The sequence below is a fragment of the Pseudonaja textilis genome, chromosome 3 (assembly GCF_049901715.1).
Source record: "Pseudonaja textilis isolate UNSWEBS1 chromosome 3, rPseTex1.2, whole genome shotgun sequence".
Classification (NCBI taxonomy): Eukaryota; Metazoa; Chordata; class Lepidosauria; order Squamata; family Elapidae; genus Pseudonaja; species Pseudonaja textilis.
In genome coordinates, this window is record NC_141992.1 from 164,481,645 (window position 1) to 164,553,733 (window position 72,089).

Sequence of the window (72,089 nt, forward strand, 5' to 3'; positions counted from 1 at the left end):
TCTCTGATTATTCTGCTGTTGAAGTGTTCGGTTTTGGCGATGGTTCTGGTATTTTTAAAATCAATTTCATGTCCTGTGGCTTTGAGGTGTTGGACCAGGGAAGAGGTCGTTTCTTCTTTTTTGATTGAGTTCTTATGTTCTTCAATGCGTGCACTTATTCTTCTGTTAGTTTGTCCAATGTATGTGGTAGGTCAGGCAGTGCAGGGGATTTCGTATACTCCTTGGTTTTCTAATTCGATTTTGTCTTTGGGGTTTCTTAGGATGGTGGATATTTTTCTGTTTGTGCAGAATGCAGTTTTGATGTTGTGTTTTTGGAGGACACACCATCTACCAGAATAAAACACATACAAACCGCTATCTACATGCACTCTCACACCACCACCCAGCACAGATCAATTCTGTAGCCAAGACACTCATCTCCAGAACAAAATGCTTAGCCGATGAACAACACCAAAAAACTGAACTACACACTCTCACCAACGTACTTACAGCCAATGGATTCCAAAGAAAGAAGATTACCCACCTAATCCAAAAAGAAACCCCAACCAAAATCCAAGACAGAGAACAAGAAAACGGCAAAGCCCTCCTCCCATATATAAAAGGCACTACAGACAAAATCAGCAAGATCCTCCAAAAACACAACATCAAAACTGCATTCTGCACATACAAACCCCTAAAGACAGACCCCACCACCTACCTAGAAAAAACTACCAAATCCAAAATAAAAGCCTCCCCCATCAGTGAAGAAATCCAGCAAGGAATCATACCCAGAGAAAAATCATCCAGATGCCCCAAGCTTTATGGTCTCCCCAAAATACACAAAGAAGGAACCCCACTCAGACCAATAGTCAGCTCCATAGGCTCACCTCTACAAAACCTGGCCAAATTTCTTGCCAAACAACTACAACCCTATGCAGAATCCATCAACTCACACGTAAGAAACTCATTCCAGTTCATCGAGATCATAAAGAAACAAAACTTACAACCTAGCGACCTACTAGTAAGCTTCGATGTCACATCCCTCTTCACCCAAGTGCCAATAAAAGAAGCCTTGACAGCCATCCAAAACAAATACAACCCCCAAGCACATCCTAGATCTAACCAACCACTGCCTATCCAATACTTACTTCACCTACAATGGACAAAAATACAAACAAATAGAAGGAGCACCTATGGGATCACCCCTCTCACCTGTCATCGCAAACCTCTACATGGAACACTTTGAAACACAAGCTCTAGAAAAATACGACCACAAACCCAAACTCTGGCTCAGATACGTAGATGACACCTTCATAATCTGGCCACACGGGAAAGAAAAACTGAACAACTTCCTCACATACCTCAACAGTCTACACCCCAAAATACAATTCACCATGGAAACAGAAGCCAACAATCAACTTCCCTTCCCAGATGTCTTGGTATACAAAAGATCCGATGGCTCCCTAGGACACACCATCTACCAGAAGAAAACACATACTAACCGCTATCTACATGCACTCTCACACCACCACCCAGCACAGATCAATTCCGTAGCCAAGACACTCATCTCCAGAACAAAATGCTTAGCCGATGAACAACACCAAAAAACCGAACTACACACTCTCACCAACGTACTTACAGCCAATGGATTCCAAAGAAAGAAGATTACCCACCTAATCCAAAAAGAAGCCCCAACCAAAATCCAAGACAGAGAACAAGAAAACGGAAAAGCCCTCCTCCCATATATAAAAGGCACTACAGACAAAATTAGCAAGATCCTCCAAAAACACAACATCAAAACAGCATTCTGCACAAACAAACAAACAAACAAAAAAAAAATATCCACCATCCTAAGAAACCCCAAAGACAAAATCGAATTAGAAAACCAAGGAGTATACGAAATCCCCTGCACAGCCTGCCCTAACACATACATTGGACAAACTAACAGAAGAATAAGCGCACGCATTGAAGAACATAAGAACTCAATCAAAAAAGAAGAAACGACCTCTTCCCTGGTCCAACACCTCAAAGCCACAGGACATGAAATTGATTTTAAAAATACCAGAACTATCGCCAAAACCGAACACTTCAACAGCAGAATAATCAGAGAAGCCATAGAGATAGAAAAACGCCCACACAGCATGAACAAACGAGATGACACCTCCCGCCTTCCAGCCATTTGGAAACCCGCCTCATGAACAGACAGTACCTAACATGAAGAAGGACACTGGACCCACACCCATGAGAGCCACACAAGATGCCACCACCACACTTCCATGTAGAAAACAGACTCCCACCCATTCAGAAAATGAGAAACGACCATGGACCAGAAGCTGCACTGCAGCTGCATCACTACCCACTTCAAACCCCTCTGAGCCATACATGAAGCAAACCAACACCCACTATGAAGATGCAGCAGGACCACGAACTAGAAGCCAAACAGCAAGATCACAACTCTCCAGCTCAAATCCCCAGCAACTAAAACTAACCTGAGCACAACCAAGCCCCTCCTGAACAGAACACGCCTCCAACCAATCAGAACACGGCTAACCCCCAACCAATCAGAACACAGCCAAACCCCCTACCAATGAGAACACACCCCCACCCAATCAGAACACAGCCAAGCCCCACCCAATCAAGTTCCACCCCACTGGCAGTTAAAAGGAGGAAGCAGCTGCAATCTCCATTACTCTGAGAAGCACAGAGCTGGAGACAGAAGCCTGAAGATGATGAATGAGACTTCATCGAAACGTTGCCTAGATACTTCAAATCTTACGCGGGAGAAAACCCGAACAACCAAAGATCTACATATAAATACCCGCGAGAACCTCAGAAAACATATATATATATATATATATATATACACACACACATACACACACACATATATACATACATACATACACACACACGCACACGCACACATACACATATTATTCATTGACACATTTTTTGTTGTTGTTATGTACATTGAAAGTGCATTGCAAATGCACACAGTGAAATTAACTTATGCCCTCTGTACTGTATTTTTCTTTTACATAATCTATTGTATGCCTTTATGCTTTGCATAAAGGAGGAGAGAGAGAAAGAAAGATAGGCTTAACTTTTGCATTCTGTTTATTTCAAGCATTAATAACAAATAGTAATGATACCAGTTAATTAGATTTTGTCCATCTGAGCTGACTGCAATTTCCATTGAACAGATAAACTATATTCTGTTTTTAGCAAACACATGCTTTGTTTTGGGGGCTCTTATTCCAACATCATGCAGGACTTTATCTGAACAGACTTTAACTACAATAATACTGACGGTCTTAATTTTGTTCACGCATGTAATAAAGAGATCAGAAGCCAGATGCAATTTCCAACTATCAATTCTATTGCAGTTGATTCCAGATCTTACCTGTCTTAAACTCTATATTCACATCCAACACATAAAATCACTTTCTTCATCCTGCTGGAGTTGCAATTCATGGCGTTATTATACCTTGTTGTAATGACAAGGCAGTCGAGGTGTTTGATCATGATCAACTGAATCACGATGAACTTTTTTGGAGTCTAGTCTTGCATTTATACACATTTTTAGTAATCCTCCAACATTGGTTAACTTTGGTTATTGCTTAACTTTCATTACTGTTTAGCATAGTAATTAATACAATTAATTATCTCTAGTTAAAGTCTAACATATGTTTACTTCTTCTCTCTAATCCTCCTTTACATTATTGACTTTGTTTGCCTGAGTTGTATTTGCATTGCAAACATTCATTACCTGAGGTTTGCCATCATATAGGAACATTCCTGCAATTACAACTCTACAATACCTATTAATATCTGTTGAGTCACCTGAATGACCATAGCAATAACCTCTGTAGATGCCTTTGCATTCTTGTATGGGTTCTGAATCTCACAAGGATCATTCTGAAGGAAACAAGCACATTTATCAACTATCTACATCCACTGATGGCACTTCATTTATTTATTTATTCATTCATGTTTTACGAAATAATCATATTTTACTTAATTTGTTTTATGACAGTTCATATTATCATGTCAAATTTATCCTAGAATCATTTTGTAGATATAATAAGAAAAGAATACATCTTTATATATTTATTATTTTCTAAGAATCTACATAATTCATTACTATATTTTATTGTCTAACCATTGATAGAATAGATCCCAAATTTTATAAAAATGTTTATCATCTTGTTCTCTGATTTCAAATGTCAATCTACTCATTTCAGCACATTCCAATATTTTCTTAATGATTTCCTCCTGTGATGGTATTTTCTCATTTTTCCAATTTTTAGCAAATACAGTCCTAGCCACTGTTAATACATTTACAATCAGGTATTTCAGTTCTTTACTATATATTTCAGGTAAAATTCCCAATAAAAATATCTCTGGTTTCAAATCTATATGCTTTTTTGTCATTTTTTCCAACCACGTGTGGACTTTGGTCCAATATTTTTTAGCATCTGTACATGTCCACCACATATGGTAATATGAGCCAGGTGTCTGATGACATTTCCAACATTTTTCAGATTTATTCTTGAACATTCTTGATATTCTTGTCGGGGGAAATGCCACCTGTAAAACATCTTATAGAAATTTTCTTTATATGCTGTTGACATTGTCATTTTATAATTTTGAGACCACAATTTTTGCCATTTCTCTAGATCAGTCATTCCCAACCTTTTTTTCGCCCCGCACCCCTAAAGAAATTTCCCTCAAACCTCGCACCCCCTGAAATAAATAATAAATAAAAATGCCAACATATAGCCAATATCCTATTATTTACCTGGACTTTTCTCGCACCCCCTGGAATATCCTCTCGCACCCCCAGGGGGTGCGAGCACCCCAGGTTGGGAACCCCTGCTCTAGATCAATCCCTTATCCAAAATTCTTCCCCCAAGCAATCATTGTTTCTTTAACTTGTTCTTCTTCTAGTTTAATTTCTAACAAATATCCATACAATTTTTTAATCACCTTTTCATCAGTACCTGTCAAAATCTTATCTAAGTTAGTCAGTTTATCATAAAAACCTTCTGTTTTAGAGTCTATCATACCTTGAATGTATTTGTGCATATGAAAACCAATTCATCTTTATACCTTGTTCCTCTAATTTTTGTATAGATTTAAGTTCACCCTTTTCATTCAATATTTCACCATATCTAACTGTTTGTTCCTTTTTATTCTGAAAAATGTTGGAAATGTCGTCAGATAGATGGCACTGCATTTCTTGTTGCTAGGTCTAGATTATCTGGTACCACTAATTCTAATAGACAATTTGAAAACCCACCTCTGCATGCAGCACCTGTATGCAAAGCCTTAAATGTGTCTTTTGGGAACTTTTTGAAAAAATTGTAATATAAAATGTGATAAAAGGTGTAAATTATTAAATACATTGGAAATAATATTGTGTAGGTTGAATTAGGTTAATAAAAAAGGATTGTTTCTTTGGGCTCAAAATCTTTTTTCTTTAGGATAAATGCCATACCAGTCAAATAATCATTCCTTAAGATTCTCCAGAAAATCTGATATGGTGGAGATGATTTAAGTTGGGGAGTAATTATAGCTTCCCAAGTTAAGCATCCTCAAAACGTTTGCTGTGAATTGTAGCCCAGATTATATAATGGAACTGTAATTCACTTTTCCAAAAATTAAGATAAAATAAATCTTTCTTTTGTGATGATATCTGTGTACAGTGCTGTTCATTGTCTTCTGTCTCTCACATTGAAATCTCCTTGAAAATTACATGATGTTATATAACACTTCTATGTATACTTCCCTGTGAATTGCCTAAGAACAATTCACTAGTTTTGTAGGGTCAACAACTAGATAGTATCCAGCTTCTGCAGAATTCTCCTGTTTTTGTTTTTATTTTTTATGAAATAGTGAAAACCTTTGATGGCGTTTAAGATCAGGAAGAGAAGCATATATTAATGAAATGTTTTGTCTCACAATTACATGTGCTCTGTTACAATACATCATAATAAAAATAATAAATTTCTAGTGGTCTCCTCATAAAGGTAAAATAAGCAAAAAGAATAAAACAGAGTTTTGCAGCATGGAAAAAGAAGACTGGGTGCTAGCTGCCTTAACAACCTCACACAATTTTGCGACTATGTCAATTACTTTTGGCACATGCTTTCTTCTAGACTCTTCTTTATTGATCCTTTGGTTACCTATTTACATGTTCACCCTTTGAGTTTTTGTAATGAGATGTATAGGATGGGACAACCTTCTCTAGCTGAAAAATAGGTACCACTGAGCAAAAGAAGCCAGAAAAGTCTTAGAAATAATCAAATAGTCATGATTAAGCAGAATCTAACCCCTCCCCCCTTGGTCAGTAGTGTCAGTACTGTTGCTCCAAATGTTCTGGTGCCAAAGGCTGGGCTGGGTTGGGATCAGAAATTGTCAAGAACTTAAAGATAAAATACAAGATTTATGACAGAATAAACTGAAAATACTTGAGCTGAGGCCTGAGACCTGAAACCTGGATCATTTGTGGAAAATCAAAAGCTTTGCAATCAGAATCAGAATAGAGCTTGGAGGTCTTCTAGTCCAGTTCCCTGAGCAAGCAGGAGGTCCTATACCATTTCAGGCAAGTGGACTTCTGGTTTGGGTCTCTTCAGAGACAGACCGAAATCCACAATTGTTTTGATCTGTGCTCACCGCTGGAGCACCCTGATCCTTTGGATTCGGGGCTGAAGCCACCCCGTAGAGGTGGTGAAGAGGGGGGAGATTGCTAGCCAAGTGGAGGGGAGCTGCATCTCTCCTCCTTGGCTGGCCTAAACTCCCTTCCCCGAAGGCGGTTGCAGCGGTGGTCAGAAATGGCCACCTCAAAGAAGAACCTGACTGGATAAGATTGTGCAGGAGGAAGACAAAGAGGAAAGCAGGACAGACTGAAAGAAAGAAAGAAAGCAGGCTGAACAACAGAGAACATCTAAGCAAGGTACCCTGAATCTAAAAGTACCTAGAGGGATACTTCTGAAAGAAGATCTTTAAGTGGCGAAGGAGAGAGAAAAAGAGGTTAAAACCATTTCAGGCAAGTGAATGCCCAATCTCTTCTTAAAAATCTCCAGTGATGAAGTGCCCACAACTTCTGAATGCAAGCTGTTCGACTGGTTAATTGTCCTCATTGTTAGGAACTTTCTGCTTAATTCCAGGTTGGTTCTCTCCTTGATTAGTTTCTATCCATTGTTTCTTGTGCTGCCCTCTGATGCTTTGGAAAATAATTTGACTCCTTCCTCTTTGTAGTAGTTTCTCAAATACTGGAATACTGCTATCATGCCCCCTTTAATCCTTCTTTTTTTTTTCTAGACTAGTCAAACCCAAATCCTGCAACCATTCTTCATATATATTAGTCTCCAGGTCATCAATCATCTTAGTTGCTCTTCTTTGCACTTTTTGCAAAGTCTCAACATCCTTTTTGTAATGTGGTGATCAAAACTGGATGCAGTATTCCAGGTGTGGTCTTACACTTACCCCAACCTGATGTTAACTGCAAATTTGATAAGTTTCCCTTCTTTCTCCTAATCTAAATCATTCATGAAAATGTGGAAGAGTACTGGGCCAAAGCCAGAATCTTTGAGGTACCCTAACGTATGCTTCCCTCCATATAGATTTCTTTCCCGTGTGGCCAAATTACAAAAGTGTCATCTACATATCTAAACCAGAGCACCAGCCTGAAGATGGCGAATGGGACCTTATTGAAACATCGCCAAGATACTCTCAATCTTACACGGAAAAAGACCTGAACATGTCAAAACCTGCATACCTGTACCCATGAAAATCTATGAATGTTGAGTCCAGTTGATCAGCCAGGTATGAATCCATCAGGTGGTGATGCTGTCTATTCTACATTTTTCTATCTTACCCAGAAGTAGGCTATGGTCTACTGTAGTTTACTGACCTTTAAGTAAACTTTGTCCACAGTATTTCCCTGATTCATCATTTTTACTTTGTCAAAGAATGCAATATGATTTGTCTGGCATGACCAGTTTTTGACAAAACCACATTGACTTCTAGTAATAACTTTGCTTGTTTTCAGGTGTTCACAGATCCATTGCTTATTTTTCTATGATCTTCCAGGTATGGGTATCAGGCTGATTGATCATTAGTTTTCTTGATTCAATACAATTAAAAAGTTTTATCATGCTGTTTAACAACTTGTTTTCATATCTTTGGTCTTGCATCAAGTACTGAAATCACATACTTTCCACAATTAATCTAGTCAAATGCTCAAAAAGTTCAGAGGGAAGTATGTCTTAGCAGAATGGGATAACCTGACTATTTAACACTGACAAATTCAAACTGTAACAGAATAACAGAGTTGGAAGGGACCTTGGAGGTCTTCTCATATTTCCCATTAGCCCCAGGACCAGGGGAAACATCTTCCACTTTTATTAATTTTTGCTGTTCCTCACAAGCAAGCTACAGATTCTGATTTTGGCTGCCACATCCATCAGAATTTACACACCAGTTGTTTTTCTTCTCTCTCTCTTGTGAACAGCTGATTATCTTTATGGATTGTAGATGTTGGTTACAACTTCATGGTCCCAAAGCAGTGAAGCATATCAGCTTCTATTTTTATTTATTTATTTGGATGGATTTTAACTGCCCAGAGATGCAAGAATGTGCTAGATTCTGTCAATCAGAGTTAATTACTGCAATGCTTCTTTGGCAGGTTCTTCTTAAATGGTCTATCTGCCATATAAAATGATGTTGATTGTTACCTGCTCTGGACTTCATCAGCACATTGCTTCCACTACATGAAAATTGTGCAAAAAAAAGAAAAGAAACTAAACTAATGTTTGAACAGTCAAGTCAGCTGAAAAAAATATGTCTCTCCTTCAACTTTCTGAGATTGGTCAAAATTGCTAGTTTTCTGAAGCATCTCTTACATAATGCAAGTTTGAATATTCAACAATTAAAGTTTACAACAATTCTATACAAGTTCTGTCATATTGAGAAGAATATAATATCACATGTCATGTATACATTTATTTTTAGTCAAATATTCTTATTCTCCTTTCTCATTGATGAATAAATAAAATTATTTTCCATATTGTGAAAAGAAAGTAATATTTGATATTTTTTTAATCAAACACCACAGGAAACGCCAACATGCTAGTATATTTCAAAGTCAAGCAAGAAGAGACCTTACCATGAAATGAAGTTACCATCTCATGCAATAAATACTGAAAGCTGGTATTGAGATCCTGAAGGAGAAAGGTTGGTGCCATTGGTCTGTCCTCAGTCCCATGAATCTAACTCTCTGGGATACTTCGGAGAGCATCATCCCCATTGCTCAGGTGGAAGAAAGTTTGAGTTCCCAACAGAGTCAGTGTTCCTACAGGAGAGAGAGTGTCACCTTGTTTTTCAATTCAGAAAGGAGAGTTGGGCTATTAAAAATGACATTAAACATCACTTAAACACTTTTACATCTAGGATTTATACTCAAATCAAATACATTCAAACCACTTTTTTTTCCAATAAGGTAAATAGAATAATATCTTGTCTGGTAAAGGTTGTTTTCAGTGCTGTCTTAAATTTAGAAGCATGGTATAGAAGCCACAATAGAGAAATTTCAAAGATGAAGTCAAATTCATAGAAATCTGATTCATAGAAGGCAACACACATGACAAACCATCAGTATTAGGATTTTGTCTATCATATACATAAAACTCACATTAGTGGTTCCTATACATTCATTTTCTATTACGCATTCCCAACTTTTTTTTCTAGTGTAAATATGATCATACACAACAGTATGTATAAATAAGTGCTTATTCATTTAGCAAGATAGATTATACAGGAGAGAATTGTAGACATACACACATTTTCTTTTTGATATGTATCCAATCCACTTTTTCACTGGACATTTATATGAGAACATAGTGGAAAGTAATGAACAAGTGGTCACTTGAATTTCCATAAATTGCTGATAATTGCATATTGCACAGATGATAGACTAAGGTGTTAAGTTTATGTCTAAGCCACAGTTTACAGCTTATCACACAAACTATACATTTTTCCATCTTATATAGTTAGACTGCTTTAACAATTAGTAATTAGGAAGGGCAATACTTCAATAGTAGAATATTTATTTGTCTAAAGAAGAAGATGCTAACCTTCTTTTTTGATATTTCTAATTCAAATGATCACATAACATATAATGGGAAAAACTTCCAAGGTGAAATACCACAGTGTTGTTCCCAGACAGAGTACAATATTGATCTTGTTGATCAAATTATATGGCTTGGTATAATAATATAATATAGCTTCCTGCAATTTTACTGATTTTCATTCAACAATACAGAATTTTTGGGGCACAAATTTGTCTTAATCCTGAAAAAAATTACCAACATACTTTATTTCACAATGTTAAAATCTTCACTCATGATTTGCCACTCATTTCTTTGTCACTGTAGTAGCATATTTGCCTTCTGAGCAACAACCCCATTCATCAAAGCTTTTTTTCCTTCTGCCTCTTTCACTTGCACTCTCAAGAAAATAGATCACTCTTTCATAACAGAACTGTAGAACAAGAAGAAAACAAATATCAGCCACAGTGGCGTCAGTGGCAATTTTGGTACTAACATACTGCTTGCTAAATAATATTTCTTTACTTTTCTAGAATTTCAGAAAATACATATTAAGATCTGAACTGAAGTTTTGTTTTAAATCTTAACCTGAATTCAAAAACAAAATACTATACAATCTGAATACAATAGACATGGATTGACTTTTTATTTACAAAGAAATGACTATATAGATGCAGATATCCAATTTTTCAGTGTGTTTTCAAGTCTGATCAAAGCTGGTTCTCTAAGAGCAAGGTTTTTAGAGGTTTGCTGCTTCTAGAGGTTTGGGCATTATACGTCCCAAAATTGTCAGCAGGATTTCTGGGATTTGCAATATGTGTGAACATTTTCCAAATTGGAAAATGTTAACATAAAAAAGGCTTTTGTTAACACTGGAAATCTCTGGTCCTCTTGAAATTGCTGAGCTATGATTTCACACAGCTCCAGCCTGCTTGGCTAATAAAGAGCCACGTTTGAAAGTTTAATTCAACAACATCTGGAAGACCACATCTTCCTTATCCCTTTGACATTCTTGCCATTTCCCCAATGACCTCAAAATCCAAATATTGATATTTAGACATCATCATGGCTTCTTATAGATACGCATGATAGTTTACAATTCCAGAGATTTTGAATGCATTAATGCATTAGTCTAATTTACTATCCTGTCAAACAGACAACAAATGGTCAAAATTAGGAGTGTCCTGTCAAATTCTGTACCTGTCAATAGTGGTGTCCCCTAAGGCAGTGTTCTAGGACCAACTCTCTTCATACTCTACATAAATGACCTTTGTGATCATATTAATAGCAATTGCGTTCTTTTCGCTGATGATGTAAAGCTATTAAATACCACAGACAATTCTGCTACCCTTCAAAAAGATCTTGACTATGTATCAGAATGGTCAAACAAATGGCAACTTCAAATCTCAACAAATAAATGCTCTGTCTTTTTATTTTTATTTTTATTTTTTCTTGGCAAAAAAAATCAGAAAATAAAATACAAGCTGAATAGTCAAGATCTTGTTGATGATCCAAGCTCTGTAAAGGACCTTGGAATACTCATCTCTAATGATTTAAGTGCTAGAGCCCACTGTAACTACATAGCCAAAAAGGCATTAAGAGTTGTTAACCTAATCTTACATAGCTTTTTCTCTGGTCATATCACACTACTAACTAGAGTCGAATACAGCTCATCAGTCTGGAACTCACATTACGTATCTGATATTAGCACAGTTGAGAAAGTCCAGAAATATTTCACAAGAAGAGTTCTCCACTCCTCTACTTGTTGTAGAATACCTTATGCCACCAGACTTGAAATTCTAGACCTAGAAAACCTCGAATTACGCTGTCTTCAGTCTGATCGAAGTATGGTGTATAAAATCATACATTGCAATGTCCTACCTGTCAATGAATACTTCAGCTTCAACCATAACAACACAAGAGCACACAATATATACAAACTCAAGGTTAACCGCACCAAACTTGATTGTAGGAAATACGACTTCAGCAACAGAGTGGTCAATGTCTGAAATACTCTACCTGACTCTGTGGTTTCTTCCCCAAACCCCAAAAACTTTAACCTTAGACTGTCTACTGTTGACCTCACCCATTTCCTAAGAGGTCTGTAGGGGGCATGCATAAGCGCACCGATGTGCCTACCGTCCCTGTCATATTGTTTCTTTTATTTTTCTTATATGTACCCATTTCATGTATTCATAACTATGTATATACTTTTACCTATTATCTTGTAAGCTTTTACCTATTAATACTTTTACCTTTTATCTTGACAAATCAAATAAACTAAACTAAACTAAGTATATTAACCAAAAGAGTTTTAAAAAGTCTTCCCCACCATCATTATTCATTCTGTATAATTTTATTTTCTCATCGTTTGAAGAAGGAGGAGGGAAAAACACCCTGCAGTCTATCTCAAACAAAAAGTTTGTTCTTTTTCTTTTCCACTGGAGAAATTCATGATAATTATTCTTCTGCACCTGCCTAATGGGGCTGAAGTAATTCAATTGTCATATTGGTGTAGATTGTTGCTTTGTGTAATGTATCACCCCTGCTGTTTCTCTTTTAAAAAATTCTATACTCTTCCATTATTCAGCAAGGCCTAATGATTACTCCAACATTTGCACAGGCTGCACTATTTTGATTTTAATTGACTTCACTCTTTTAATTAAATATATTTGGTTTTTAATGCTTTTGTTGACATGCATGGTTTTGTCTTTATCAGTAGTTCTTTCCATTTGCTTTCTAGTGTCTATGGACTTTTTATTAATGGCTCATTTTAAAGAAGAGGGTTACACTCATTAGCTTTTTTTATTTATAAAAAGCTTGAGTAGTTTAAAGATTATATGAGAAATACTGAATTTGGAAAGATTAAAAGAAGCCTCAACATATGTCTTCAGTAAAATGTGTAGTGCATACATTTATAATGAATAGATTTTATTGCAAAAAGGATTGTGTTTCAGCTTACCTCTAATTTATCTTGGAACAAATTATTAAGCCATTAGAAACATATTGGTCAAGTGCTTTTTATACAAAGGGGTATACACATTTTCCTTAATTGCTTTCTTCCCACAATTGCACAAAGAATTCCTAAAAAAAAGACTAGTTCTAGCTAAATAATGTTTTTATATGGTATACTTTTTTAAATTAAGCCCATTTTTCAAGAATTATATATTTTCCTTTCTTTAAAATAAAAGCTATTCAAAGCAAAATAATTCTTAATTTTCTATACAAATTATTGTTATTCAGATGTGTAGCAATGATCTTTATATGTATTTAGTTTTAATATTACAATATTCTAACTTTCTGGTAAAACTTATGGCAGCATAGAAACTAATATCTTTTAATTTTGGCTTCAGAATACCAACTATTGAGCTGAGAGTGAATTACTGGCCAATAAACTCTAAGTGGTGAATTGAATATGGATTTTGTGTGGGGGTGTCCATGTAAGGTATCTTAACCACCAATCTACACAAATACTGACCTGTGCGCACTGCTCTTTAGACAGAAAAGTTAGATTTGACATCACATTGGAGGGAAAGATGGAGCTAGATTTAGATGCAACGCTCAGAGGCATTCAATGGGTATTGTCAAAATTATATTTGCATGTAGGTCTTAACTCAAGATAAAGTTTTAATTGACCAGTTATATACAAGTTGAGGCATTTTGTTTCTTTTTATGTTGCTATGGTCTCTCATATTGGACAACAATGACAACTGCACTTTCAATGAAGCAAAGATCATTGTATTTCAAGACTTAATAAAGGAAATTTCAGGTATACTAAGGCCATCTTACTATCAATGTGAATTTCTACGTATTAAAACAATTCACATTGCTGTTAAGAAAAAATATTTTGATTTCAGCTGCTAAATACCTGATTCATAACATGGTTAAACCAAAGTAGTGAGATATATGTAGCAATTGGTGCACTTGATATGAATGGAATGAAATGGTCTTAAACATTAATGCTTCAGCTTAATTGGTTTGTAGATTTGGCTGCCTGTTCTTTATAAAAAGAACAAAATTGGCTTTCATCTTCAGTTGGAGAACAAACCATGAGACACTTAACAGCTTTTCCAGCAAGCATAGCTCCAGTACCTAGGAGACTCAGAATTTTCAGGAAAGGAATGCTGATAGCGAGAAGCCAGGGTATTCAATAACTATGAACAATCGAACTAATTTTATCTGCACAAAAAGAATGGATCTATAACACAAATGCCTGGGAAGAGATTGGCTGCCAGCCAGCAAAACATGGAAATAGCAGGATTCATTTTAGGTTATAAAAGCTGGGAAGTGTGCAAGAAGAGGAGTGCTGGGATGGGTAGGGTGCTGGTGACATAATCTGGATATCATAAATATTAAGGGGTATTAAAAAGGTTATAACATTTGGAGAAACAGAGTGATTAAGAACAGAAAAGTTAGACAAGGATGCGTATGGTGCCATATCTACTTCCCTGATGCATCCAACTCATTACAGTACAGTACAGCAGGTTTGGAGAATGACATCTGGAAACAAAAATAGACTAATGATTTTAAAGATGAGGGTGATAACATCAGATTGCTAAAAGTAAAAAAGACTTAGAAGAGATTCTTAACTTGTTAAAAAAGTAAAATGAAAAATCTAGCTAATGGCAAATATTAAAAAAATAATCCTAAGGAATACTGAAGAAGTGATGGTGTTAAACAGTTTAATGTTCCTGTGCTCATAACTATTTTTAAATGTATTTATATGACAAATAAATCAGAACAGTGGTCTTTCTAGTAGCAAGCCATGGCTGTTAAAGTTGCACACTTGAGAAAAAGCAAGAGCAAAAATATCCCTTTGGATTACAGATTTGGAGATGGTTATTATGGGAACCAGAAACTGTGAAAAAAAACCCAATCAATCCAGAATCAAATAAACCTTAAGTGTTCCCTTGAAATGAAGATCAGCAAGCAGAAATGCATATACTTTTAGCATTTGATTGAAGCAAATTGTGAACTAGAAAAATTGGTTGTGCTTGGCAAGTTTAATGTAGTATAAAATGGTAAAGGATAAAATGGATAAATGGGATCAAAGAGATTAGAGGAATGTTCTTAGGAGATCTATGCATTATGCCTGGAAACAGATTGAGATACGAGCAAAAAGCCTAAGTGGAGATTGCCAAAGTATCGATCCAATAGCAAAGCTCAGCACATTTTGGGAAATCTGCCCCATAGGAAAGTTATTTTACTTATTCTACCTTTCTTGCTCGTTTCTATGTTAAGCTTTATGTTAGACAAACACAAGTGTTGTCTCGGTATTTTCTTTAGCCATCAAATGATTTTTAACAATGGTTTTCAGCCTATTTACAGCCCATATGCCATAACTAGTAATAGGTAAAGCCTCATGTAATTAATTAAATCTACAGGAACAGTTCTGTGTCTCATTTCCCATTGTAGCAAATAATCAGAATGCTATTGGCTCATGTAAAATGCCGAAATTAATGGTCCTATGTAATACACATTAGTATGTTTGTTTGAAGACTAAAGGTAGGGAATCCCACCAATTGTTGAATTACAATTTAAACAAAGTTGAATTTGTATTCAACATAATTTAATATTATATTGAAAATGGGAGACACAAAATCCAGCTTTGAGATTTTTGTTCCAAACACCTCCTGCAGGAAAACAGCCAGAATATTATAAGTGTATCTTTCTGATATGCAATAAATACTAAACTTTGCTGAGTAGTGACCAATAACATTTTATGTATGGCATCAATATGAATACTTGCAAACACCATTCTGCTTAGGACTGCAATAAAGTACTGAACTACAACTTAGAACCATCTAGTTCAATTAATTTCAACATATCTATTTTAACTATGATAGGTATAATTCTGTGTTAAGCAGACATCACTTTTTTAAAAATCCAAAATTGAAAACAGATTTGGCTTGTGTGCACACTGAGGTTATTATTAATCAAGTAGAAAAATCAAGAAAAAATGGTATGTTTGAAAGCAATCAATTATTAATCAATTTTGAAATAATAGTGGTTTTTAATTTTATGCCTAAATTTTATTTTCATGCCTAAAAATGTAATGCAGATCATTTGTTGTTTGTTTTAAAATTATTTCTACTAATTTGGATAACAAGGCATCCTTCCAACATCATTTATATGAAACATTTCTATGGACGTATGAATCACCTCTATGTAGTCCTTTTAATAAGCAAGAATAATAATACTGGAAATATTAGTTACATTTTCAAAAACCTGACCAACTAATTATAATTATTATTCTTCCTTTGCCTACATGGCTCACATTACTTGTTTGAACACTGGCAGGGATTTGTAAGCATAAGGAGAAATGTAGGAGGAATCCTGTTGAATTAGAACAAACACTGTTTCATCATCCTTTTTTTTTTTTTGCTATGAACACTGAAGCTTTCAGACGATCTAGTGGGCAATTTTATTATTTTTAATTCTGTCCAGAAAATTAATCTTGGATAGAAAAAGATGTGCCTCAGTTTAGAGGCCTACCTGATGAGTGAATGCCTTTTAGTCTTAGTAAGTACTAAGTAGGATAACTATGAAACACAGAATGCAGGTAATATTTTGAGAGTAAACATATATTAATTATAAAAACAACAATCAGAATTAGAAAATAGTCATTTCTATGCACAAAAATAATTCTTACTTCTTTCCATAGATAGAAGAGCTTTCCACATTTAATGAAGATCCATTATGCCAACAGTGCCAATATAATTTACAATAACAGTAGGAGTAATCAGATTCTTTGGTCATTCTCAGCTTCAAGTTACAGTTTTTTGTTTTTGTTTTGTCTGTTATCCTCTCATTTGGTTTAAGCATTGCTTTCTGATGAATCTGTCATAGGCTTCCTTATGATCAATAGCACTTGAGTTAACCTGCTGCAAGATGAATTTATTTCTTTTTCTGCACTAAAGACATTATACAAAATTGGCAGGCAAAATCCCAAAATAAATGGCACCAAAACAGAAAAACTCATTCAAAAAGACTACTTCAGGGATGATGACACAACCTTCCATTTAAACAAATGAACATGAAAAATCATTCCTCCATTTTTATTGTTTTTCCTAGAAAATCTATCAAATTGAAAGAAGTATATATACTTCTTATACAGTGCCCTGTTTATCCAAGTTTATATTTTCCAAAGAAAGCAGAGGCAAAATAATAATAAAACACTGAAAAGAAATTAATAGCCATTTGCTTCCATTCTTTTTCAGTTTTTATTTTATCATGAAATGGGAAATTTCCCTGAGTACATTGGTTTTTACTTTCTTTTTATGTATCTATTATTTATCTGTATATAACTGTATATAATTTCTGTATATATATGTGCATGTATATATGCATGTATACAGTGATAAATATATGTAGATAAATAAATAATAGCCTGTAAAATGAGCTTCGTGGTTTCTGGTGAGATTAGTTTTTTTTAATAAAATAGAAAAGGGTGTCTCCGGAAGAGTTTATAAACAGTTCTGAAGGAACTCAAAAATTTTTGTTATCAAAACTGTTGGATTAAATAAGTTTTGTCCTGTTTTAGGCAGAAAATTCTCTAAGATCCAATGTGGCAGCAAGAACCAAAGTAATATTTAGCCTAGTCAAATAAATTCATATATAAATGGGATGAAGAAGCATCAACATATCCTTATTTTCAGGCAGCAAAACATTTGGGACTTGATCACACTTATGCTTACCAACACTTTGTGTGTTCTCATTAGGTATTTAAAGAAAAAAAATCCTACTTTTTAAATAAGTGTTAAACTGATCCTGGTACCAATTGCTGTTATAAAACATTTCAGCTGACTGAAAAGCAGAGCAATGTGACAAAAAAATCTCATGGTTATCTTCATCTGTTGCAATAACAACCAAACACTCATTTGCTTTAAGAAGAGTGCAATTTGAGCAAGACTAGGAGAATGGATTTGTATTAGATTGTAAGGCTTATTTGCTAAAAAGCTCACATAAATAATTCAAATAAGATTGACTCTGAAACATGTCATAACCACAACCCTCATTTTACCCACATGCTGATCAAATAATTGTATGAGTTTTAAAAAGTTGCTTTGTTTATAATGGCAAAGCTGATAAAAGCCAATTACATATGTATACTTTTGGCTTTGCATTGTACAGGTGTTTGTTGAAAATGAATTTTAAAAAGTATGGATAATTTTATTATTGTTGTTTGCTGGTGTAATGATATTATACTAATCAACTTTTTATGGATAGTTAAAAATAGTTTCCTTCTGATAGCATAATGTTAGTTTCTTTTGCAAAATGGTAAAACTTCTATCTTCTAGGAAAGTTTCATAGCTACATTTGGGTATTAGTAAAGGCCTTAAGGAAAATATCATATAAAATTCCTAGCACATGTTTACCAACAATGTAAGCACCATTTTCAAGTATGCTCTTGCTTTAATAATAAAATATAATGTGCAATGAAAACTGATCAAAATTTACTTGAAGACTTACCCTCGGGTAGTTTAATATAGGATTAGAGTCATAATTCACTTTGCTCAACCTAGCAACATTTCTGTGGATTAAATCACTATTAATTTTAGTTTTGCTGCTAGAAAAAATAAACCAACAATATTCCACAATATGTATTCGTACTGGTGTATCAGACAACCTTTTCAGGGAAGTGAATGTATGAATTCAATTTAAGAAATAAAAACAAAAATATTTATTTGAAGACAAAGAAAAGTCTTTTCTTTGTCTTCAAATAAATATTTTTATGTTTTGTGTTATTCCTGATTTTGAATTCTGCAGACATAATGATGATTTTAAATATCTAGCATTTCATTTAATGATTAATCCAACTATTCCCTTTCATTTGTCTGAAAATATTTCATAAAATTGTAAGAATACCAGTCATATATGCTTCTCAGTTACAGGCAAAGCTTGCTAAGGGAAACTTTTTTGTTATCGCTATTCATGGTATAAAAAGCTCATCTTGTGGCTTCATTTGTAAGCTGGAATGTTAATTGAATGGAAGAAAGAAATATTGCCTGTAATTAAGTTGGAGTTAATAAGTGCCAAGTCAGGAAGATGATGGGGTACAGTCATTTCAAGAGATTTGTCTTTGATTTCAGTTAGGGCCAAATAATTGCCCCCCACATAATAATAGTTCCAGGCTTATAAACCCCAGTACCACCCAGGCCGTTAACAAGCTGGCATGGTTTGAGCATGACAGACAATGAAGAAAGTGTGTGCGGTGCGCATGTTTAGCATCCAACTAATGAAGAAAGTCAATTGGCCCTTTGTCTTGGGGATCTGAAGAGCCATGTTGTAATGTTTCGTTCCTTGGTTGGCACTTGTTCAACTCATTGCTCATGGCCTGACAAAGCGGCACTTGTGTTTTATTTGTGGCCAGGCTGAACTCTCCTTCCTGAGCTGTGTTTCTTCTCAATAGAGTGCTGCACCAAAGGGCACCCTTATTTGAAAACACTAAATCAGAGCATGATGATCTTTGCCCTGCAAATGCAACTAAGACAACAACTGAAATGTTTACAGCAGCTCCCTTTTTGTTGGAAAAGCTGCTGCTTAGCGACTATGTGAACGAATATTTGCAATGCAATGAAGAAAGAGGCAGCACAACTTGGAGGGTTGAGAGATGTGTTCTAAGTTGCATTTTTAGCTGTAACATGTAGTTGCTAACATGTAGTTGAAATGTTTGCTAGGTTTTTAGATTTAATGATTTAATGTTTTTGTGTTACATGGCTCAATACTCCCCATACTGGAAAATGTCTTCTTATCCAGGTATTGAGAGAACTACAGAGAATTCAGTTAAGCAATGATATAGCATCTGTTACTCCACTCGCTGATGTAAGATGTTAAAAAACATGTTCTATTAACATTGCTCCTAAAATTACATATATTTGTCATGCCAAGTGTGCAACTGCACCAGCTTTACTGGAAATATGTTTCCACATTGCTCCTCTTTCAGTCTTTTTCACTCATTTTTTACAGAGACTTCAAAGGTAGTATTCATCAGGTTCTGACCAGTTCTAGGGAACCGGTAGTGGAAATTTTGAGTAGTTCAGAGAATTGGCAAATATCACCTCTGACTGGAGATTTTACAGTATCCTTCCCCTACCACAGCCACCAAGCCACGTCCACAGAACCGGTAGTAAAAAAATTTGAATCCCACCACTGAGAGAACCCATGTGTGGTCCTGTTCAGATACACACTTTCCCTTACTTTCTTATTTTCATCTCTGGATTTGAAATATATGTACACAATATGTATTAATTTAGTTTAAAAGGTATATGGAATGTTAGGTAGTTCAAAATGGATGGGCAAAATGTTGTGTCAGTCTTTATATCAGAGTCTGAAAGCTTTAATCAAACTGAGGGACTTTGAATGACATGTACTGAGAAAAAAGAGAAATCCAGGTCAAATCCAGGTTTTGATTTAATTTTAAAATAATTAAACATATATAAATACTACACACTGTCGATGCAATTGTTCTCTGAGTATTTAATAATGTTCACCTTCTAGTATATTAAAATTATTATTTTGTGGCAATTTAGAGAAGGAGGATTAAACATGCACTCCTTTATTTTTAATTTAAAATATAATTGTTACAAGTTCTGTCTGTTTTGTTTTCCAGTTCATCATAGCTAGAAGATCAAATATTAATTTCCCCTTAAAATTTCCTTTACTTGTTGCATTTGGGAATGAGAGGATTGCTTTTTTTCTCTCCTCATACCCTTTGCTAATTAAAAAAAAATGGAAAGAAAAAAATAGTTAAAACAAAACATGCACCTGTTGAAGGAAAAAAACAATTAAAGAGCAGTTTTCTGATTATTTACCTAAGTTGAGTGGGGGGAAAATAAAAACCTAAAAAGAAGCTTTCAATTAACACTAATAATAATCTTATTTACAAGTTAGATGTTTTAGAAAGTAGCGATCTGTTATACTGTGCTTGTGTGAAATTTCAATTTTGATTTCACTTCCTACTGATCATGGAATAGAATAACGAGTGAATATTATTTTCTGAATAGAATAATACACAAAAGAACAAAGTTGTGCAGGACACTGCATAGGGGAATACAATCAGGACACTGCATAGGGGAATACACCATATAGTACATGATTCCATTTCATTGACTTTTGTATGTCTCTTTTTAATATGGCATACATTTTTCATAATTAAGAAATGACAGCAACGTTTTTATTATATTTGGCATGACTTCAGTGTACACATTTACCTTGATGCAAATTTTTTAAATTCAAAAGGGAAGTCATAATTCATGTTTTCTGCATATTGTTATTCTTTAAATATGGAAAAGAAGAGAAGGGAAGGGAAGGGAAGGAAACAAAAAGAAACGAAAGGAAAGGAGAAAAAAGGAAAGGAAAGGACCCTTATAATTCTTATAATGTATTTTGCCTAGAACGAAAATCCAGATATGGCCACTACAAGTAATTAGCTAAAATAGAATCTTAATTTTGAAAGCGAGAAACATATTTCTCTTCATAAATAGTTTATGTCTGCTTTTATTTTCATTTTAAAACAAATTGCATAAGCTTAAAACTTTAATGGTATAAACGCTGTAAATTCAACGAAATTTCATACTCAGAATTGTAAACTGCCCAGAGTTATTGATTGAGAGGTATGACTATAGTAATTGAATAAACAAATAAATCAACAAATAAAATAAGAATTGAAAAATCTATTTCAAAAGATACTCTTTTGAGGACAGTAATATTCACATTTTTGGATAGGGAGGATAAATAGTTTTAGAGAGAGGAATGAAGGAATCCATTTATGCCAAAGCCATTTATGCCTTAATAGAGGTGAAGCCTTCAAACCTGTGCCCTATTTTTTTTTTGCTGCTCTTTCATCAGTCCCCAGGAAGATAAAGACCACTTCACAGGATTCCCAGGGAGATCACCTAGGACAGAGGTCTCCAAACTTGGCAACTTTAAGACTTGTGGACCTCAATTCCCAGAATTCTATAGCCAGCTAGCTGGAGAATTCTGGGATTGAGGTCCACAAGTCTTAAAGTTGCCAAGTTTGGGGACCTCTGACCTAGGATAAAAAAAGCAATGACTCTTTATGGCTCTCTGCCTCACCTAATGAGCCTATTCAGATTAGGTGAGAAATGAAACCACCTGGGTGACACATATGGGATCCCACAACTTGCTCAGACTGATGAAGCCACTTGGATAAGCATCAAAATGTTTCAAACCAACAAAAAAAGAAGTCCAGTTGCCATAACTCAACTTCCAGACAACTCTACATGGATAACTGAGAATCTACATCAACATATACATATGGGCAGAGTGATTTTGCAGTAAAAAAGTTTCATCAGAGAAAATTCCAGATCCATTGATGCAAATCTTTTGTTTTACCTACAGTATTTATTCTTAAAAAGCTGACCCCGACCTGGGATATGTTATTTTTCCCCCATCCCATGTCCGATTATTCCAGAAGAGACTTAAATTATCTGGATTTCTATACAATGAAATTGTCTTCTTTCCAACTTATACTCAGCTGAAAAAAAATTTGATTGAGGGAAGTATTGCTTCTCATTTCATAAGTTATTAATTATGCAATTGCTCCAAAATATCTAACTTTAAATAGGAGCTGTCTGTCGTGATGCCATAATTCTAAATTTATTTAGCTACAGTGTTTCATCTAAAGATAAATTCTTATCATTATCACTCGGGTGAATATGTAGCTGAGTTCGCATGGTCTTGATTAGCAGCAAGAGAGAGCTCTTTATCAAGATTCATACTAAGTTCACTCATTGTTTTGCTGAAATAACAAGGAGGATTTAAGGACCCATCATGGGGTGCTACTATAATCTAAGTATCCTTGACTATTTGCACTTTTGAAGAGACTAAAAAATCAATAATTTTTAGTTGATTATTCTGTGAGTTACTTAACACAACTTGCCCTGTCTAAGATGGACACCAAGTTGAGCATAGTTTCTATGAGTGAGCACCATTATATACAGTAGATTGTAACACCTCTGTCTCTTTGTTTTAGCAAAGACATGTGAGGAAGAGACAGGTTGACTGGTTGAAAATTTGCAGCCCTGCAGCCATTATTAATTCTCAGCAGGTTTCTAGACTTTAATCAGCATTTGTTATAAAACTTTAATATTTATTGCACTAACATTATTTTCTGAAGTCAGAGTTATTATGACTTTAGTAAACTTTTTCCTTACTAAGAAAAAAAAGCTGTTAATTACTTCCTTCAATATAAAATTGGCCAAAAAGATAAAAGTAGAGACTTTTTCTTTCTTTCTTTCCATCTTAAATCTATGGAATAAGAATTATTTACTACTACCCACCATGCATTTTTAAAGACTAATTCTCATATGATTTGATGAAAAAATGTTGCACTCCAAAATTCTTTCAAGCAGCATCACTATGAATTATCTCTGGCCTAGAAGCCCTTTGGATATCCTAGTCACAGAATTAGCACTTCAAGCTTTGGTTGCAGTATCTGAACTTTTATATATTCTGGGGAGGATTCTAAACAAAACAATCAACAGACAGAATAAATTCTACATGCATTTTTTAAAAAAGGCAGTCATGATATGTATTTAAACATATGGATGAAGCTTTTTTTATTAGCCATATGGTTTATAGTACAACATTTTAATAGCACAGACACTATTCTTAGATTGTTTAGTTCATTTTCAAGAACATTTTAATTACATTTTACTATGTTAGATAAGTATTTTAGTGTGTTGAAAGTTTGGAATATATTAATACTGTAGAAACTTGTAAATTACTTTTAAACATTTTCCTTGCTGTGTATTACAGTAAGCTTTTAATTGAACAATGATTGGTCATAAAGCACTTTTAATCACATCTATTAACCAGCAATTTATGTGAATCTATAAATATTTTAAAAACTACCCATAGTGATTGTTTTGTCTGTAAACCTGATTTTAATGGAATCGTTCAAAATATTGCCTTATTAGAAATGTGGTGGCAATAGATCTCCATTCAGTACTGAATAAGCAATGATGAAATTGCCTTTATTTACACATAGCTACCTATGTGGAGTTTAATTTCACTCTATCTCCCAAAACTAAGGTGGAAATGTTCTTTCCTTTTTTATTTTGGGCAGTGGATTTACTACTAGTGTTCATTTTTGCTAATGCAAATATTGATTGAACATAATTTCAGCATAGAGATTGATTCCAATTTTGAGCAAAGCCAGCATAGCTTGCTTCCATAAATAGGATACCCTAAAATAACTTTGCTAAGTTCTTTTAAATATTGGAATTTAAAATACCACTGACATGATATTATAATTTGGCTAGTTCATGCACATGTTTGTGGATTGGCATTTATGTGTGTCATATGCAGTAGTGAATTTATCCCATTCTATTTGGCTTCAAGATTATTATTATAATAATGAATCTATGTGCAATTCAGCATGCATTGCCAATGCCAAAACATTATAACTATATTAATATTATTATATAGTATTATTTCACCCATGTTGGTTTTCACCCAAGGACAATGCATGGATAGGTAGCAATTCGCCCTTCCATATCCATTTTACAAGTTGACCCAGGAAAAGACAGCTGCTTGGGAAGATATCAAGATATGCGTGGTAGCACATGTTTTAATGAAAAGACACAAGCTTTCATTAGATGCATTGGATGAAGTCAGTTATAGTTTATCATGATAAAATATATTAGTCAGAGGAGGTACTACAAAATTTCTGATTTTGACTATAAAGCTATATGATTCTCTGTCAAACCCATAGGTGCTTTTTCAAGGGGCAACTGGACTTTCTTTCTTTTTTTTTTGTAAATTTTATTTGAGTTTTCACAAAAAGAAAAGAAATACAAATAAAACATCTTTTTTGAAAGCAGCATAATCCCGGGTTACATTTCTTCATACAGACACAAATTCAGGTTCATGGTCATTTTTATATTCTATTCCATATCTTATTACTATTTTACATTTTCTACAGAACTTCTCCCCTCTTTTAATTTTCTCAATTTTATTTTATTTATTTCATCTCAATTCAAATCGTTATATTTATATTTTTTTGTCTGTCCTGTTTCAATTGTCTATTATCTTTTCTCATTAAACAAAATTTCTCCTGTAGTTACTGATTGGAGTATGACGCCTTTATATCTTTCCCCTAAAGTTGTAACACTCAATATAATACATAACTTCTATTCAGATTCTGCTTGGTACATTCTTAAACTACACACTGTATTCTTGAAAAAAAAAAGAAAAAAAATTATAAATGTATATAATTAAAACAACATTCCATTCCAATTCAATTCTATCATTAATATTAATATTCATTAAAGTCTTAACATTTTTCATGTTGCTTTTCAATTAAATATCATACTTCTATGGGAACAATTATAAACTTTCCATAGTTAATTCCCCCCCCCCTCTTCACTTATATTTTATAAAACATTGACTAATTAAAATGTTCCCGTTCCTTCCTAATTCAATTTTCTCATTTATTTTATTTCGTTTATTTTATTCACAAACATTTCACTAAATTACACTAACTATTTTATCCCTCATTCTAATCATATGATGTTTCCAATTTTCTAAAGTTATTTCTATTACAAATATAACAATATAATCTTATATACCTTTACAAAATCCCTTTTTCAGTTAGATTTTCACCCATTATCTCTAAATAGGTCCTGTTTCTTTATATCTTGCTCCGGACCTTTGTAACTTCTTTTCCTTTCCTTCTTCCCTCTCTTCTTCTCTCTCCCCTTTTTACCCCTTTGTCTCTCTACCTCTTTTTCTCTCTTCTGTATTCCCCTCTTCTGTTGCTTTCCAGTATTCTACTTATTTTTCAAATTATTTTTCTTTTCTTTGGTTTTTTTTTAGGTCTTAAATTCTCCATTCTCTTTCCCCCCTTTCCTTTTTCTTCCCCACATAAAATTCCTTGTTCATTAAAGATGGCTTCTTCTTTGTCCCAGTCTTCTTGTTTTGCAGTCTTTTCTTGTTGTTTCTCATAGTTCCAGATCTCTATTTCTAACAATTGAAAAACGAAGCCAAAAGAACCCCTCCCTTCTTGTGCATTTTCTTTGTACTTTTTAAGTTCCATTTTCAATTCATCCAGAAGTGATGCTATTGTATAAATTTTTAAACAACCACCTGATTGATTTTAGTCATTCAAATATAATAACCAAAAATCCAAAAGTCACCATATAATCTAAATACATTCAAGCTGTTTCTTTTTTGCTCTTTCTTTTTCACTTTCTCTTCCTTGGGTTACTATTTAGTTGCAAAGTTTCAGATAAAATGTATCTTTTAGAAGTCTTATTGAAGTTTTACTTTAGATTCTTTTAAAGTCCAGGCAGTCTCCTCCCTCTTCCAGATCCTACCCTTATTCTTTTTCTCTTCCTTCCTGCTTATAGAAGAAAAAGTTTTTAATGTCCAGAAATCTTTATTGTCCCTTTGGCATTTTGTTTTATTTTCAGCTTAATTGCCTATTGATGCCAAAACGAATTTTTCCGATTTCTTATTTAAGTCTCTTAGTTGTCAATATAGGGAAGGAGAGAGAGAGAAAAAAAGCCAAACCTTTCCCTTTTCACCTTCTTTCGCTGCTTCCGAGTCTTCTTTGGGAGCGATGTTATTTTTGTAAAATTTAAATTCCAGGGTACCTTAGCTGTTGCTTTTTCAACTTAACCCGGTCAGCCAAAACTTTCACTTCTTATCTTCCTCCTGCATGTTTTTTTCTGGTTGAGTTCTTCTTTGAGATGGCCATTTCTGACCACCGCTCCTACCGACTTCAGGAAAGGGAGTAATGGCCAGCTGAAGAGGAGAGATACTGCTCTCCTCAATCCTGCTGGTGGTCTCCCCCCTCTTCACCACCTTTACAGGGTGGCTTAGCCCTGAAACCAGCAGGCTCAGGACTCTCCAGTGGCAAGCCCAGACAGAAACCATGCACGATTGCGGATTCCTGTCTGTCACCGAAGCCCTTCAAACTGGAAGTCCAGGCAACTGGACTTTCTTGTTTCTCTTTGAAGACATTTTGCTTCTCATCCAAGAAGCTGAAGAAAAAGTACTTTTGGAACAACCATGACCTAGATAACTGAGAAATTCCATAGACACTCCTTTCACAATGTTTTTTGGAAAAGAGACAGTGACCTGAGAATCATACTACTTCATGAAGGACATTCCTATATTTTACTCATAAACACTTTATTTCTCAAAAACCTAAAATGTGAAGACTAAATGCATCAAAAAGAGGACAAAGAGAAGGAGAAGAAACCAGAAAAGTATGATTAAGTTTTACCCTTCTTATCTTTAGTTTCACTTCTATTTCCTTCTATAAACTATGTTGCTGAATTGAAGAAAGTATGGAGGAGGACAAAAGTAGAAATATTACCTTTACAGAAAAGCAAATATTTACTTCTGTTATAAAAACTTTAATTCTCTAATTGTCCTAAACTTAATTGTTCTCAGTTCTGCTCAATATTGTTTTAAATGCAGCTGATACATCTGCTGAACTTTCTGAGAACCAATTCTGAGAAAGATCATACAGGTGAAACTCGAAAAATTAGAATATCATGCAAAAGTTCATTTATTTCAGGAATGCAACTTAAAAGGTGAACCTAATATATGAGATAGACTCATTATGGCTTACAGCTCATGAAAACCCCAAATCCACAATCTCAAAAAATTAGAATATTGTGAAAAGGTTCAATATTCTAGGCTCAAAGTGTCCCACTCTAATCAGCTAATTAAGCTATAACACCTGCAAAGGGTTCCTGAGCCCCTAAATGGTCTCTCAGTCTGGTTCAGTAGGAATTACAATCATGGGAAATACTGCTGACCTGACAGTTGTGCGAAAATCCATCATTGACACCCTCCATAAGGAGGGAAAGCCTCAAAAGGTAATTGCAAAAGAAGTTGGATGTTCCCAAAGTGCTGCATCAAAGCACATTAATAAGTTATGTGGAAGGGAAAAGTGTGGAAGAAAAAGGTGCACAAGCAGCAGGCATGATCGCAGAGGATTGTCAGGAAAAGGCCATTCAAAAGTGTTGGGACTTTCAAAAGGAGTGGACTGAGGCTGGCGTGAGTGCATCAAGAGCCACCACACACAGACGGATCCTGGACATGGGTTTCAAATGTCATATTCCTCTTGTCAAGCCGCTCCTGAACAACAAACAATGTCAGAAGCATCTTATCTAGACTAAAGAAAAACAGAACTGGTTTTTTGCTCAGTAGTTCAAAGTCCTCTTTTCTGATGAGAGCAACTTTTGCATTTCATTTGGAAACCAAGAACCCAGAGTCTGGAGGAAGAATGGAGAGGCACGCACTGCAAGATGCTTGAAGTCCAGTGAAGTTTGTACAGTCTGTGTTGAGCCATGTCATCTGCTGGTGTTGGTCCACTGTGCTTCTTTAAGTCCAGGGTCAATGCAGCCATCTACGAGGAGATTTTGGAGCACTTGATGCTTCCTTTCACAGACGAGCTTTATGGGGATGCTGACTTCATTTTCCAGCAGGACTTGGCACCTGCCCACACTGCCAAAAGCATCAAACCCTGGTTCAGTGACCATGGGATTACTGCTTAATTGGCCAGCAAACTCACCTGACCTGAACACTATAGAGAATCTGTGGGGCATTGCCAAGAGGAAGATGAGAGACATGAGACTGAACAATACAGAAGAGCTGAAGGCCACTATTGAAGCATCCTGGTCTTCCATAACACCTCAGCAGTGCCACAGGCTGATACCTTCCATGCCACACTGCATTGAGGCCGTAATTTCTGCAAAAGGGGCCCAAACCAAGTACTGAGTGCATATGCATGCTTATACTTTTCAGAGGTCTGATATTGTTCTATGTACAATCCTTGTTTTATTGATTGCATGTAATATTCTAATTTTCTGAGATTGTGGATTTGGGGTTTTCATGAACTGTAAGCCATAATCATCTCAATTATGACAAATCACGGCTTGAACTATCTTGCTTTGCATGTAATGAGTCTATCTCATATATTAGTTTCACCTTTTAAGTTGCATTACTGAAATAAATGAACTTTTGCATGATATTCTAATTTTTTGAGTTTTACCTGTACATGGGATGCTAGTTTTCACACAGAATCTTATGCTTTCTGAAGAAATGATGGGAGACAAATAAAGTCATGAAATCTGTGATAAATATGACCATGTACTTTTGGCTGCTTGCTTTAAAATTCAAAGTAAGCTTAAAATGCATCCTTTGTATACTAGCATAACAAATAACTGTGAAGATGAACATCTTCTGCGGCATCATACTAGGATCAATCAATAAAATCATATAAAAATATCTACCGTATGTAGGCAGAAGAAAAGATGTAAAACACAGGCTTTATGCTCATTTCTATTCTTAAGAATGTATGTGACAATGAAGACTACCCAACATTAGGAAATACATAATTGGAAGAAAGAAATCCAATCTCTTTTGAATTAAGAGAGAAGTTAAAAACAAGTTGCTGAAATAAAATTCAATAGATTGTATCCAGTGGTGTCATTTTATTAGCACAAAGCTCTTCCCACTGCCAGATATACTGTTTTCATCCTTGTACATGGCTAAAATCCAATACTTGATTCTATTTGCAAAAGTTGTTCCACAAGCCATTGCACAAACAGCTTCTTGTACAAACAGTGTCTTGCACAGCCTTTTGTACAAGTTATTGTAGCAGCTGTTTCACAAGTCATTCCACACAGTGTTTCAGAACTTACTATGGCTTAATTAGACTGAGTGTGGCTTGTGTTTGTTATTCTAGCACAGAGCTTGTGCCCCAGTGATTATTACCTTTTTTGATAATCCCTAATCATTAGTTAAGTTGAGTATAGTTTATAGAGGGCCAATTTGGTCTGGTGGGTAAGATGCTGGCCCCAAACCCAGGGGATATCAGTTCTACTCATGCCTTAGGCAGAAAAGTGGCTTGGGTGACCTTGGACCAATCTCTCTCTTTCAACCCAGCTTGCCTGTTGCTGTCGTCAGGAAAATAGGGTGAGTATTAGGTATGTTCACTTACTTGAGTAATTATAAAAATAACAAAGGTGGGAAATAAATAGGTAATATGTTTCTAATACCGAAAGAAAAACACCACTATACTAGTGGTTGTGTTGTTATTAATGGAATACTTTTTACACAAACAAACATTGTGCATAATGTGAAAGTGATAATCAGATTGCAGTCAGAGAAGAAAGCCACTGATTGGGACTGAAATCTTCATAGATTCAATCTAGATGAATCTTAACCCAAAAGACATCTTTTCCCCATGTTTGTTTTATAAGTATCTCTATGCATCCACCATCTTTTATCAAAGCAAGAAAAAAAACCTGTAAGTTTTAAGGAGTGTTTTAAATAAAAGTTCTGAATCCGAAGACTACTTAGGTGGAATAAATAAGTTTTACTTATTTTGACCACTTTGAGGCAGAAAGGGAAATTTAGAATTACAGATTTCTTTGCCTGTTGATTATTATACAGATATATAAACACCCATGGCAACATCAAGAATATGGGTATTATGCATTCTTTGTTCATACTGTTTGGATTGGAATAGATTCATTAATGCCCACTACAGAATAGGCCTTTTAAAATAATTAGGTATAAGGATAATAGATGAGATATTACTTTGCCTTTTAATTTGTAACACTATCTGGTACCCCACAGAGATGTGAGATAATGCAAATGGACCAAACCACCAAATCAGGATTCAACAGTGAAAATCAGCATCCTGTAAGTTCAAATAAGCCAGCTAATTTCTAGTCCAACAAGGTAATTTCCAGCAAGATTCTTCTGATGTTTTTCTCTGTTTGTAATTTGCATAATTAAATAGCTTGGTGTTTCAAAGCAGCCACAGTAGTAAGGTCATCGGGTTATATGTTAAATAGCAACAACCTCATTTTTTTAAGAAGAAGCAGAGAGCAGCTGATCTGCTGTCATATAATTTTGTCTTGCTCTTCTTCCCCTCCCTTTTGGGGTGAAGGATCACAGACATATTACTTTGACATAGGAAAAAATAGGTCTTTGTGCATCTCCAAGCAACAGAGGATCACAGATGTCCTTGAATATTGAAAAATCTCTTTAATGATTTCTTTCTGCCCCCCTCGCCAAACAGCAGGTCAATTTTTTTTCTAACATGAGCATCTCTTTATAAGATATCGCCTCCATAAAGAATGAAAAAACGAAAAGGTCATATGTTAAAGTTTTGAGCTAAACTTAAATATTAAGAAATAATATTCCTGTCCTTTCAAAAATCACTTTCATTTGACTGGTTCATAAAGGTAAACAGATTATAAAGATTTCGTCTGTTATTTCTCTGCAACTGGAGCTCAGTCATAGCATACGACATAAAAAAAGGATTACATGGATTGATATCTAGTTGCTTTGCTTCAAAAATCGAACAAGTTCCTTTCTTGGATGGAGGATTACATTAGCAAGAATGCTTATTCCATATTTTTTGAAAAATTTTGGATATAGCCTTTTTGTTGCTTTATTTAGGATCATTATGTTCACATGAATTACTAGCTTAAACACCACTGGATTTATTAGTCTGTTCATTAATCCCTTGTTATTTCAGTTTTCAAGTTCTAATACAAACTTCTGATATGCCACAAATTTCCCATTCCTTAATATCTTTCCACTTCATCTCAGCATACTTTCTAAAATGAACACAGAGAAAACTTGTAATTATATATCACTATTAAATCTGTATCTGAGGTGGGTTTCTTTAGCATTCAGTATTATGTAAATTGATGCAGCACATATGAAGAGTATCAGGCAGTGGAAAGCCGCTGAAAGGAGTAGGAAGCCTTCATGAACTATTCAACTGTGTGCTTTTTCTTGGCATATCCAGAACATTGGAACAAGCAGTAGTCAGCTTAAGGTGCCTTTCAACAATTAGTTCTCTGTACAAGTTTATATATTTAGGGCCATTTTATTGCCATTGGGGTGTGATGTTTCAGCAGTGCTTTATCATTTCAGCATTCAGCAAGATTGCTATGTATTTGGGGAAAGCAAACGAAGCCAAGTGAGGTTTGCTAGTCAATTTATGGTTGTTTATTTAAAATATTTCTATTACTGCCTATTTCAGTGGATAACTCGGGGAAGTGAGCAATTTAAAACACAAATAACACAAGCAACAAACAATGCTGTACTTATGCTATGCACTGAGCCCTCAAAACATATAAACCATCATTCAAACTAAGTTCTCCAAACATCCTGGCCCAAGAATTCGGGAAAAAGTATTTCAGACATAATGGAAAACCAACAGACTTGAAAACACTCAGCTCTTGGCAGTAGTTCCATGCTTCAGCTTTATTGTATTACAACATCACAGGAAAATATAGCAAACACCGTCATACTTTCTAGATAACTAGGAAAACTTTTTTTAAGATAGTAAGTAATAACAACTGCCTTACAAGTCATGAAAAACTGTCTGGCTTCAGATGTGCATTCCAGGCTGCATCAAAACACCAGGCCTGTATAGGGTTTTCTGCAAAAGATGCAAACTTACAACAAAATGGGTATTTAGGAAGTGCAATTTAGATAATATCAACTCTTCAATTTTCTGGATTCCATGATCAGTTTTATTTTATGTTTTTGTTTGGAATTCAAGAGGCTGCGACAATCTTTCTTTGAACATTCATTTGGGAACAGACATATGTTTTCTCTTAGGTGAATTGGCAAGTGTTAGCATGTGGCAATCCTCTTAGGGGGTGTATACTGTGCTTATATTAAATATATAACTCCTACTGTGTGAAAGATGTTTCTCCAGCTGAATACAGTCTGAAGATTTTCCTTCTCTTATCTTCACTCCAACCAACCAGTCATATTGAGCAGTATCTGCTGAATAGCACTTTTCTACCTACTGCTTTTGGCCCCTAAGATAATTTGATTATTTCAAGGAGTGTTTGCTGACGTACACTTTGATCATAACTCTGCTTGAAGCCATCTTTAAATTTCACTGTCTCTTCCCAGCATAGGATCCAGCTTACCTCCATCACACAGCTACAATCTTCAGACCACCCAGCAGGGTTCTCTTAGATAGGGAGAATTGCTTTGGTTTCAAATTCTGCTTCAACTAATAACCAACCATCTCCCACTGACCTCTTTCTATTCAATTTTTTAAACCATTAACTTGAATAAGTTTATCTCCCATAGTAACCGTAACTAAGGTAGCAGGATCTGAATTTAAACCATCATATAGTAACAAAGAAGGCTTCTGTTCCTTTTGGTTACATTATACTAACCTCATACAGGGGATACTCACATAACATAAACACTACAAAATAAAAGCAAACAAAAAGCAACCATATTCTTCTTTCCACAGTGGGCATTTTCCTGGAAGATTTATAACAGTCCACTGATTAAACTTTTAGCAAGTTAGAAAAGAATGATAAGCAAGATTATTGTAGTACAACCAGTGGTGGGATTCAAAAATTTTACTACCAGTTCTGTGGATGTGGCTTGGTAGGTGTGGCTGGTGGGCATGGCCATATGACTGGGTGGGCATGGCTTCTTCTTCTTCTTCTTCTTCTTCTTCTTCTTCTTCTTCTTCTTCTTCTTCTTCTTCTTCTTCTTCTTCTTCTTCTTCTTCTTCTTCTTCTTCTTCTTCTTCTTCTTCTTCTTCTTCTTCTTCTTCTTCTTCTTCTTCTTCTTCTTCTTCTTCTTCTTTTTGCAGCCACCCCTCCCCACCCATTTTTTGGACCTTCTGGGCCTCAGGCAAGCCTCCTGGGGACATTTTTTTCTTCCAGAAGGCTCCCCTGGGACTCAGGAAGAAAAAGAAAATGGAGCAGCACCCCCCTTGCTCCATTTTGGGGCCTTCTGAGCCTCAGGGGAGCATCCTGGAGGGCCATTTTGCTTCCAGAAGGCTCCTCTGAAGTTAGGAAGGCAAAAAATGGAGAGGGGAGGGCTGCATACCTCCCTCCATTTTTTGCCTTCCTGGGCCTCAGGAAATCCTCCTGGGCAAAGCAGTAAGACAACTAGGGGAATCCCGACACAGCTGATTGTATGAACAGCTGATGGGCAGGAGGAAAACAAAAGAAATACCTTAAGGGCTGAGCATCATGCGGGCAGGGTGAGGGAGCATCGGGCAGGCAGGGCAAGCGACTCAGCAGCAACCAGGTGACCAGTCAGGGGCATGGCCAGCCAGAACTTACTCTGATTTGGTGACCCATGCCAAATCATTGCTACCGGTTTGTTTGAACTGGTGCGAACCAGCTGAATACCACCACTGAGTACAATTTTAAACAGTTCAGCTGGAATAAGTTCTTTGAAAAAATAACTTTCCAGGTTACCAAAGAACAAGTGGCTTTTGTAGATACTTTGAGAGAGAGGCACGTATGACAAGGGCCAGATGTTCATATGCACATAGAGTTATCCCAAGTAAAAATCCCCATCTCAGCTAATGAGTTGAGGACACATAATCTGCTTGAACCAAGTTTATTGGACTTTGCAGGAAACAGAACACAACAGGGGGAAGGGCAAAAGCTTACATAGAGCTTGTTTTTTGAAGATTTATTCTTTTCCAATATAGTCCCTGATTTTGCCGTTTCAAACCCTTAGCAATCTTGTATTTTTAAGCATTTTTTTTGCTAAACGTGCCATATCCATTTTGTTAGACCAAGCCATTTTGAAGTAATGTTCTCCTTCATAAGCAACACTAAAGTGGGCCATTGTCTCAATTCAATTCCATTGATCAATCTGCCCATTAAAAAGAGAAAAGATCAATCACAGTTATAGCAAGCAGAGCTATAAGGTTGGAAAAAGGAGGACTATGCAGGGGTGGGCTTCAAAAATTTTAGCAAAGCGTTCTCTGCCCAGTTTCTGGATGGGCATGGCCTTGGTGAGTGTGACCTTGTCGGCTTCCTTCCAGGGTGGGGGGACATTTTTGCCCTCCCCAGGCTCTTGAGGCTTTCCTTGAGCCTCCAGGAGGGTGAAAATGGCCTCCTTGGGCTCAGAAGGCTCTCTGGAAGCTGGAAATGGGCCCATTTCCAACCTTCCTGAACTTCCCGGAAGTCCATTTTTCTCCCTCCCTGAGCAGGGTTGGTGGGGCCAGCAAGAGTGGGATTTGGGGATTCTCCAAATTACACAAATGGCATCTTAGCTGCAGCTCTCCCAAACCCCTACAAACCCCCGGCAGCCCATCCCTGGGACTATGGTTCCCCAATACATGTAATGGTGTATTGTACTTAGAGGAGTGGTGGCCTTCACTGCTCTGTCTTCAGACTTATATGATAGATATGTTGCTATATACTAAGAAAATTAGAATCCAAATCAATCAATATAATATACCTTCTCTCTCAATTTTAATCTTATACAGAAAGAAGTCTGCTATTTTTTTCCTTGTCAGTGTCATGAATGGCAGTTTGCTTTAAAATTATTTCAGTCTTTATGTGAATACCCTGTTGTTATGTCCCTGGAACTTGCCAAAGTCCCCACCCAGGTCCGTTCATGCTGCAGGGGCGTTTGCTGCCCCTCATTGGCTGGCCTCCCTCGACGGCCGGCTATAAAAGCCGGCTGCAGGGTCCGGCCAGCCGCTGATCGCTGTGAGCCTGCTCCAGGCAGGGCTAACACGTTCAGTCCTTTATTGTTTCAATAAAGTCTTGTTGCATCCATGCCCTGGTCTAGCCTCTCATTGCTCAACTACAACACTGGCGATGAGGATGGGATGGCTACCAGAGGCAATCCGCAACAGCTGAAATCACTAAATCGCTGAGCCGCAGCTGCGCCGCCGGAGAGCTCGGTCAGCAAGAGCGAAAGTAATAAGCATCTGTAGCCGCTTGGTTAGCAAGCTACAGGGGAAAGTGGAGCGCTGCGAGCCGCAGCCGCTCAACACAAAAGAGCGCAAAATTCAAACGGCTGTCGTTTGGATTTCTTGCCGGAATACAGCACGGTGCTGTTATTCCGAGTCACTGACGCCTACGCAGGCGCGAAATTTGAAGCGCTATCAGAGGCGGCTAGCCATTACCGCCTACGCTCTCCAGGAGCACGAAATTCAAAACGCTGCCAACAGCCGTTGCAGCCTAGCCACAATTGTTAGCCCAGAGAGAGAGCAGAGAGGTTCTGTGGAGCCTCTCCAGAGCTGTAGTCACTAGCCTGACAAGAGCACAAAGTGCCATTTCGTTGTCCCAGAGAGATTTCACAGCAGCATAACCTGCAGAAGTCCTCATCATGAACTCCAACCCAGCCTTCCCACCGTTCAAGCCAGGTGAAGAAAAGTGGGAGTCATACAAGAATCGTTTTAACCACTACATCGATGCTATTGGTCTGGCTGATGCTGGGGAGCACAGAAAGAAGTCATTCTTCCTCAGTTATTGCGGAGCCATCGTTTTTGATACCGCCACAGCACTCGTTGCTCGAGTTAAAGAATGTCCCCTGGGCAGAATTGCTGGAGATTCTCACAAATCATTACTCCCCCAGACCATCACAAATCGCAAGGCGTTTCACCTTCCGGATGAGGAAGCAAGCGGAAAAGGAAACCGTCAACCAATATATGGCCGCCTTGAGGACTGCAGCCCTCCACTGCGGGTTCGGGAACTATCTAGATGACATGCTCCTCGACCAGCTCATCTGCGGGGTCAAAGACCTTCACCTCCAAAGGCGACTACTCGCCAGGAAGGACCTCAACCTCTCCCAGGCCGTCGAGGAAGCCTTGGCAGCAGAACTGGCAACCCAGTCAGCCACCGAAATTCAAGGTCCCGTTCCCAAACAAAGCTGCGCCACCGTTCATTCAGAAGAGGTAGTCAACGAAGATGATCCCAACGATCAAACAGACATCCACCGCCTCGCCCATGCCAAACAACCACAGGCAGGAGCCAGGCAAGAAAGCAACAGCGCACCCAAACACATCATCCTGTGCCTATCCTGTGGCGGACCTCACTCGAGAGCTTTGTGCAAATTCAAGGGTGCCATCTGTAACAATTGCCACAAAAAAGGCCACATCGCCAGAGTCTGCCAGGCCGCGCACAACTCAGCACAAAAGGTTCCTTCCTTTTCCCATTCTGGGCCCCAAAGGCAAGTACTAAATTGTCACACTTGCTACCATGCTAACCACACCTGTCACTCTATTAGTAAAATAACACTCTCCATTTTATTAGAAGGTAAACCTTGTCGTATGGAGGTTGACACGGGGTCAGCGCTCTCAATCATCTCTTGGAGCACCCTCAAGAAAATCCAGCCCAGACTATCCAGAAACCAGCTCCAGAAGTGCCAGATCACCTTGAGGGATTATCAGGGAAAGGACATTCCAGTACTCGGCAAAGGCAAGTTCCTTGTTAATTTTAAAGCTTTCAAAGGCCACCTGCCTCTAGTGGTAGTTAACGGCAACCTCCCTAGTCTTCTGGGGCTTGATTGGTTCCCCTACCTCGGCCTAGGGTTAACAGGAGTCCATGCTGTCTCAGCTTCTGACACTGACTCCTTATTCACTGACTACTCAGACGTATTCAGCGATGAGTTAGGGTGTTATAATGGTACCCCCATCTCATTTGCAGTTGACCCCCAAGCGGTTCCAGTCCGGCTGAAACCTCGTAGAGTCCCATTCGCCATTCGGCCTAAACTGGACGCAGAGCTGGATAAATTATTAAAGCAAGGGGTCATTGAGCCAACAGACTTCGCCAAATGGGAGATGCCAATTGTCACACCCCTTAAAAAGGATGGCAGCCTGAGAATTTGTTTGGATTACAAAACAACAATTAACCGCTTTCTACAAGTTAGCGCGTACCCAGTCCCGGTCATTCAACATTTATTGCATACCTTTGAGCCTGGCAACATTTTTGCCAAATTGGACATGTCACAAGCGTATCAACAGTTCCCTGTTGACAACCAAACAGCCAAACTGCAAACCATTGTGACCCACAGGGGTGCCTTCCGGTGCAGGCGTCTCCAGTTTGGCATAAGTGTTGCCCCGGGCATCTTCCAATCCCTCATGGAGCGTATACTTCAGGGCCTCCCTGGCGTAGTGCCCTACTTCGATGACATATTGGTCTCGGCCAGGGACAGGCCCCAACTCTTCCAGAGAGTCAGAGCAGTGTTAGACAGGTTCAGACAGCATGGCCTCAAATTAAAAGGGAGAAATGTGCCATTGCCACTAGACAGGTGGACTTTCTGGGCTATAGAATTGACGCCTCAGGCATTCACCCCCTAGAATCCAAGGTCAAGGCAATTCATGAGGCACCCACGCCAACCACTAAAGCCGAGCTACAAGCCTTTTTGGGATTATTGAACTTTTATGCATCATTTCTACCTCACAAAGCATCAGTAGCAGAGCCTTTACACAGGCTCTTAGATAAAAAATCACCTTGGCACTGGGGACACAAGGAAGACACCGCTTTTCGCGCAGTCAAATCACTGCTCACATCAGACGCGGTCCTTATTCAATTTGACCCACATCTCCCATTGGTACTAGCCGCAGATGCATCCCCTTTTGGGATTGGAGCCGTATTAAGCCATAGACTACCCAACGGCTCCGAGGCACCAATCGCTTTCTTTTCCAGAACGCTCTCAGCAACAGAGTGTAACTATAGTCAAATCGACAAGGAGGCTTTAGCCGCAGTGGCCGCGGTTAAGAAATTTCATGAATTCCTGTTTGGCCAAAACTTCGAACTAATCACGGATCACAAGCCTCTCCTGGGTCTTCTATCTGGAGACAAGCAGACTCCCCAAGTGTTGTCTCCCAGAATGACGAGGTGGACCTTGTTCCTGGCGGCTTATTTGTACAAGTTCATCCACCGCCCAGGAAAAACATTAAGCCACGCAGACGCCCTCAGCCGCTGCCCCCTGCCAGCTCCAGCTGAAGACCCGGCCCCGGTCCATGCCATCTTCGATGTCACCGAGCTCAACCTTCCTGTCACCGCCCTCGACATCGCCACCAAATCCAAGACGGACAAAACAATCGCCCAGGTACTGGACTGGGTGAGGAGGGGGTGGCCGGGCTCTAACCTCGCAGCCGAATTCACACCTTTTAAGACCCGTCAACAGGAACTATCTAGCATACAGGGCTGCCTGTTGTGGGGCACCCGGGTTGTCATTCCGGCCTCACTTCGCACACCAGTCTTAGAGGGACTACACGAGGGCCACCCGGGCATCGTCCGGATGAAGGCGTTGGCTCGGAGTTACGTCTGGTGGCCTGGCTTGGACGACGACATCGTCAAGTGGGTAAGCTCATGCCAACCCTGTCAGGAATCCAGACCATCCCCTCCAGTCACCACCCCCACAAAGTGGGAGAGCGCCAACGCGCCTTGGTCAAGGCTACACATTGACTTAGCGGGTCCAATACACGGCAAAACCTTCTTGGTGGTCGTAGATTCATACTCTAAATGGATCGATGTGGCCCAACTATCCACGACCACCACGCAAGCAGTTACCAAGGCTCTGACCCGCCTATTCGTAACACACGGGCTACCAGATATCATAGTTTCGGATAATGGCCCCCAGTTTGCCTCAACAGAATTTAGCCGTTTTGCCACCAATCTTGGCATCCGACACATCTTCACGGCCCCCTTTCATCCTGCCAGCAACGGACTGGGGAGAGCCGTTAGATCCACAAAAGAAGCGTTAGCCAGATTCAGCAAAGAAGATTGGCATCACAGACTCTCCCGCTTCTTGCTAAGCCAACACTCAACCCCTTGCATGGTCACCAACAAATCCCCTGCTGAACTTCTGATGGGTAGACGCCTAAGAACTGTGTTGGACAGGCTCCACCCTCACTATTGCCCTGACACCCCTCTCGCTTCAATGATGGGGGTCAGAGATTTTGTCTTGCAGGAACATGTCTTTGCAAGGAACTATGCCGGAGACCCACTGTGGATTCCAGGAGTGATAGTAGCCATCACCGGTCCCAGGTCGTACCGAGTCCAGCTGGAAGACGGCCGCATCTGGAGAAGACACCTGGACCAGCTAAGGAAGCGACAGGGTACCTTCGCCAGTGCCGGATCGTGGGCTCAGGTCGACCCCCAGGTGCCACACCAAACTCTCATCGAAGACCATGCCAGAATCTCTTCGCCACCACCACCCGGACCAAGGGAGCAGGCAGTAGACCGGGACTGCCCGATGGGTCCTCCACCTGAACCAGCAGACGGGGCCACGACATCACCGTCCAGAAGCACTGCACCGGTACCTGCGCAAACCTCAGAGCGAGGCTGCACCCCATCACCAACCCCACCGGTTTCCTTGAACTCTGAGACACTTGGTAATTCACTGGAGTTACGACGCTCGGGGCGCCAGCACAGACCGCCCGCTTATTTAAATGACTATGCGTGTTCGCATCTGGGGGGAAGGGGTGTTATGTCCCTGGAACTTGCCAAAGTCCCCACCCAGGTCCGTTCATGCTGCGGGGGCGTTTGCTGCCCCTCATTGGCTGGCCTCCCTCGACGGCCAGCTATAAAAGCCGGCTGCAGGGTCCGGCCAGCCGCTGATCGCTGTGAGCCTGCTCCAGGCAGGGCTAACACATTCAGTCCTTTATTGTTTCAATAAAGTCTTGTTGCATCCATGCCCTGGTCTAGCCTCTCATTGCTCAACTACAACACCTGTCTTTTGCTGTCATCTCTTCTGTAACATGCAGCTTCCCTGGCTTCTCACACTCTGGATTGTCAAAGGTCAAGAAATCATTCCCTTAGGCTATTTGAAACAAAGAATTGTCAGTAACTGCTGGAAGGTATATAAAGAAAGCACAATGGCAGCAGGTACATCCTCCACCACTCCTAATGCTCAAGAACCTCACCAAATAAAATCTATATGCACTCAAAAATAAGAATTAAAATGAAAGTTCTTACCAGGAAACATATATGTTAGTGAACTGATTAATGCCAGCATTTTAAAGTGTAATTAAAGTATTCCCTAAAGAGGCTGTTTAAGATATTTTCCCTTGACGAGTTTCCCTGCACAAGGTTTTCTGCTCCAGAGAATTAGAATTAGAAGGAAAACCTCAACCACCCAAGGTTTTGCATAGCAGGGAGCAGCAATACATTCAACCAGGGCTTTCAGTGTACATTTCAGATTTATGACCTCTGAAAAGACTCCCAGAAACCTAGTACTGATCATAATACTCTCTCCAAAAAACTACAGCAAGGTCTGTTTTGGAAGGAGCAAAAGTAAATCTTACATTGGATTCTCTACCCCATCTCCCTACCAACTACTTTTATTTTTTCTGATATACCTCAAAGCTGAAGAAACCTAAATTCTTATACCCTGTTTCTCCAATAATACGGCTTCCCCCAATAGGAAATCCCAGCATGTTTTATAGGCATGAAATGAAATTAAGCCCCTCCCCACAAATTAAGGCCTATATTAAAACATGCAAAATGCAGGGGAATGGTGGCGGGGCTTGCCATTAGGAAGTACTTTTGTTGCACACCCAGATATGGTGCTGCCTGCGTTGACCCCGATACGAAGTGCCCCACCAACGCCAAGGTCAACATCCAAGCCATCGCCACCCACCCGAAGATGCAAAGGGGGAGAATTAAATCACCCTCGAAAAGATGGCCTAGCCATTTCTTCGGGGCTCAAAAAAAAATAAGACCCAGCCTTATTATATAAGAAACATGGTAGCAACACCATGTGCTATAAGTAATTGGCAGAAGTTTTTAATGAAAAAAAGCAAAAATATTCTTCTATATCTCTAGCCTGTCATTGAGGACATCAGCTGCGTCAAGAGGTACCAAAAAGTAAAGATCGTGGTCATGACAGAGCAATCAAGGTGATGTCCCTTTTTAACATGCATATAATGCATGGAAAATAGAAGCATACTTTCAAACGTATGACTAGGACTACCATCTTGATTTTTTTCACACAGACACACATATGGGGGGAGAGAGAGAGAGAGGGAGAGAGACAGACCAACAGACCGACAGACAAAGAAAAAGAGAGAGAGAGAGTGCGTCTCCCCTGTTTTGGGCACTGGTGTATTCAGAACTGAACAGAATACTTAGTCTCCTGAGAACCATTAAGAACTAGATTTCATATTTTATATCCCACTTTCTTCATATCAGCAACCTTTGAATAGGTAATAAGAACAGATTGAAACAATGTTTATACCTGATATGGCCAAATTTTTAATATCTGTACTGTATTCTTCTATGGAGATTATTACCAAGCGCAAGCAAAAAGCTTGAATATCATTCATTTCTTTATTTACTTTCTTCTTTAGGAACTTTAAATATATCAGCTCTCAGCTCTCTTAAGGTTTCTTCTGCTATTCTCAGTTGTGAACTAGTTATCAAAATTCCATTATTTTAATTTAGTAAGGCATAGTGCTCTTCAAAACTGGCTTTCCAACAAATACAAATACTTTACAATAAATACTTTAGCCAGTTTGTAAATTCTAAGGTAAACAAAATAAACAATTTCTAACATAAACAAGCAATTGAATGAGATAGACAATCACATTTTAATCTTGAACACTGGAATATATTTACAAAAAGCTGAAGAGGAAATTAAAGAAAAAGTAAAATATTATTGGAGCACCAGTTTAGAATGGCTATGCTGTTAGTTTTGGAAAGTGCAAAGATACATGTATCTACATGAACTAAAAGGTAATACAATGAATATTTAGACCTATGTCCATGAATAAAATATAAATGCCATATTCTGGGTGCAATTCTGCACATTGGTGCTTATCTGGAGAAAATTACAGTTCCTACTGCCCTGCAATTTCCCTTAATCTGCTATATCATTTAATAACCATAGAAAAAAGATTCTTAAATTAATTTTATACATGTTTTCTTTCTACATTTCTGCTTTACAGTGCCACCCTCTGAAGCAATGGAATGGAAAACAATTTTATGTCTCCATTTATCGAACAACAAATGACGTTTATTTATTTTTTCTTGCACAGTTCTATGACCTGGCTCTGAAGGTTTAAACAAGGAGGATGAAACATGGGTATATATTATGTGTTACAGCATATTTCAGTGTAAACCAATCCCTCCTCTGCCACATCCAGAACATTGAAGAAAATAAAATTTGTTGCTCAGATACTCCACCAAATCAGAAATGTACTTTAATAAATAAAAAATAACTCTAGTGACATGACATATTTAATTAATATTATATTCTCTTTTTATAAGTCATCAAACATTTGAGATTAGCTCTAAATTTTGCAGGTAAATGGTATCCAGCGTACCTCTGAAGCAATTCCATTTATACTAGGTTTCATAAAAGTCAGGCCACTAGTAGTGAGTCATTGTGGTTCACTATTGTTGTGTTTTGAGAGTCTTAGTTTCTAGGTTTTGTATTGGTGTGTTTTAAAATGACCTGTTTTGAAATTTTGCAAGCAAAGGCAAGGTCAGAGAGCTTTACATCTAGGCAATAATTAGATGCAACCAAAGGCAGAATTTACAAGCAAAACTAGCATTAAATATATTGTTGATTTGTTTCTGATTCTGTTTATCTGGTTGTCTACTAAAAAATATTCCTGCTTTTCACACATTTAATTCTACAGTATAATTCAACCGTATGGCTTGAATGAGCAATTTTGGGACTGCTGTCTGTCTGACAACCCATAATTTTATTGCAGGAGAATGTGTGTGTGTGCATGTTTATTCACACACGTGTAATGTACGTGTGTTTGTGTGTATAATCAGATTATCAGATTACCATTGGCAAATGTCCCAAACTCTGGCTTAAGTGCAGTGCTTGTGGTTTCTCAGCAGCTTATGCTAAGCCTGCACCATGGAAATAATCTTTTAAAACCCAGGAAACAAATCAACCGCAATAAGGATATAAGTCACTGTCATTAAGGAATGATTAGGCTAAACATTTTTATATACTCTCTAGCTCAGTTTCATGCTGTAGATGATTTTAGATGTTGGGGGCAGTGGGATAGGCACTATTACTTTTTTTTTCTTTTGTAATTGCTTAACTCTATGATATCAAATAGAAATATTGAGCAGTGCACAATGCAATTAGGCTATTTTATTAATTTGAGAATAATATTTATACACATACATATAATGTATGTATGTATATAATAATAACAACTGTGTTTTTGTTGTAGTTATAATAAATATCCACAATACATTGTTTTGGCTAGAGAATCATGTTCTGTACCAGGAAACCAAATAAATTCATATTGATTTATTATCATAAGATTTATGTGCCTAGTGTTATTTAGGAATTACTTGTGGTTTATACGCAAGTCCTTATATATTCAGCATTTGGTGCATTATTATTTTTCCAGTGACAATATATTAATGAAAAGAGTAATTTTCCCTATTTGTTAATATTTCTGAATGAAATGGAAAATAGCAATATTTAATGCAAGGGCCTAACCTCATGATAGGGCAGATGAGCTAGACATGCAGATGTACACATGTCTTTGAAGTGGGGAAAAATCAGTAGCAATAAATGATGGAACAGCACGAGTTTTGTCTCCCAGATTGACTCAGTATACAGATATGTGCTTGAATGATTCCAAGCTCTTAAGCTTAGGTTTATACCTTCTGTAGCTGGAGAATTTTTAATTTATGAAATTTGTTGTTAAGCCTTGGCTTACTAGAAGCTTCTTGACAGCCTTCTCCTTTTCCAACGTTTAGAAAACTAATATTTATTAAATGTTCCATCCTTGGATATTTTTAAAGCATTTGATATTGGTGAAAAACATGTTCCAAGCCAGCACTGACCTCAAGCACAAAAGAGAGAAAGCTGGATCACAAGATCTAGCTAGAGTAAGTCATAGAAAAAGTACTAGAGAAGCATTACTGCTTTTATGTGGCATAATTCTTGCTACCTGCACATAAAATGCTTTTCTAAGCATATGTTTTTGCTCTCTTTCTATTTCTCTCCCACCTCCCAAGCTCATTAATAATTCAGAGGTTGATAAATATGCAATTTTTAAAAGTGCAAGCATCACAGCACATTAAAAAAAACTTTTCACATACACAACCTGATCTGTGCTTCAAGATGATGATTTTCCAAAATTGTCCAATTTTTTTTTTAAAGGATCTAATTTCATTTCTTTGTACCTATACAAATATTTATATATGCCACTGCCTTTTCAGTAGTATACACACATACAGAAATGCGTTGTTTCTTTTTATTTTTTTCATGAGAATATAAGGCAAAATACTTTTAAACCAGAGTTTAAGTTTATTGTAGATAAATATATCTTTGCTACAACCAGTTTGTAAGTCATTCAGTAAGCAAAATACTATGTGGTCTTATTTTATTCAGCTTCTTTTAATAACTACTCTTAATTTAATGTCCTTGAATTTTCTGCCAGAATCTGCAAGTCTGTGACTTTGCTTTGGACCCTACAAATTACCCATAACAGCAGTGTCAGAGAGAGAGAAAAGGTAGAGAGCTTCCATCTTGTACACTAATTGCTTGATTGCAATCCTGAAACAAAATGGTGGTGCTTAGAAGAGATATAGAAGAATGAAATATTTAAAGAATATTGATATAAAACCAGCATAAATCTGATGCAATTTAGAAAACAATCAGTGTGAATATCAATGCTCTGAACAGTCAGAAATATCATACTGCTCTTTTAGCTTGGAACAGCTAAACATAAAAAATATTTCCATCTGTGAAGGGTAATCTTTTGGCTAAATCCTTCAATTGGAAACACCCTGGGTAAGAAATAGACCACAGCATTTAATTTGGATTGGCTAGTTGGATGCCTATATATTTTCTTTAATAATTTCAAATTTAATTAAATCATACTGCTGATGCCAGTTATCCCAACACCATAAAGCATGAGTAATTGCATGCTTCAGATAAAAAACCGCCTTTACAAAGTACTACCAGTGCAGAATTTTGAGCAAAGCAGCCTCTAATAGATTATAAACAAGAGCCTACTTGTATCTCATGTAACTATTGAAACAGGGGGTCCTACGGGTCCTTCACCAAAATTAAATGCTCTGATGATCTACATGCAAGGCAATTTTAAGCAATTTTTACTTTTTATCAGGCATCTCCAGATTTGACTTTGTCTCTTGCAAAAGAACATTTTATTATTTGCATGGTGATCAGATGGAATGGCTTACCCTGCTATACAAACAAGATCAGACACACTATAAAACTGGGAGTGTCCTGTCACAGCAAAGCAGCTGGATTCTTATACATCCTTCTTGGCTTTCATTGTATTTCAATTCAGATCAGCTGCAGGACAAAGGGTTTGACATACCTAACCATGGATTGTCACCTTGATTTGTCCAGACTAACAGAGATGCAGAAATGAATTATATGAATTGCAGAGGAGAAAATAAGCTTAAACATAACATTTTCTAAAATTATGTTGAAAAGCAATGAAAAGCTGCAAAAGAATTTGATGGGGCAGCTTCACAAAATAATCTAAACTGACACATCATATGTGATTTGTATTATAATAACAATCACTTATACTGTACTTAGTTTTCAGGTTGATTTCTTCTAGAATGTATTTAACTGCAACTATTTTTTTTCCAGGTATCAACTCTTTAGGCACAGAGAACTCTGAGCATGAGGTCTTACACCTATTTGCAAATGAGCAGATGCACAAAGGCTTATGCCTTGGCCTAGGGATATACTAAATGATATGTCTGCATTATCTGTTTTCTGGATTATTTGTTTCTCTGTAAACTGTAGATTTGTACAGATTGCACACCCAGACGTAAACTCAGAACATGTGATTCAAATATGAAAACCTATTTCTACACAGAAATAGTAACTTATGGATTTTAGTGCATGTCCCCTCCTGTGCATGAAAAGCCTAGGTAAGCTGCCAAGAATCTTTCTGTCTACAGTGGGATAGAAATATGTTTAACAAATAAATAATAAAAATAAAAATCAGCTTGTTTCCATAGCATGTGATAAAGCACATAAGGATCCTTGAGCTACATATGTGGTTGGTATTATCGACTTTGGATTATTCAGTGGGTTATTCACTGGCAATGAAAACAAAAGTGATGCCTAGAATGAATTCCCTTCCTTTGTGTCCCAACCAGCTATTAGAAGCAACCGTGCTAAGCAGCTGTTCACTGGTGCATATTCAGCTTAGGGGCATTGTTTGTGCAATTCCTAGTACTAGACATGGGCCGGAGGGAAAGGAGGGGAGGCAGAACAGATATTGTTGCTACTGCTGCTGCCCCGCTGTTGATCCAGAGGAATTATAATTGATCTTGAGGAACCATTTGTGTAGCAAAACCAGTATCTTACACAAAATTCATTTATTACTTCTGGGCCCTGAGATTTTGCAAAACATACAGTACTTGCAAGCAACCCCCAATTCATAGGTAAAGTGATATCCCCCCCCCCCTTCAAATAGTGTTATTCACATTATATTGTATCAATATATATTCCAAGCATATTTAAAATATTAACCACTGCTGGGTTTATTTTTTTGTAAAAATGTTAAGTACAGTGCATAATATATAGCACTTCCAAAGAACATGAAAAAGAAGAAAAAAAGAAAATGAAACAAAATATTCAAAACCTGTTCTATCCATTCAACATTCTCTACAAAAGGAAATATAACAATTCCAGAGTAGCAGATATTTTAAAGTGATTGTCAATTTTCTATTTTTGTGAACAACATTCTTTTAAGAAATATTTGAATTATGTAAGGTTTGGAATTATCTGCATATGCTGCATTTTCTCCTACAGTAAGTACTTGGTGTCTGTTATGAATTGTTTTCTTTTATGAAAGAATAGCTCAAAGACCATTTAGAAACTCCTTTCATGAGCATTTACACTAGTCTAGGCCACTTTTTAAAAATGGGATTGCACAAGAGTAATTATTCAATGGCCGCATGGATTGTACAAAATCTTATTACCTTTCAGCTAAGACAAATTCTTGCGGCAAGTATAAGAAATTAAATCAAGAATATACTTTGTACACGTATGCACATACTGTGTATGAGTGCAGGTATGAGTGAGTGAAATACTATGTTATAAATGCTTTTATTTTGAATGGGAAATAGGGTTTCATGAACCCAATTGTCTATTCACTATATAAAATATAGAATATGTTCCCCATTTAAAATAGAGCTTTGCCCTTTAATATAGAAATAATCCCTTCTAAAGAAAATACTTTCAGAAATAGTCTACTTATACTGTAAGTCTTTATTTACAAGGCAAAGTTAGTAGAAGAGGCACTGTACATACTACCGTAATGCATTCATTTCCAAGCATGCAGCTATGGAAGATTAAGTATGTGTAACATTTGTAGGAACTGAGAATTGAATTGTAATTAAATTGTAGAAGCTTATATATACATTTAGTTCACTGATGCCATGTACACTTAATTCTGTTTACTGTCATTTAACCTATACCAAAATGCTATGTGCTTTCCTTAGGTTTCTAAAACATGCAAAATAGCACAAGAAAGAGAAATCAAAGCTTACCCAGAATATATGGTACGGCTAACGTGCATCCATCAAAGAGCTACATATTCATGGTGAAGGCTTCAGCCCAAACAAAAGCCGCCTCCCCCGACTACATTTGTTGCTTAACGTTTTGTTTTTTTGTTTTATTTTTAATGCAAGAAACATCTGTGTTATTTTTACAACAAAAATTGATACAAAAAGAACCTAAAAAGATCAGAAAAATAATTCCTTGTGCACAGAGGAACATTATACAAATTTTTCTTTCCTGAGATTTCTAGGCAGCCAACCATAATAACTCTTTGACAGTTCACCTGACTGCAGCAGAAATGGGGGATGTGATGTGATGTGATGGTTATGGTGGATGACAGAAAGGGGCCATTCGAAATGCCACTATGCTGTTTATATGGGAAGATTTCAGCAGGTTTCAGCTTTTCCTAGTTAGACCATCTCCATTTGGGGAGGATTTCTCTAATTGCACATGTCTTGCAAATAATAAACAAAGCAGAAAAATTGCATTATTTTGTCAGATTGCAACACTTGGGGTTCAATGAAAGGAATTTCTAATTGACTTTGACAGTCTCATCTCATTACAAGCTAAACAAAAGGCTTGCCTGTGGTCCTCATTACAGAACTTGGGAGTTGTATTTCTTTCTGTGTTATGATTTTTTCAGACATTTCTGTAACTTTAAGGCTGAATTCAATCCATTCCTTCCATTGAATTGTAGTATGTGAACCATGTACAAGGTTCTGATGAAAATAGCATAGCATAAGACAATTTCACCTAAACACAAAAATAGATACATTTAAATTCCACAAGACATCATCTAAACTTGGCTCATTTTCTTTATCCTAATTGGTTTGGATAAAGCCTGTGGGACTCTGGATAAATGGAATAACTTCTCAACTGATCGAGGATTTGCAGGACCAGATATTTGTCCATTAATAGACTAAATGACCTTAGCTTACCTTTGGGGACACTAATTCCTTTTCAGCTCTGACAGAATATTTAAAATAGTATGCCTATATGTTATTAACATTGTTTTTTTAAAAAAATAATTTTAAAAATAACAATAAAATGTGAGTAAACAAGTGAGAGAATATTAATGGTAGGAAAGAAAATTATATTTCACATTATTTTACAAAGGACAAAAGTACTGATTTTGATATGCTGTCAAATCCTATGGCTCTGGATATACATATATTCTATATACTATGTAGATGTAAATAGATCCATGATCCATTCCTTCATTAAACCATTCACTAGTCTGGGTAAAGAAAGAGAAAATCGGAGACTCAAGGTACATAAAAATGAACCCTTAGCGTTAAACATGACAATTCATTTTTTTACAGGAAGCATTTTTGCATAAAGCAGAAGGGCAAGATGTTTGAATATGATGGAATCTCATCACAATAGTGGCATAAAACTTGCTGTATTCTGAAAATAACAATCACATAACTGTATGTGACACATTCACACAAACATCATTCCTTCAGGACCATGGCTATACCTCCTAGTTGGAGGGATGCAGACAACAGCTATGGACTGGAGCTCCTAAAACATTTTAGGATTAAAAAATTATCCAAAGCATCTCTATTTAATAGAGATGCTATTAGATAAAATTGGACTTTGGTTGCTTTCTGGCCAAAATATGCCATGAATGATTGGTGGTGCCCTTACCAAGAGCAAGGAGTGCTGCCTTTGTTTGTTTGTTTGTTTTTAACAAATTTATATATAACTGTGTGGTAAATGTAACATGTGGCACCCTTTAACTCAGGAGTCTCAAACACAATTTACCTGGGGGCCTCTGGAGGCAGAGTCTGGGTGAGGCTGGGCCACATAATATTATACTTTATATTATACTTTATATTATACTTTATATTTATATTATACACTAATATTATACTTTCATATCATGGTGGGGGCCACAGGATATCGTCCTGCGGGCCACAATTGGCCCACGGGCCGCGAGAATGAGACCTCTGCTTTAATCAGATCAATAGGTAAGATTCCATCTGTTGACTATGGCATGTGGAAGATTGAAAGATAGGGTTGTAAGATAAATAAATGCTAAAAAGTATGAAAGAGCAAATGAAAAAGAAAAAAGAAAAATAATTACATTGTGTACCTATGAAACTAAGAGAAAGGGGAAATGTTTAATAGACAAAAGAGTGGAACAATGACTGATGATCTCTTTTTACCAGTCCACAATAAAAAGTGTCCTGACATATTGCATTATGGTGTGGTATGCTGGCTTGACAGCCGCGGATAGAAAGACATTACAAAGGTGGTGAGCACAGCACAAAACATTGTGGGCTGTTCCCTGATACCACTAGATGACATTGCTAGGGCTCGCTGCCCTAGAAGAGTGAGGAAAATTCTCAAGGATGACTCACATCCCGGTCAGCACTTCTTCACTCTCCTACCATCAGGTAGGAGATATAGAAGCATAGCCAGCTGCACCAACAGGCTGAAGAACAGTTTCTACCCGTGGGCTGCCAGATTCCTGAACAGAAACTAACTTCATGTCAACATAGTATGACAGATTTGCAGGGCTCGCGCATTGTGCAACAAGGTCACATATAATGTAATAAGATTGGGTCTAAGTTAGGGACTCTTGTCCTCACTGTGATTTGTGTTGGGGCGGGGGTACATGAAGGGAGGCTCAGCCAATCTTATTGTACACATGTTGTACTCTGACAATAAAGGTAATAATAATGAAGCTGGCCTGGTCTTCAGGGTAAAGCTTTTGAATATTGGCAGGGAACTAAAGATGAAACATAATTTTTAATAAAACTGTTAAAATGTATATCAGAAGTATGAATTGGTGTATATATTCTTCTGGGTGTATATGAAAACAGGAATTTATAGGCTATTATAGTTGCATGTTGAACTCCAGTGAGGGTAATAATGGAAGAACTTGGGAGCAAGGGATAGGAAAATTATGCAACATTCTGTATGAATGGGATTTAGAAGGTAAGGTGAGGGGATGTAGAATTATTTTGATTGATTATGTGCCATCAGGTCATTTTTTTATTCCTAGTGATCCCAGAGAAAGATTTTTCTTCCTAATGATCTGTCTCTAATCTGGTTCTTCAGGTCTTCCAATGAAGTACTCATTTCCATTGTAACTGAGTTCATCCACCTTGCTGGGAGATGTCCTCTTCTCTTTGCTTCCACCTTTTCCAACACTAGAGCCTTCTTCAGAGAGCTGGATCTTTGCATAATAGTACACATAATTTAAAGAGTTTGAAAGAGAAGAAAAGAGTATAAACAGTTGTTTGGTCCACTCAGAGATTCAAGATTAATAAGAATCGTGACTTCATTGGAAGTATTGGTTTACATGTGAAATCTGTTTGTTTTCAATATGTGATTTAAATGTATGTCTATTTATACATATATTTTGCAAGGGTATACAGGAAGTCCCTACAATCACCACAATAGAGTCCAGCAATTTATTCACTAATTGGAAAATCACATGACCTTACTTCCCCTTTGGTTGTTAAGTGAAATGATGCAATTACTAAGTAAAAAATCCAATGACCATGACTTAAGAATTTTAATTTCCCCTTCTATATTGTATAGTGTAACTCTACTTATTGTAAATGAAAATTCACTGGTTGCAAAATACACAAATGGTGATCAAATGACTGAGAAACATGGCAACAGAAGTAATGTTTCTTAGTCATTTGATGTATATGGGTTGGTTGTAAAGCACACAAAAAACAACCACATGATTGTGGGACACTGCAATGGTTGTAAATGCAAGGATTGTTAGTGAAGTTCTTTTTTTAGCACCATTGTGATTCAGCCAGGCCCTGCATGAAGAAGACAGTAATTGAGGATTGCTTTTAAATGAAAATTCAAACCCATGATTGATTGCTTATGACAAGAGTTAGTAAGAGGTATAAGGGTGTTTTTCCAGAAAAAGAGAATGTTACAAACAAAAGTAGGTAACATTGAAAGAGGCAGATGGCAATATATTGAAACTAGGCTAAACAAGGATTTCCTACAGAGTAAATAATAATGAAACTGAAATTAGAAGATGTTAGAAGTATTTCAGAGATTTGCATGGATATGATAATGATAGGCTGAAGAGTGGTAATAAAACAAACACTATACGAGGTCAAAGAAAAGGTGCTGGTTCTGTTTTCAGGGCCCGTGTGAAACACAGAAAGGGTGCAGCAAAGCTGAGGGCTATTGATTTTGCTGAAAGTCATGGCTACATCAAGGGCATTGTAAAAGACATCATTCATGATCCTGGCCAAGGAGCTCCTCTTGCCAAAGTTGTTTTCCGTGATCCATATAGGTTTAAAAAATGAACAGAACTGTTCATTGCAGGTGAAGGGATTCATACAGGGCAGTTCGTTTATTGTGGCAAAAAAGCTCAGCTCAACATTGGCAATGTCCTGCCTGTTGGAACAATGCCAGAAAGCACCATTGTCTGCTGTCTTGAAGAGAAACCTGGAGATTGTGGAAAACTAGCTCGGGCTTCTGGAAACTATGCCACTGTTATTTTCCACAAGCCTGAAACAAAGAAGACCAGGATGAAGCTGCCTTCTGGATCTAAGAAGGTGATCTCTTCTGCAAATTGAACAGTTGTTGGTATTGTTGCTGGTAGTGGTCATATTGATAAACCCATCTTGAAGGCTGGGCGGGCCTACCACAAATACAAAGCAAAGAGAAATTGCTGGCCACGAGTCCGTGGTGTGGCTATAAACCCTGTGGAACATCCCTTCGGTGGTGGTAACCATCAGCACATCGGTAAGCCTTCGACTATTAGGAGGGATGCTCCTGCTGGTTGCAAAGTTGGTTTTATTGAAGCCCGATGTACTGGTAGACTGCGTGGGACAAAAACTGTGCAAGAAAAGGCAAATTAAATTCTTTCCTTTACTATATCCATAAATAAATGCCGTCTGATTAAAAAAAAATGCTGGGAGAATGTTGAAAAATAGTAAGTCTTCATATGTAGATGATATAACTGGAGAAGCATTAATTTATGGATATGGTTTGTTCTGGAAGTAACTTTTAATTCATTTAGTACATGTGTGAAGAATACATTGAATTATACATTGTTATACATTGAATTATAAAACAAATATTAGAAAGAAGAGTGAATGGGTTGAGAGGAAGGAGAAGACCAAGAAAGTCTGGATTGTTTTTATCACTGGTTGTGTAAAACTTCAAAAAGGGAGTGGTGTGAAATTTAAAGAATAAAAAGTAATATATAAAATAATATTGACATGGTGAAATGAAGTATCACTTACAAGGAAAGAAATGTATGGAAAGTTATACTGAATGATATTGGTGTATCACATTAGTTCTGTTTATTTTTCTTTTTTCTTATCTGAAGCCTTTACTTTTGAGGTTCACTTTTTCTTCTAAGCTCTGCATAATGTTTTTTTACCCCAAAAGGGAAGAGTTTGATGGATATGTATGTATGTACAGTATGTCACTCCTTGAACTTATTTCCATTTGAAAAATAGTCTTATACGCTGAAATGTGACTTTACTGGATCAAGGACTCAAAATGCACAGCAAAGAATTCTGAAAAGCTAATGTGAAAGTGATGCAACACTATAAACTTTAAAAGATAGTCTTTTCAAAATAACACCTTAAACAAGATAAACAAGGTACCTTCATTCCAGAAATAAAATGCTATAATAGTCTAGTTTCTACCAATAAGAGATAATATGTAACTCTGGAATATTACATATTATTTAAAGCAAATCTTCAGTATAAATTGTGCCCAAAATTGCCCTTGCAGAAGTTTATATATTTAGCTTCTCAGTTTGCAATATTACAAGACTGATTTTTAAGGATAATCTTTTCATTCCTTTTCATATTTATCAAACACAGGCTTGTTTATGCTGTTAAATTAAGAGAATATGTTTGGAATCAGTTTTTCCTTGAACAAATTTCATTTCTCCACAAATATTTGCCATTGTTGTTTTCAAATGTTATTATTTTTCTGTTTAGCACTTTTAGAAAGTTAAGCTCTTTAAGCATTTTGAGAAATAATTAATTGCTTACTGTGGAACATATCCATAAGGTGATACAAAGATTTATTAAGCTATTGTTAGTTTCTAAAGGCAAGCCAGTTTGATGTAGTGGTTACATACAGTAAGTCAAAACCAGGACTTTGTGAGGCTTTGGCCATGAATCCAGCTGATGAATTTGGGCCACTCTCCACGCTAGGAACAATATAATGGAAAACCACCTCCAAAAATGCAATTCAGGAAATCAAATGAAATGAATGGAAAACAAAAGGACAAAAAATATCCTAAAGAAAATATTACAAACTTACAAACTAAGAGTAATATATTTTGAGAATTTCATATTCTGCAATATTTTAGATTGTTCCAAGCTATTCATAATCATGATTAATCATGATTTCTAGAAGGAGCAGACAATATGGAGGATGAAAAATTTACAGAAATTATCTCCTTTCATCTTTTAAAGCAGTGGTCCCCAACCTTTTTTGTACCAGGGACCAGTTTCACACAGAAACACTTTTTCAAGGAGGGGGGGAGGGGGAGGAGTCCGAGTTTGGTGGTTTGCTTGCAGACGTTTCATTACCTGACTAGGTAACATCTGATGTTGTTACCTAGTAGGGTAATAAAATGTCTGCCAGCAAACCACCAAGTTCAGGGAGCGCCAAAGCCTCCTCATTGCAACCCTGAGAGACAGATATTCTCTTCTATTGGGACATTTAAAACGGAGGGTTTCAGCTGCAGATTCAGGAACTACGCCGGGCTGAGGAGCGCCTTCAAAACTGAGCGCTGGGTGGCGGCGGCCCGCGACTGTCTCCGCGGCTCAGGACAAGTCCCTGCAGGATGGCTGAGAAGCCCCACCTCTCAGCCCTGCCTCCATCAGCCTCATCCCTCAGGTGTCTCCCTCCCTCCCTCAGCCTTATCCCTCAGGTGTCTGCCTCGTTCCTCTCTCAGTCGCTCTCTCACTCCTCCACCAGCCCAGGAAGAAACTGCTTCAAAGAAGCCAGCAGGGTGGCTTTTCTTGTTGGCGCAGCTCCTCCAAAGCTCCCGTTCACCCCCACCCCGCCGCCCACGGTTCAATCCAGTGCTCCGTTCTGCCTGCCTGCCTGCCTTCATTTCTGGTTGTTTCGGAGCAGCTTCGGCTGAGTAAAAGAGGCGAATAGTTATTATTCTCAGCCAAAGGTACTCTGAAACAACCAGAAACGAAGGCAGGCAGGCAGGCAGAACGGAGCACTGGATTGAACCGTGGGCGGCGGGGTGGGGGTGAACGGGCGCTTCGGAGGAGCTGCGCCGACAGGAAAAGCCACGCTGCTGGCTTCTTTGGAGCAGTTTCTTCCTGGGCTGGTGGAGGAGCGAGAGAGCGACTGAGAGAGGAATGAGGTGGGAGGAAACCGAAGCCGCTGAGCCGGAGAGCAGGACAGGCTTTGGTTGCTTCCTCCCTCCCCTTCTTTCATTTGTGTCCTTGATCCCTGAGCCGGAGAGCAGGACAGGCTTTGGTTGCTTCCTCCCTCCCCTTCTTTCATTTGTGTCCTTGATCCCTGATCCCAGCAGCATTTACCGAAGGCGAAGAAAGCCGCCATTTTTATTTTATTTTTATTTTCTTTGCGGCCCGGTACCAAATGATCCACGGACCGGTACCAGTCCGCGGCCCAGTGGTTGGGGACCCCTGTTTTAAAGGTTGTATGTCCCATTAATTGATAACTATCCAAAAATATCTGGATCCACATTTTTAAAAATCAGTTCTTTCAACTGAAAGTAATATTAATAAATAATAATTAGTTAAAGCTAATTTGATTTATTTCCATTTTAAAAGTACAATTAAATTTATCTAAATTTTAGTTTTAAATTCTAATTCTTATCATTCTCAATTACAAACAAAATTAGTTAAGAATATTACTTTCAGAAGTGTTCAGAGGATATATTGAGGAATTCTAATAACAAAAACAAACTCCAATATTGAAAAGTATGTCACAATTTCATTGTCAACCCTTATCCTAGTAATTAGACTAGAAGCAAATAAACTGCAGTCAAAGGAATTTCTGAATCAATTAAAGCTAATGTGAGAAAATTCAAGGGACTGCTCCATGCCATTGCAATACCAATTTAAAGTGAATTCATGCATCAAATTCATGCATGTCTGTATCCTGTGTCTGTGACATAAATAGTTTTTAAAAAAGAAAACCAGATCAAGATAATGTTGGAAGAGGACATGTCAAAGCCAGAATTAGAAATTGATGTTAACTCTAGTCTACTGTGTCTTTTGTTACAATATGCTGGACTCCGTTTGCTCCCCTGTTCTTACAAATATATGGCATATGTATACTTTCATCTCCTTCTTTATCACAATAATCATGAATTATATTTAAGACTACTTAGCTCAAAGTCCTTACAGATCCACATAGGCATTTTCAACTGCTTGATTTGGATGTCAGAAATAATCCCATCTTTGAAAGAATAAGTGTGATCCTTGTATAAAACTTCCAATGGACCAATTATGGTGTTCTAGGAAATTTAAGACTTAATAGTTTATGGCATCTCCTGATATAGATATTTGTCTACACATACACACACACACACACACACACACACCATGTTTTCAAATATAAACAGGATGAACAACAACAATAATAAAAGACATAATTAAATGTTCAAACCCCTCTGTTAACAAAATATTGTTATAACCAACTTGGGGAAACTTTACCACAGCATTTTCTCTATCCCAAATCATCCCAAAATTTAAGAGTAATTTGTCATGGATCAAATATCTCTTATCAGTTGTTGCCTAATTAAATATAATAAATTCAGTCTACATAGTCTTCCCAACAAAGTCCAAATAGAACTGGTTTCAAGTTAAATGAAATAAATCCATTCTCCAATCTCCCTCAGTCCTCCTAGAAAAAAAAAAAAACTAAGCACTTCTCCATTCAATCATGCTTCTAATGTTGTAAAATAATATAAGCCTGAACTTCAAAGACACTTATACAATCAGGTCAATTAGTTCTCCATCTGTGGGGTTTCTTTGGTCTGCAACTTTCATATCAAAATAATTTTGTGAATCTAACTTATCCAAACTTATATGCCTCTGCATATTGTCCATGGCCATTATTATTCATCAAACTTATTTTTTTTTAAAAAAAACTTTCAACTAAAAATTTTCATGTTACCAAAAAGTCTTTTCTCAAATTTCAGCCACTTTTGCTTGTCTGTAATCTGATACATTGTTGCTCAGTGTAACTTAATAGTTTGCCTGTCAGAACTGTGTTTCTTAAGCAGGGTATAAAGAATGCCAAAGCAGAAGGAAATATATTTTCTGGATATTTAAATCTAAGATTAAAAGAAAAAATAAAAAGATATAAACCCCAATTTTTTTGAAAAATACACAAAATACAAAAACTCTCTGGTGAGAGTACAATATTAATATACATCAAATGAAAGCACTTCACCATTCACTTCACCTTGTTTCCTTACAGAGAAAACTAAAGTTATTCAAAGCAACAACATAAATCAAAAGGGAAAAGAAAAAACAACAACTAGAATCCAGCAAGGGGTTAAAGCAAATCAGCATTCAATCAGTCAACTTTTAAAGATAAAAAGCAAAGTGGAACAGAAAAATCAAAAAGTGAAGACATACTTAGAAAGCGACCTGCCAAGAGGAAGATGATTTGGTTCAATGACGTTCTGACTGTTCCCAAAGGAGTCTTGGAATCTTTAAGACTTCCCTTCCCACATGGGTCCACAATGGTACAAATGCCATCTTGGTTTATTTCTAAGTGCTCCCATTCAAATCCAGGGAGCAGCACTAACAGAGAATCTGTTTCGGCAGCAAAATTAGGAGATCATCAGCAAAAGGGAAAAAAGACTCTTAGTGTTTAGCTGTCATCTTGGGGAGCAATAATGGCAGTTGCTTTTGATCTAGAAAGTCTGACTTTTGGAAAGAAGACTCCCTTCCTATTGGTTCCATTAATTTAAACAATTAGCCACTTCACTTTTGTTGCTATCTGCAAATGTGCATTGACTGTTGTATTTGATTGTTGATTTACCTCTGTTAGTTGGTGTATTATGACTTAAGTTGCCTAGTCTTCAAGTCTAAAGGTGAGTTTCACTTTGTCCATCCATGAATAAGAACATGGACTATAGACTGAAAGTAGACTTCTCAGTGAAGGCGAGCCAGCTATGTATTAAGAAACATTTACTTGCTTATAGTTGCATATGTAACCACATTTCAGTAGCACACAAATAAAATCTCTTCTTGGTTATCCTATCAGCTCCAATTCACAGGCTTTCATGCTTAGTTAAAAAGAACACATTGCATTTTGCATTATTGTGCTATTCTAGTAACACACTGCTTGACATGGCTGTGTCTGCAAATTATTGTGTTTACTAGTTAGAAGTCCAAAAGGTGTTCACATAATATGAACCCATGGAATATGTGAGACTAGGTGGGGGCTGATATGCATCAATTTAAATTTGGCAATAGAATTAGGAAAACATTTAAAAATCATAACTGTAGAAATAAGAAAAAACTATTATTTTTCAACCCAGTGTAAAAATATTTTCCAAATAGCAGAAGGTTCTACTGGTACAATTAATTGTCATCCATTATTTACTCAAAACCAGACTTAAGTATAGAAATTGTTTGCATAGGCCAAGTCCTTACCTATTTCCTCTGACACTGAGATCTCCTTTTCAGAAAACAAGTCATCTTCAAGCACAAGGGAAAACCACAGAAAACCTCAAATATATAATGAAACATTTAAATCCTATGCTAGATTTCACTACAGGAAAATCTTAGTTGTTTTCTCTTTTATCCATCTCCATAGTGACTGGTGTTGGTCTTCTTGTCCTGCCTGGATTTCTATTCATTTTAACCCAAAGCAGAACTGAGGACCTTGAAAAATGACACAACTCATGCAGCCATATCTTCCAGGAAATTATTCCATATAGGATTTCACAAATCATCAATTCTCTTAAAACAAAGATTGGAGCAAACTTTTTAAATTTAGAAGATAATTAAAATTACTTTTATAGTAACAGATCATTTACATATATAGAGAAAAACCATTCTTTTAAGAAATAGCAAAATTATAAGAAAAACTTTATTTTATAAAGAAATTATTGATTCCGTTAAACAATTGCTAAGACTTAGAAACATTGCCGTTTAATACTTTAATACTCCTATTTTTTTCATTGTTAAAAATATTGATCTTTTGAAAATTAGGCTCTTATATTTCCTAAATTGTAATTTAACTTGGTAATATAAAAATAAAGGTAAGTTTAACACACACACACATACACACACTCATACATTAATATGTACAACACAGTAAAATTGCAGCCGTGTCTTGTAGAACTAACGCTGTCTTCTCAATCTCTTTCCATTTTGTTGAGATATTTTTAGTTTATGCCTATCAATCAATACAATCAATTTTCATCTCATATTTGTGGTCCTTTCTGTTCTTCATGCCTCATTAAACACATCAACATGTTTGTTTTTAATTCACTAATTTAGACCCAGAGTCTCTTGCAAATAAATTAGATGTTGAAAGGGTGAGATTGGAATGATATATTTCAGCATTTCTAGCAAGACAAATTAAAAACACCTGGCATGTTCTTATTATCAATGACAGGGATTTCTTTGGATCTTTAGGCTCTTTTAAGACCATTGTCTTCTTATATTTAGATTACACTATTTTAATGAAAAAGTTATCTACTAAAGAAGATAATCTTGTATAATGCTCATCTCAGACATTCAAGGAATGTTTTAAGGACAGAACATGTAAGACTAAAGACGTTCCTGGTGAAAAAAAGTAAGTACCACGCCTTTATGGAAGCTAAAATGAAAGTATATACGCAATTTTAGTTTCATTTTCATTAGCAATGGGATTTTCCCATGGTTTTATATGTGGTATAATGTAAACCTATAGTTGTCTTCTTCCTTAGAGAACCTCTAAGCAATAGATCCCCGACATTGATTTTCAGCCCTGACTCCAAGCAGACCTAACCCTAACAGAAAAACTAGTTCCATTTTTATTGGCAATGAGATTTTCCTATGTATTTTTACTGTAGTCCACAAAGAAATCCAAGCGAAACCTGTCACCAGGTTCTCTTTCCTTAGAGACCTTACTTGAATCTGTCCCTGACATCAGTTTTTGGAAGTAATGGTGAAAGCTTTCTTTGTAGACCATAGTAAAAACCTTGGGAAAATCCCATTGCCAATGAAAATTAAACTAGGATTAATTAATTAGGGTTATGGTTAGTTCTCTTTAGAATCAGGGCTGAAAACCTATGTCAGGAATAGATTCTTGGAGATCGTCTAAGGAAAATGGCAGTTACAGCAATTAGTTCAGAATTTTTTATGGACCACACTCCCCTTGGAGTCAGGGCCAAAACTTATATTAGTAATTTTTGAGGTTCTCTAATGAAAGATAATTTAACAGATCTTCTTTCAGACCTATGTGTGGGCCACAGTAAAACCTTACTCTTATCCTAACCCTATCCTAACCCTAGTGTCTTTTTCATTGGTAATGTGATTTTTTTCATATATTTTATTCTGGTCCATAAACAGATCTGAATGTGAAACTGTCATTTTCACTTTTTTTAAGAGAGCCTTTAGGAATCTATCCATTTAGTTTTCATCCATGAATCTGATGGATCCTAACAAAGTTGTTTGAAAGAAAAGCTTTCACTGTCACTTTCCTTTGCTAACCTCTAGGAATCTGTACCTGTTGTCAGTTTTTGGACTATAATCTAAGAAGACCTAACCTAACTAACTCTAACCCAGTTTCCTTTTCACTCACGGTGGGATTTTCCATGTATTTTACTGTGGTAAAGTCTGAATGAAAACCTGTCACTTTGGCTTTTGTTACAGAAACATATAAAAGAATATATCCCTGACTTTAGTTTTCAGCCCTGACTCCAAGATCTAACCATAATTTCATTTTCATTGGCAAAGTTAAATACATGGGAAAAACCACTGCCAATAGAAATCAAACTAGAGTTAGAGTTAGGTCTACTTGGAGTCAGGGCTGAAAAAAAATTGATGTCGGGGATAGATTCTTAGAGGTTCTCCAAAGAAAGCGAAAGTGACAGCCTTTTGTTTGGACATCTTCGTGGACAACAGTAAAAAAATACATGGGAATGTTTTTTAAATTTTATTTTACTATTGTATAGCGGGCTGCAATGGTTTATGTGGTAAGATGCTGGGCTTGTGCACTGCTGAAGTTGGTAACTCGGCAGTTCGATTCCCGTGAGCAAACAAACCACACAGGGACAAGAACGGAGCCTCTCCCAAATTCCTATAGGCATTCAGGCATCCCATGGGTAAAGATAATACTGCCCCCAAAAAAATTCCTTTCACAGAGGCAGCCAACCAGCTCAGTGATTCCTGGGTAACATGTGCCATATGCTAAATGAATGAATGAATGAATGAATGAATGAATGAATGAATGAATGAATGATTGAATGAGCCAGGATTCCAGCACTTAACCCCATTTAACTCATGAGTCTCGAGCTAAACTTCCAAAAGTTCAAAAGTATTTATTGATTAAAAGGTCCGGCATTGCCTGGGTGTAGCCAACTCTAGTTTTCCCCCACCCCTGGGTGTATCATAATTGATTTTCTCCAATGGGAGAATCTATAGCCAAGAGTCATCGATCATGCTCTCCAGTTAGAATTTTCCGTGGCGTAAACTTCGGTCACCTAGTTACTATCTTTGAAAACATTTATGGAATACATCTGCTGTACTGCTTCCCCCTCCCTTTGTGTTGGCAACTCTAAAAGACCATAGAAACATTTTATGAGTTGACAGAATGTATAAATAAATGAATAAATAAATACTGTTGTCCTTAAAGAAGTCCAAATGGAATTCTGTCACCATCACTTTTCTTTAAAAAGTAAATTAAAATTAATATTGACCATGTAAACTTGTCTATTTTCTGCTTCAAAGTAGACAGGTTTGTAAAAAGAATGGCTTAATAAAGTACATTAATCTCACCCTCTTCATAAGGTGACCTTAGAAAAATAGGTTATGATGAATCTGAGTATACTGTATGACAATGTTTAGAGAGCTTTATTCTGATTATGGCAGGTTTGCTTCGAAACAGCAAATTGAACACAAAAAAGTGAAAGGCCAGAATAAAATAAATACTAAGTGATCAAATTAAATGCTAATTCAGGTCAATGTTTTCTTTGTGAAAATATACACACAACAACAACAACCAGTTCTTATTTTTACACAAATCTACTTATGAAAGAGGTCATCAATGGTAAATGTATGGGAGAACAGATCCTGCTACCATTGTATGCAGTGATGTCCATAATATATGATACAGGTATAGAAGCAGCTTTGTGATGTAAAGAAAAATTACACTGATGACTTTTCATATAAGATACTTTTTTAATTTGAACTACATTCTATTACAGTATTGAATTAAGTACAATATAATAGGGTTCCAATCCACTGCTGGAAGGCATATTTTTGAATGCCTACATTTTTAGGAACTTATCCTACATTTATAAGACCCAATTTGTGACTCAATTTGTAATTTTTAATATTGCAATTGCAAGGAAAGTTAACAGAGGATAAATTATGTCCATTACTATTATTACTTCAATGGATTATATTACGTTATCACAGTTACTGTATTTGTGTATAATCTTAGGTATCAGATTTTATAGCTGATTCAACTGACTTGAAAGAAATACAATATAGATGGCTTAGATGTAAATGTTCTTTCCAACTGATTAACAAACAAGTTAAATAAAGATTAAAAATATTTGGTTCATCCTATTCTGTAGCTTGCATGACACATACCTTAAGAGATTTTACTTCTTGAAGTATTTAAACTTTAGCTATCCTTATATTAGGGGTGAGGAATTTGTGACTCTCTGCGTGTTGCTGAAATACAATTTCTAGAAGTCCTAGCTAAAATAGGAGGCAGTCTAAGAAATAAGAAGAGATTCATCTTTTATTTAGTGATTTTTTTTAGTATGTTCACTACTGATAACTTTTAATTCCAGATAAAAATTTATTGTAAGAGAGAAAGAATTCATGTTTGGTTTAGGCACCATGTGAATTTTAGGGGCCTTTCCAATGTGTATTATATCAACAAATATAGATATTCACTTTCTGAAATGGAATAGTAAGTCCAGGGAATTGGTTGCTTTATAATTTGACTCCAAGACAATTTATGGAAATGAGAGTCAGGGCAAATTTTAAAATAAACCTCAACTCTCATTTGTCCAAGATTGAACATAGACTGAATTATTTGAATTTTCTGGGACCCTGGAACATCTCTGAACCCATAATCATTTGTCTGGGAATATATATTTCTTGTTGGTGAGTATCTGTGTTTTTGTTTAGATCCATGACCAAAGCATGCCAAGTAGTTTCCTGAATATGTAAAACAATTCAGTGAACAAGCCATATTTAGCTTCAGAAGGATCCTATGCTTAGTGATCAGTGAGTTCCACTGCATACAAATATTCAAATTTTACCAGCAACTACGTGTATTCTCCTCCAAAAAGAAAAAGTAAAGAGGATGGAATGCAGACTTCATTAATAATATTTAACTACTGGAGAACATTTACTTCAATTATGAAGAAGATGCTGCATTAGATAATCATCAGAAATGGTTCCTCTCAGCTGCCCCTCCTACTCTCTGCAAGGAGGAAGATAGGAAGGGAGGGTGGGAGAGAGGGAGAGAGGGAAGGGAAGGGGAGGGGGAAAGGATGGGGAGGAAAAAGAAGTGGAGTGGACCAGAAGGGAAGGGAAAGGAAGGGAAAGGAAGGAAGGGAGGAGGGGAGGGAAGAGAGGGAGAAGGGAGGGGAGGGGGAAAGGGTGGGGAGGGAAAAGGGGTGGAGTGGAGTGGAAGGGAAGGGGAAGCAAGGAAGCCTTGCCCGATTAAATACTGTTGAATTTCTTATATTTGTATTTTAATTTATCCAGTCACTCTTTGTTTCACAGAATAGGATATATTGTATCAGAGATTCCCTTTAACAGATTCTAATATGCTGAAAATCAGGTACGCATGATTTAGTTTCACCAGATTTAAAAAGACAGAGATAACCCTAATCTGTATTAAAATATCACAGGTTTTAATTTTAAAATTTGGTGATGCTTTCCTATAAATCAAATGCTTATCTGAAGCCCGATTTATATAAAAACATCACTAAATCTTCAAACTAAAACTCCTAACAGTTTTGATATGGCATCAGATTATTTCCAATAATTACAAAGCAACATTACCCATGGTGTCACCTTTTCAAATCATCAATTCAAAAAGCTTTAATTAATCCAAGTGAATGGCTGTCATCATTTTATTCTTTTCTATTGTATTAATGCCAGTAACTATAAAGAGTAAAATGGCTCTAGTGGTTAGGATGCTGGGTTAGAGGTTAGCAAGCCCTCATTCGGGATCTGAGAGCTGCCATGGGATGGAGTAAGCTGTCATCCTTAGCATCAGCAAGGGATATGAAAGGAACTCCAAACTGGTGTCCCCAGTTTGTTTTTAAATCAGGGGTTAAAACATCAGTTTTAAAACATTATTGAAACAGCAATATAAAAGAGAAAGCATGAAGCAAATATAATGCATAGTACTCACAGATCTGGCATGATAACTATAACAAGACAATTATAACATTCAGAATATATTATATGGGAAATCACTGCACATCCCAGGACTTGCTGGAAGTACCAACTTTTCACAACTGTATGAAAGCCCAACAGGTTTAGCACCATATGAACCTTGGGAAGGCGCAGTTCCACAGGGCAGGAAAAGGTGAACCTTTAAAGCCCCAGAAAATGACAATGCTTTACAACCAGGACTGCAGCATGGCAACTCTTCTGGCTCTTACTGATCATTCAGAAAAAAAGACGAGGACAGTCCCATGGGAAATCAGTTTAGAAGACTATCCCACCAGTAATGATATCAAAATTATTTTCATTTACAGTGCAGAGACAGTCAACAATAGTTTTCTCATCCCAATCCCAACAAACCATCTTAAATTTGGGGAAGCTTCTTTAGATTTTTCTCTCTTTTGCAGATGCACCCAATTTAAACTAGGACTCTGAAGCTAGAAAAAAACATTACAATTTAGTGTAACCACCCTTAGAAAGTGTGTTTAGCCTTGACAATGGTTGATTAAAAGGAAGATCTGATAGCATTCCAAATACTTGAAGATATCTCCTACAAAGAGAAACACTTATTCTCTATTTTTCAGAGTGCAGAACATGGAGTGATGCTTTCAAGTATAGGGCGACAATCAATGGTTAAATCTTTTTTTAAAAAAAAATCTTGATAGTTTTGACAGTGAAACCAGTTTCCTAGGAAAGTATGGGTTTCTCTCTACTGGATGACTAGATGCACATTGAAAAGGTTAAATTTAGTTTTCTGCACTGAGCAGAGATTATATAAATAGTTTCTCTATAGTTTTACAATTCTAAGAATACCCAAAGGGAAATTCATGATTGTTATCTCCTATACTTTAAAAAAATAAAAATGTGAGCACTCTGATTTGTTGCAGTATTTATAGTGGAGAAAAGGTTTTATTACTTACTTCTTCTGAACCATTTTCTTGAGCTTAATGTTTTCCCCTCCTCTTCTCTCCCCACTTTTTTTTTTGGGGGGGGGGCTTATTCTGATATATAGCTATCTGAAAAAAAACTTTTGTGTTTAGCAGGAGGGTACTCACCATAGAATAATCCAAAAAGGTACATTTAGAATAAAGGTAAGCAAAATGTCTTATGTATTTTTACAGTACAGAGGTGGTTTTCAGCATATTCTAACCAGTTCTGGAGAACCGGTAGCAGAAAATTTGAGTAGTTCAGAGAACCGGCAAATATCACCTCTGACTGGTCCTGCCCTATCTATTCTCTGCCTCCCGACTCCCAGTTGATTGGCTGGGTCTTCTTTTGTTGCCCTGCTGAGGAGAACAGAGCTGGAAATCAGGTCAGTGGGGTGGGAATGGGATTTTGCAGTATCCTTCCCCTGCCATGCCCACCAAGCTACACCATGCCCACCAAGCCACACCATGCCCACCAAGCCACACCATGCTTACCAAGCCACACCATGCTTACCAAGCCACACCCATAGAACCGGTAGTAAATTCGTTTGAATCCCACCACTGGTGTGGGACATACTGATAATTGTCAGAGAGCATCATTTATTGTCCTTGATGAACTTGTTCCATCTTTATACAACTCACATTACTAAATTTAAGCTCTGGGCACTTTAACTATTATTGCTAGAATTATGTAAATTGAGTTCAAAAGCTCAGTTGTATTTTTAATTTAATATGCACTGTTTAGTCTTTCATCAATTATTATATGTAAACAATGTAAAAGTAAAATTAAAGGCACAATAGTTGTTCTGAATAGTCTGTGATTATTTCCTGATAATAACAGTTTTTTGTTGTTTCTATTTGTGATCTTTGAACATTTGTTACGTTTACCTGTAACAAGGTGCTATCATATTTGTATTGTTACTATTGTATTGATGGTTCTGCAGGTTAAAAATTATTTAGGATTTTGAATCTCTCCCCCACTTTCTCATTAGTTGCTTACTCAGATCCAAGGCCAAAGGTTTTGTTTTTTTTACTCTTAATTCAGTGGTTCAGTGTTGGTTGAACCACAGTGTTGGTTGAACCACTAAATGGTTCAGTGTTTCTCAACACCGGCAAGTTTAAAATCTGTGAACTTCAACTCCCAGAATTCTCCAGCAAGATATGGGTTTGAGTTGCACTTCACACATGTTAAAGGTGCCAAGTCTGAGAAATAATCTGATGCTTAGTTTGTTCCTGTACTTTTCTGAGTTATATTCAGGATAACTTCTGGATGTCCCCATAATGTGAGATGCTAAGGATGGTACCCTGATTCTGAAGTCCCATTTCTTAGAATGAAGTGATTTTTTTATAATTTTGTGGGGTAGACTTTCTATCAATGGTCAATCTATTAAATTTTACATTATATCAGATGCATTATTTTAATATTCTGGCATTGCAGATAATATATCCACAACTTCTTCCCTCTGATACTACTTCAAGTATAGGAAAATAAATATCATCTCCCCTTAGCCTTCTCTTTTTTAGACTAAACATATCCAGTTCTATTAACTGTTCTTCATAAATTTTAGACTCTCTCATAGCTCTTTTACAGCAATAGCACCTAGACTTATATACCACTCCATAGTGCTTTACTGCACTTGCTGAGTGGTTTACAATGTCAGCATGTTGTCCCCAACAATCTGGGTCTTTATTTTACTGACATCAGTAAAATAAAGGGATGGAAAGCTGAATAACTTTGAGCCTATCAGGTTTGGACTCCTGACTGTGGGCAGAGTTAGCCTGCAATACTACATTCTGACTGCTGTGCCACCAGGCACTTTTTATGTGCTCCTTTTATGCACTCTTGTTAGTCCTTATTAGTAATCTAGGTATGCAGTATGACTGGGGTACTATAGAATTGAATTACACCTGATGTGGTTTTTTGATGCAGCACGGGCTTTCGTTTGTTTGTTTTGTTTTGTTTTTGGCTGCTGCAGTACATTGCTGGCTCGTACTTAATACCTATCAGGACACCCAGGTTATCTTCACAAGTACTACTGCTGAGTAAGGTACCATTTATCTCATATGTATGCATCTGGTTTAACTTAGCTAAACCAGATGCAGAGGTGGCGGTAGGCGATGGTGATCCCTGCAGACTGGAACCACTGATTGTCGGCATTCTGGGAGGCCGATCCAACCAACAATCAGTTGCTCATGCTAAATCAGGCTGTGCTGAAGCTAACCAGGCTGTTTGCTTTTTGCTGCAAGGAGGCAAATTGCTGGGAGGCAGAAGGGTGGGGGGGGGGGGGGGCAGGGCTTCAGTGACATTCACTGTATAAGATACACAGACGTTTCCACCCTCTTTTGGGCGGAGAAGTCTATACACCGAAACATACGGTATATCTCTTACAACTGAATATTTTGTATGCTGTGCTAAACCAGCAAAATGTTTGTTATATTTGCAAGTAAACAATCAGGAACAAAGCCCAATAACTGTAGCTTGTAGAAAATGGTTTTGCACTGAGGTTAAAGGAAGAATGAGAATGAATATTTGGTAGGAGGTGCTAGAAATATGTGACATCCATGTTTGATTGGAATGCAAGCAGCAAGGCTTTTTGTAAAATATCTTTAAATTCTGCATTGAATCTAACTACCAAGAGTAGTCAATAGCACCTTCTAAAAAAGGAAAAAAGTATAAAAGGTATCATATTCTGACTCAATATATTTAAAAACAGAATATGTGTTCTTTAATCCTGACTGCTGAATTGAAGCTAGATTTCAGTTTCCATACCGGTGGAAGAGAAAATTGTTTGATTTGAATCTTAAATGAACTTCAAGTTTGCACTTTTGAAAATCTATGCATGACCTGACAGATAGTTACCTTTTTAAGTGAGAGTCTTCCAGTTTTTAAATACCAAATATACCAATATACCTGTCTGGCAATAAGGATATGATGTAGAGTTAACGTATCTTTGTTATATTTGGAAGGTCTATCCAGGCCTTTTGTTGATGCAGAGGAGCTGATCTTTCTCAGGGGTACCAGGTTATGGACTGAGAGTGGGAAATACTGCCCTTGGCTCCTACTACCCATACGTGATATGCTGCGGGGTTCAGTGCTCTCTCCACTCCTGTTTGGCATCTGCATGACACTGCTGGGAGAATGAAGTATCAGTATGTTGATGATACTCAACTTGTGATCACAAATGAGCCCGAAAGTTCTTCCATTAAGTGAGTTTTGCTTCATTTTACAACCTTTCTTGACAGTTGGTCAAAAATGTATTGGTCAGAATGGAAACAACAGGCTTCAAGTGAATCCTGCAAAACTGGGTGGCTTTGTGTTTTAGGGCTTTTTGGATTTGGGGATTTATCATCTTTGGTATTGGATGGGGTGATACATCCAGAGGTGGTATTCAGCAGGTTCTGACCAGTTCTGGAGAACCAGTAGTGGAAATTCTGAGTAGTTTGGAGAACTGACAAATACCACCTCTGACTGACTCCACCCCATCTATTCTCTGCCTCCCGAGTCCCAGCTGATTGGCTGGGTCTTCTTTTGTTGCCCTACACAGGAGAACAGAGCTGGAAAGCAGGCGAGTGGGGTGGGGAGGGAATGGGATTTTGCAGTAACCTTTCCCTGCCATGCCCACAAAGACATGCCCACCAAGCCAAGTCATGCCCACCAAGTCACACCCACAGAACTGGTAGTAAAAAAATTTGAATCCCACCACTGAATATATCTACAGATTGTCATCTTTCCACATAAGCTAAACAAAAAACATGACATGAATAACTAATTCTACTTTATTCTGAGGCTACATTAACAGAATCTTGCAAGTCCAAAAGTACAAATATCTCATCTCCTTTTTACCAACTGATCAGTGGGCCGATTCCTTTCTAAGTTTCTTACTCTGCCTGTTACTCAATTGTGGGCTTTTATCTGATTGTTTCCCAGGCAGAATCTCATCCTCATGGCTTGCAAGGTCATTCTCAAATTCCATTATATCAACATACCCAAGTTGCACTGTGGCTAGGAAGACCTTTGCATCACTTTTTGTTGTGCACTGATTCCTAGATCATGAGGCTCTACTCATAGTTCTTCTCTAGTCATATCCTGTATGTATTACTATAATGCACTCTACGTGGGATTGCTTCTAAGAAGACACATGTTACATCTCTGCTTTGTGGGCTGCATTGGTTAACAGTTTGGTTCTAGATCCAGTTTAAAATGCTGGATTTGACCTTTAAAATCCTTCAGGGGATCGGGATAGACTATCAGAGAGATTGGCTCTTCCTAGAAGGAGAGGGATGCTTCAAGTCCTGTTATGAAGGAGTTCTATCTGACAGGAGGTGAGTTAGTCCTCTGAAACATTACCCCTCCTGAGGTGACATTAGTCCCAAATCTCATGGTAACCCAAAAGCCCTTAAAACATGTTTTTAAAAACAAACAAACAAAAAATCAGGCATGAGGCTCACCTGGTAAATATACCCAGAGTAATTTTGTGTTAGATGACTGGTCAAATAAATTAGATTAAAGAAAGAAAGAAATAGACATCCCCTGTGAACAGGAAACTAAGCTGTAAACAAATCATGGTGTTAGTGGTTTCATGAGGTTATTTCGTTTCTAGTTTCTGATACTGTACTGTAGTATATGATATATAATACACATATATCATGATAGAGGTGTATATAAATCAAATCAATCAATTTACAATATTATTACATGGTTTGTTGCAGTCAGATATTCAGACTGGATTTGGCATTTTAATCTACTTATTGAGTCCTTCCCAATGGTGTTAAGGATTTTTAATCAAATTATACATATTTTTAAACATGTATTATATTCAGCAGGTGAAATTCTGTTTGAAATATACATAGCAAACATAACTTATATAATATGGCTAGATAAGCCTCCATCCTTCCCTCCCTTTTCCTATATCTTAACATTTATTTGATTATTTAACTTACAGTAAATACTTTAAATAGTACTTATTTCAGTTGCTCTAGCAGAAGCATATTTTATAATTTAATTTAATAAATACATTTTAGATGTTAAATACTGAATTGTTTCAACTAACAAGTTACCCTTGTTCACATGTTTTTGTTATGTTTATGGGAGAAATTTTGCGAGCAATTTGTGGGTCTGCTTAGTAACATCCACTGAAAAGACTGCTTTTGCTGGAGAAATGCCTGGATACCTCAAACACTGATTTACATAGATTAATCTACAGACATAGCAATAACAAGGCAGCATAATCCATAGTGTATAATCCATAGTGTATAATCTCACCAGTTTCATATAACCTTGAAACTTCTGTACATCTGGAGCTTGCTTAGATTTAAATTAGAATCCATGATTGCAAAGCTTCAGATTTATTTCATTTTTATTTCTTGCCTCTTAAAATGGAGAAAAGCAAATGCATGAAGAGAAGAATGAAGTGCAGAACAAGACAAGCTTTTATATGAAAAGCACAAATTAAATAATTTTCACTGATGATTATGCTTACCAGAACCAATTATGATGATTAATTACAATGTATATCTGTAAATTGCACTTTTCCTTTTTTAAGCACCATCACTAATATTAAAAAAGTGATTGTGCACCATGGTATATTTAGATTTTTTTATCTTCAAATAAAGTAAAACACATTTTCATATCCAGATATGCAATAAAAATTAAATGGGTTTAAACATAGACACAGTAATTGTAAATTCAGCTCAACTCTCTTAAAACTTAAAACTTCATATATTATACTCTTCCTATCATGGCTACATGACAAAAAAAAAATGTGACTGTATCCTGTCTTGTTCTCAATTAAGAAAGTATCAATTCACACTGAAGAATGTGTAAGCATCCTAATAATTTAAGATGCATTTTTAAAAGGACATAAAATGACTCCCATTTTTGTCCTCCAAGACTTTACAGTCATTTTAATTAACTCATATAATAAACTTTCTTCTGCCAGACATTTTCTGCTATCTTTCGTTTTGCTTCTGGAACTGTTGTCACTCAGCTCTGACATGCTTAACACAATTGGCAGAGCATGGATAGTGACCCTAATGCCTGACACAAATCATTACCACTAGCACATTTGTTATACGTATTTGTAATTGCTCTAGATACTTTATCTGTGACCACTAATCATAAGTGTATGAAACATCATCTTCTCTTGTAATTGTAGCACACTTGAGGAAATTAAACATTTAAATGT

The 72,089-nt window shown here is 36.9% G+C and overlaps 1 long non-coding RNA gene and 1 pseudogene across 1 annotated transcript; one reads left to right on the forward strand and one right to left on the reverse strand.

The window, feature by feature from the left end:
• Positions 1-3,069: 3,069 nt before the first annotated feature.
• Positions 3,070-48,656, reverse strand: LOC148126394 (uncharacterized). The gene is made up of 4 exons (XR_015743223.1): positions 48,371-48,656; positions 10,358-10,524; positions 3,801-3,897; positions 3,070-3,466 (listed from the first exon to the last, which is right to left on the reverse strand). It is a non-coding gene; the product is annotated as an uncharacterized LOC148126394 (long non-coding RNA).
• Positions 48,657-51,312: 2,656 nt separating this feature from the next.
• Positions 51,313-53,281, forward strand: LOC113439842 (large ribosomal subunit protein uL2 pseudogene; annotated as a pseudogene).
• The last annotated feature ends 18,808 nt before the right edge of the window (positions 53,282-72,089 follow it).